The sequence below is a fragment of the Panthera uncia genome, chromosome X (genome assembly GCF_023721935.1).
Source record: "Panthera uncia isolate 11264 chromosome X, Puncia_PCG_1.0, whole genome shotgun sequence".
Taxonomy (NCBI): Eukaryota; Metazoa; Chordata; class Mammalia; order Carnivora; family Felidae; genus Panthera; species Panthera uncia.
In genome coordinates this window covers 4,451,203-4,513,900 of record NC_064817.1, presented here as the reverse complement: position 1 = coordinate 4,513,900, position 62,698 = coordinate 4,451,203, and the positions used below count along the sequence as shown (strand labels likewise).

General features: G+C 44.3%; 1 protein-coding gene and 1 long non-coding RNA gene across 3 annotated transcripts; one reads left to right on the top strand and one right to left on the bottom strand.

The window, feature by feature from the left end:
• Nucleotides 1-2,886: 2,886 nt before the first annotated feature.
• LOC125931462 (uncharacterized) lies at nt 2,887-24,679 on the bottom strand. Of its 2 annotated transcripts, XR_007460444.1 has the most exons (4): nt 23,209-24,679; nt 7,789-7,951; nt 4,106-4,173; nt 2,887-3,133 (listed from the first exon to the last, which is right to left on the bottom strand). It is a non-coding gene; the product is annotated as an uncharacterized LOC125931462 (long non-coding RNA). The 2 variants fall into 2 exon arrangements; XR_007460443.1 differs by having other exon boundaries at nt 2,887-4,173; nt 23,209-24,677.
• A 1,316-nt stretch (nt 24,680-25,995) lies between these two features.
• On the top strand, nt 25,996-54,964 carry PNPLA4 (patatin like phospholipase domain containing 4). Its single transcript, XM_049643355.1, has 6 exons — nt 25,996-26,230; nt 30,105-30,199; nt 30,367-30,502; nt 42,161-42,226; nt 53,655-53,807; nt 54,535-54,964. Exons 1-6 carry the CDS (start codon nt 26,051-26,053, stop codon nt 54,664-54,666), a joined length of 762 nt encoding a protein of 253 aa, XP_049499312.1. The 5' UTR covers nt 25,996-26,050; the 3' UTR covers nt 54,667-54,964.
• The last annotated feature ends 7,734 nt before the right edge of the window (nt 54,965-62,698 follow it).

The following is a 62,698-nucleotide window of genomic DNA, read 5'->3' as shown; positions in this document are numbered from 1 at the left end:
AATGTACGGAATTGTTGACTCATCAAGATGAGCACTGAGTAATGTACGGAATTGTTGACTCACTCTGATGAGCACTGAGTAATGTACAGAATTGATGACTCACTATGATGAGCACTGAGTAATGAACAGAAGTGTTAAATCCCTATGATGAGCACTGAATGTACAGAATTGTTGACTCACTATGATGAGCACTGAGTAAGGTACACAATTGTTGACTCACTATATTGTACACGTGAAACTACTATAACGCTGTATGCTAACTATGCCAGAATTAAAAAAAGTTAAATGAATTTCTGGTGTTCATCCATAATCATATACAAACAAAAGTGAGAACACTCCAGTCTCGTATGGTCTACTGTATTGGATCTTTAGGGTATCATACAGTTCCCGGGCTCCACAAGCAGACACTCATTACTGCCCAGTGACGTAAACTTCTAGCATCCTTGGTTTCACTCGGAGACCTGTTATCTTCGTAGATCTGCACTTCTGATCGGGTCACCCTGGAACAGCAGCCCAGTGATGAGAGGATAACGTTACTATCACCACAGCAAAATGCCCACATCCATGGATTTGTATGTGGCCTGAATACAGACTCCTTGTGCATCCTTTAAAACCCAGACTACTGGCTGAAAAATATCTTAGCTATTCTGGGGCACAGATATGCAGGGTAATGCTGGCTTTAATGCCAAAATCAAGTCTGACGTCGGCTGAGAAACCGTCAGCTAAGAACACTGCATCATTTTGTCAGAGGAACAACAGGTCAAATCTCTTGGTCAGGATCGAATGTTCTTTTGGTCCGAGGTTGCATAAATATTGTCATTAAGCACATCGTACCCAGAAGGACCATATGTGATGTTCAGAAAACCAGTATTCAGACAGTTGATAAAGCTGTTGATTTGTTTCTTAAATCTAATTTGTTAAATAACAAAGGACAGTATTCACAAGAAGCTGCTTTCAGCAATTATAAACGAGGATCAACTATTTTCTATGTGAATCAACCTGTGGGATGAGACGTCAGTATCGCAAAACTTTGTTGGCTGATGTGGAAACACAGCGTATTCTTATTTTAAAGACTTCTTATTATCAAAGAAAAATTGAGAAATCCTCTCAGCTTAAGAATCACATGAAACATCCTACTTACTCACAAGATGTTCAACATGGCTCTGCAACAATCTCATATTCTATTCCTTTTAGAAGGACAATAGCCTCCCAAAACCTCAGTTCCTCATCAGCAGGGGACTGCATGACCTACGTAACCCTGTATCATGTGCCATCCCAACAATGACTTTTGAGAGTAAAAGGGGGTGGGCTAACCAGGTGGGACAGTGGGCAGCATGTGTCCAGGGGGCGGTCCTTGGTGAACAGATGGTCACCCCTCACATCAGAAGGAAGCTGGCTGGTTGAATCCAGCCATTTTTGCCCTCTGGCTACATACTAGAATCATTCTGGAGAACACACACAAACATACATATAAACACGTATGTTCAGACACACGTCTACACGTCCAAATACGTATGCGTGCACGTGTACACATACTTAGATGCTTCGTCCCTACACCAGACCAATGAAATACCATTTCCGAAAATGGACTGAATCTTGAGCAACAACCATTTTTAGAAGCTCCCCTAAATGATACAAATACGCAGCACTTGACTGAGCACTTGTGGACTGGATAACCTCCACATCCAACATCCTGGGATCACAACTCCTGAGAATGAATTGAGAGCATTTACTGTTGTCAACATTTTATAACTGCATACTAGTCTCATTTCTAGAAGACAAAATACTTAACACCAGTAAGATACTAACATTTATTGATGAAGGGTTTATAGTTTACAAAACAGTTTGTCAACAACATCTTTTTCCCCCCCTCACATTAAGCTTGCGAGAAAGATTGGTTATCGTTATTAGGGACTTTCCGTAGATGAGGCTATCGAGGCTAAAAAGATCAAACCCATAGTGACAAGTTATATCATAAGATGAGCATACGGAATAATCAAGCCCAGGTCCTGATTCTAAGGACATAGATGGGAGCGGGTATGAAGGATGCCGACCGCAGAGGTCTGAATCCACCTGTATCATTTCCTAGCTCCATGAGCTGGGACGAGTCACGCAACCCCTCTGTACATCATCTCCAACCTGAGAACCATACTGACACGCTGTTTGTAATGCCCATGTAAGTACTGCACGACATTCTACGTGGCAGGCCTTAGCAGTGGGCCCAATAAATATTAATGGCATTAGGATGGCTACTAGATTCCTTTCCTCTCTCCCCGTCCCCTGCTTTTCCTACCATAATTACTACTACAGCTAGAGCTAATAATAATAATAATCCCTGCTATTGGCAGAGTAAATGGCCCTTTAAATAGACAAACTCAATTATAATAAACCCTTTGAGCTACTCTTTACCCCCTTCCCACACACTCTGCCAAAGCAGCAACATGAAGCGTGAACGACCTTCAAAGATGACGCTCTACGAAACCAGACACCCCAGGAGTGCACCAATGTTGAAGTCTGGCCATCTCTGTGTGACACGGCGAAGGTGTGATGAGACTGCACGCAGATGCTAAGCTGCATTTAGAAGCAGTGACCAGACGTGCCGCTCCAATCTGCCTCCCAGAATGAACCGAGACCCACTGCAAGTGGAACACTGGCTGCCAGCCTCCAACCGCAGCACCTCCAGACTTGCCACGGTGTTCAAAGTAAGGCCCGGCTCGTGCTGGGGAAGCCGCCAGCCAAGGGTGGAGCACAGTGGTGGGTATGAGGGGGCGGCCACGGCGGCCCCAGGAGCTACCACGCTGCAGGCAACCCTCCCGTCGGCCCACCGTCTTGGGGGGGCAACGCCACGTGTGGTTCTCACCACCCAATCCGCTCCCAACTCCCCCATCCCTTCCCACGGATCCGATCACCGTGGCATGAAGGCTTCCCAGTGAATTACGAGCCCACAGCACCCCAGACATTCCAACAACTCGACACAACTTAGAAACGGTGAAAAGGATAAATTGTGAGCAACTGTTTGGTTCCAAAATGCTATTCTTTTATGATTTTCCAAGACTTTATTTATTTGGAAATTTCTACAGAGTCACAAAATATGCTTGAGTAGTCTATCTAGCGGAGCCCCTACAACGTGAAGCTGAAAGAGGGAAAAAAGTGATTATGGATCATGTCCTAGACACGTCATCTTTGTTTTGCAAATTAAATTTGTTATGCCACATTAGCTCAAAGATATGAACATTTTAACAATTCCACATCTACAAACTGCAAGAAAAACAAATTAGATTTTAAAACGTATTCAGTTCCGAGGACCTAGCTTCCTGCAGGATCTATTTTTCATCTGAAGACAGAAAAACTATTCTAAATGACTACATTTCCATTTTCACCATTTAATTTCATCCTCATTGTTGTAATTCATGTTTTTCAACATATTTAAAACATCGAAAATAATGGAAACCTTTGTGATAGATGATAAACTAAATATTAGTTTGATCTAATAATCTAAATATTCTTCATATTACTACCATCACAGTTAGGAATAATAAAATTGGTACCATGTGACAGGGTTCTCTGTTCTTTGCAATATGGATTCATTTGGATTCAGATATGTTTAGAATTTTAAGTCTAATCATCATCTTGTATATATTAACAACTACTTTATAGACTATTTTCTCTGCTGAATTACTTGTTTTTTATGTTAATGTTTTATGTTTTAGGATAGTGACAATACAGTAATTATACAGTTCTCACTATGTGACAAACAGTATTCTGTGCTCCTTACCTGCATTAAGTCATTTAGTCTCAGATGCATTCTATAATTTGGGTGTAATCATTATCCATCATGTATAGATTAGGAAATGAGGAACAGAGATGTCAAGTAACCTTCTCAAGGTGACACAGCTCTAAGCGGTAGAGCCTGGACTTGAACTGTCAGCACGAACCAGGAAAAAGAAGTGCTGACTCATCTTAACACCCATCAATTAAATGTGTGGTCTATGAGTGTGTCAATCCACATGCAAACTGAGTAATTTTAAATCGAATGGATATGACTGAGACAAACGTATCCCAGTTTTAAGATGGAAATACACACGGTCCTTGTCAAACTACTCACCCCGAGGACGCGAGACATGCTCAGTACGCCTTGGCAGCCTGGCCTCTCTCGTTCGAAGTGCTGAAGAGCTGCTGGGATGGAGATAACGAATTAGCAAGCCAGACAAGCAAATCCATCCATCTAAACCAGATCCATCCCAGATCCATCCATCTAAACCATCTGGGTTTAGAGCAGAACAAGGATTTTTCAGTCGTGCAAGCATCATTTCATCAGACTTCCTGCAGTCGATCATCAGTAAGCGGTCGCTGAGTACGGACTGCGACGCCCTCCGCTAAATCCTGGGGCTTTTCAAAGGTCTGACTCGGGGCGCTGGGGTGGCTCAGTCGGTTACGCATCCCACTTCAGCTCAGGTCATGATGTCACGGCTCGTGAGTTCAAGCCCCGCGTGGGGCTCGTGCTGACAGCTCAGAGCCTGGAGCCTGCTTCCGATTCTGTGTCTCCCTCTCTCTCGGCCCCTCCCCTGCTCACTCTTTGTCTCTCTCAATCTGTCTCAAAAATAAACATTAAAAATAAATAAAAGTAAAACCACAGGTCAAAGGTCTGACTTGAACAGGCTACTGAAGCCACAGTTAACCACAGTGCTAACTGAAGCCTTGGCTATGACAAGTCTCTAAAGGTAGTCTCTAAAGGCCCGATTAGTACAGTCTCTAAAGGCCCCACACCACCTTGGAATTTCAGTGACCAGTATTCAGCTGAGAAGTCATGTGTCTTTCCATCGACCTGACCCCAGGGATGGGGTTGGGCGGGAGTCTCTATCACCCTGGGCCACCTTCCATGCAGGACTTACACTCCTATCTCAGACTGGCCAGGAGTCATCTCTGCCCATCATGACAGTCTCATCCACAATTACGTCCACACACAGCAGTCCATCAATATCGCTGAATGACTACATTCACGCATTGCGGAGACAACTCAACCTCTTAACGCAACTACGTGGGACAAAACACTTGAAGGGATGGGCTCTAAGGGGTGTGTTTCAACAAACCTACTATATTACATTATACACGTCCTCATCTTCACGCATTTAAACTTCTAGCATCAAGGCTCATGGAATGTCACAATTTATAAATTCATTAAGACCTAAGCTCAAACAGCTTGGTTGTTAAAATTTGTGGGGAGAGGTTACCTAGGTGGTAAAAAAGCCTAGCAGCTAATTAAACATCAATACCTAACCTGTGTTCTGTTCTCATTCATGAGTGCACACTTGTATATGCTCACATCATCTTCAGCAGTCTGGGTTACTGATTAGATGTTGGAAGCCACATATGGAAATAGGAGTCTTACACACCTTTAATTGTATTAGCTTGTTCACTACATGATCATTTAAATTACTGTCAGTTATTTGGCTAGGTTATCTCATACTAATGGCCTTTTATACAATGTTCTGTATTCAAATTTGAGATAGGAATCTCTAGGAAGTAAATTATACACAACATTCATGTATACATGTGATATATACATGACACCTTAGTTTTACATGTAGTCACTATGTCTCTAAATCTGTATGTGTACTCTCTGAATTTTCTATAATGAAAATGTGCTTCTTTAGAAATTAGAAAAATATTTTACACTAAATCCTAAACTAATTTATTCTAAATGAAATTCTAATAGGACTTGAGTGCATTCGTGTGTGCACACAAGCAGTTTCACCGCCAGTTTTCAAGTCCTAGATATTTTGTATTAGCTCTAACTATGAGAGCTATTGAATAATTGTACTAGCCAATACAGAAATTGTTATGCCTATTTTTTATTTTTAAAGCATTCATGTATGTAAGTATGTATGTAAGTAATCTCTACGCCCCCAACACAGGGCTCAAAGTCACGATCCTGAGATCAAGACTCGTGTGCTCTTCTGACTGAGCCAGGCAGGTGCCCCACCTTCCAATTATTTTTTAAAGTTAACTTTCTTCGGGGCACCTGGGTGGCTCAGTGGGTTAAGCGTCCGACTTCGGCTCAGGTCATGACCTCGCGGTCTGTGAGTTCAAGCCCTGCGGAGGGCTCTGTGCTGACAGCTCGGAGCCTGGAGCCTGCTTCGGATTCTCTGTCTCCCTCTGTCTCTGCCCCTCCCCCACTTGTGCTCTGTCTCTCTCTGCCTATCAAAAATAAATAAATGTAAAAAAATTAAAAAATTTTAAAGTTAACTTTCTTCACACACAAAAAAATATAATAATTCCTAAAGTGGACTTAATAAAGTAGTAGCTAGGTGGCACCTCAGTAAACATTTTAAATAAAAATAAACATTAAGGGGCACCTGGATGGCTCAGCTGGTTGAGTATCTGATTCTTGATTTCAGCTCAGGTCATGATCCCAGAGTCATGGGTCGAGCCCCGTACTGGGTTCTGCACTTTGCATAGAGCCTGCTTGGGATTCTCTCTCCCTCCCTCTCCCCCTCCCCCATGCATGCTTACACCCATGCACACATGGGCACACTCTCTCCCTCTAAAATAAAAAAAGGAAAAGAAAATCCACCAGCCTCAGAATACAGACACAGCTATAAAGTACAAGAGGAAAATAAAATTTTAAAAATTAATAAATAAACACTGAAACCATTTATTAATTTAAAAATTAATAAATAAACACTGAAATCTGGCTTTTATTCGGGACAGAACCTAGTTCATCTACATTTCAAATCAGTAAGTACCCTGCAGGTTACAGGTGAGAAAGGCAAGAGATGAGGGGGACAAAAATGACCACTAATCTAACTGAACTGCTTTCTGATTTTTACAAAGTTAATTTTGTACCGAGATTTCAGTCACTGACTCTGGTAAGCAACAAAAGTAGCCCTTGTGACGCAGCAAGGAGATGATTAAAAACCAACAAACTGCTGTGAACCGTTTCTCACTCCTCTGTGCAGGTGACGTGGGGCATAAAATATAGGGAGGGGAGACTCAGCCGTTTCCACCTGGAAGGAGGCCACATGAAACTGAGGCCTCCTTGGACCCATGGTTTCTTGCTGGCATTCACACCCTTCTGGGGTGGGCAGTGTCCCCCTCAGGGGGCAGTCTGCAAATACTTACAGAAAACAAAACGCATCCTGAACATTCCAGGAAGCCTATTTCCACACGCAGGCTAGATCCACCTGACATCAATTTTTATTATGAAAGTCCTCTTGGGAGGATATACGACCACTCTTCTGAAAGTCACTCATTAACTAAGGGCAACGATTTCTGAGAATCTGCTGTGCTTAATTGGTACCATCACTTTAACTGAGTTCCTTGAACAAAATCAAGGATCACAAGTGTCCTCAGCTCTTTGATAGCAGCCAACGTACAACCACGGGGAAAAGGAAACTGTAAGAGTGACGACAGTTTTTTTCAACAGAGTATACACTAAGACCAGCCTCTGTTTATTAGGTTCCAGTGAAACGGTTAACGATACAGCCCTGAGCACAGATGAACCTGGGTTTCTTTCCTTTGCTTATTGTCCAGATCATCTGGGAAAAGTGTCTTAGTGGGTCTGTGAGACCACTCTATGTCCTCCTGAGCATTTATTGTGGGGACTGAGATGGGGAATATACGGTCAGCAAAGACTCTGGCACATAGTATGGGGACATAGTATGTTAGCTGGTTGTTATTAACGCTTACTATTTTCATGCACAGAACATTTAATCAACTACAAAGGGCACCGTACAAAATTTCAGGAGCGCTTGTCCAGCCCAGGAGCTTCCAGACCTTGGTACCTACCCTCATCAGTGATCAGTGGTTGGACCAGAGACGGATCCAGATGTATAGCTGACCAATCATATGTTCTCTCCAGCAGAAGAACAGCTATCCTTAGTGCCGTCTGCTGGGTCTGAGGCAATGTAAACTTCCCAACTGAGGGGCTCCCACATCCGGCCACGTGCACCTTGAGAAACAAAGAAAGTGGATCTCCTGAGACAAAAGAAGATAAAACATGCCGATGTGAATCCACAAGAGCCTGGCAATCCAAAGCAGAGGTGTGGTGTCTGAGGGATTTCCCTTCCTAGTGTCCATCCTCTACACTGCCATCTTTCCCTAGCTTCATATCCTTAAATTTTTTTCAATGTTTATTTATTTTTGAAACAGAGAGGGAAACACAGCAGGAGCAGGGGAGGGGTAGAGAGAGAGGGAGACACAGACTCTGAAGCAGGCTCCAGGCTCTGAGCTGTCAGCACAAAGCCCGACACGGAGCTTGAATTCACCAGACGTGAGATCATGACCTGAGCCAAAGTCGGATGCTTAACCAGCTGAGCCAACCAGAGCCCCTCCCTGGGTCCCTATTCTAAAAATAATTTTTTTAACATATATAATGACTTTCACTTTTTCTCTCAGCAACCAATGGGATCTTAACTAATGCAGTGAATCTCGGGAACAGATAATTTTTAAGAGGTAATTATTTCAGTCTTTCAATTTATAAGTAGGATCCAATAATCAAGACAGTCTCATTTCAGGTGTAGCAGAAAACGTCTTCTCTCCCCTCTTCTTCAAAGATAACATCTGAGTATACAGAAGAGTATTTCCGAGCAAGACTTACTTGATGGGCCCCAGGCCCAGAAGGACCCACATTTAAAGATCACCATTCTGAAATTCGTAATAATTTTATCTTTCAACTTGTGTTTGCTTAAGATTTTTTTTTTAAGATCTTATTTTTGGGGCACCTGGGTAAGTCAACAGGTTGAGCGTCTGACCCTTGGTTTCAGCTCAGGTCATAATCTCATCGTCCATGAGATGGAGTCCCACTTGAGATTCTCTCTCTCTGTCACTTCCCCATTCGCCAATGTGCGCTCTCTCTCTCTCTCTCTCTCTCTCTCTCTCTCTCTCTCTCAAAATAAAAAAAAAATGCTTTAAAAAATATGTTTTAGTCTTAAGTAATGTCTACACCCAACGTGGGGCTTAAACTTACAACCCCAAGATCAAGAGTCACATGCTCTACTAACTGAGCGAAACAGGCACCCCTTTTTTTAATGTTTTTTTTATTTTTGAGAGACAGCAAAAGTGGGGGAGGTGTCAGGGCAGGGGGGCCAAAGCATCCGAAGCAGGCTGTAAACTAACAGCACTGGGCATTATGCGATGTCAACACGAATAATAAAATTCATGCCGGTAACTTAAAATTTTAGTTTTTCTTCATTTAGAAAGACACGAAATAGTAAACAATATACTCTATGACAAGTTGAGAGAGGTGGACCGTGGAGATATGGAAAAGGTTTTGAATGGCACTTCCCCCCTTCTTTTTGAACAAGAGTTCTTGTGTTTTCCTCCCACATTGGACCTTGCAAATTGTATCCAGCTCTGTTCCTGGGACTTTTTGGTGCAAATACAGATGGAAGTTCTGATTGAGTGGTAGGCTCTGCCTTGGTCTATGCTGCCACGGTTTGCTTCCTGGTCTGGGGTTCACTGAGGTGTCCTCTGGCACTGTGGAGCGTTAATTTTGTTCCTGATAGTAGGGTCACGATGCTGGTTTTTGTTCTGGTTCTCAAATGCCACCAGGACTCTGCATCCCAATCTCAGGCTGGTCCTGATTCTCCTAGCCCTTCTATGACTGCTCATCAGGCTGAACGGAAGCTTCTAGGCTCTCTGATCACCATGCTAGGCTTATTTTAGCTCAGGCTCTCTATTCAGGTACCTCCTTGTGCCAAACCTTCCTATGGCTCCGGTCCCACACTGGCTAAATTGGGAACGTCTCCAAGAACAGTGGTTTTCAACCCTGGCTACACATTAGGCTTCCCTGGGAGGCATTTGCTTGCTTGTCCTTTCCTAATAATACGGATGCCAGGAATTAGTATGCTGATTTTCTTTCCTTTTTTTTTTTTTTTTTAATTTATTCTGAGAGACATATAGAGAGCAAGCAGAGGAGATGCAGAGAAAGGGGGAGACAGAACACCAAGCAGGCTCTGTGGTGTCAGCACAGAGCCCAAAGAGGGGCTCGAACTCACAAACCGTGAGATCATGACCTGAGCTGAAATCAAGAGTTGGACGCTTAAGCGACTAAGCCATCCAAGCGCCCCTCGCATGCTGATTTCCTATGTCATTGTCCCGCTTTCCTTCTCCCAGTCTTCAACGGTGCTAGTGGGTGGGATGGGCTTTCCCCCTTTGCACAGGCAGGGACTTGCCCTAAATTATATCCCCATTTCCCCGCATCTATGGGGAGCCTATCAAAATTAGTAGTCCTCAGATCATCACCTCGTCACCTCCTCACCTGACGAGGAGGCCACAGCCCAGAGGCTGCGCTGAAGATTTAGGCATGATGGTGCCTCCTAGTTTGAACATGCAGAGAGAGAAGGGAGGAGGCCCCAAGTCTAAGTCATGAAAATCCCCATTTCCTCGCTGGGTGCAGGATGAGCCTCTAAAGATCCGGGGAAAGTACGGCTGGACAGCTAGCTTCACTTCTCACTCTGTTCATGGAATGTCTTTGTGAAAATGCCTACTGTGAACACCTGTGAGTGGACAGCTACCCTTGACTCTGGTACTGGGGAAGCAGCACGGTAACACAGTCGACAAATGAATCCTGGCTCTGCTAATGGTCAGTGATCTCAAGAAAGTGAGCCTCCTCCTGCTGCTCAGCCAGCCTTAAAAGGCAGGTGCCGCTGTAGGGACTCAACTCACTGCGTTCTTAGGAATATTACCTGCATTGCTATTCCTAAATTGCTTGAGAGAGGCGAAGTGCAAACACCATGTGAGAGTGTGTTAAATAAATAAACACAAATACAAATTGGACAGCACTTATGTTTTCCCTTAACGACATAAAATACAAAGCTAATAAAAAATATATTCAGAGGGTTTTTGTGTTGCACAAGGTACCACAATGATTTACGATTCTAGCAAAGAAAATAAGAGGCATGAACCAAATATCAGGAATACGTGTAAATAATGGAAACATTCCATGATTTCAATAATTACATGCCAACACGTAATGAAAATGTAGCCTGGGTGGGTGTTAATTTAAGTACTGTAAAAGTGTGGTCGCTGATGTGCTTGACTACATTGTTACAAAAGTATTTATCTTCTAAAAATTAAGCAAAAATGTTATTTTATTTTATTTTTCTTTATAACATAAAACGAACTTAAATATTTGTGCTCACAGAATGGTGAAATTAAGCTTAATCACATGTAAACATTATCTTATGAATGTTTCTTATTTATTTTTTTTAACGTTTATTTATTATTGAGAGATACAGAGAGAGCATGAGCATGGGAGGGACAGAGAGAGACACACACACAGAATCCGAAGCAGGCTCCAGGCTCTGAGCTGTCAGCACAGAGCCCGACGCGGGGCTCAAACTCACAAACTGCGAGATCATGACCTGAGCTGAAGTCGGACACTTAACTGGCTGAGCCACCCAGGCACCCCTTATGAATGTTTCTATACACTGAAAAATCCAATTTTTCCCTAAAATGGAAGAAGAAATATATGGTCACCTTTGGATTTGAACTAATTTCCTAAAATTTGAAGTACATGAAAAATAAATAAATAAAAATAAAGTTTGAATAAAAAGAACCATTCAGGGATGAAGAACTCAGTAACTGAAATTAAAAGTACACTAGAGGGAATAAATAGTAAATCAGAAGAAGCAGGAGAACGGATCATCAACCTGTAGGACAGAGTAATGGAAAGCAACCAAGCTGAACAGGAGAGAGAAAAAATAATAGAGAACTCCCGTCAAAAAGTACCCAAGGTGCGGGGCGCCTGGGTGGCTCCATCGGGTAAGCATCTGACTTCAGCTCAGGTGATGATCTCACACTCTGTGATTTTGAGCCCTGCGTCGGGGTCTGTCCTGACAGCTCAGCTTGGAGCCTGGAGCCTGCTTCCGATTCTGTGTCTCCCTCTCTCTGCTCCTGTCCTGCTCATGCTCTCTCTCTCTCTCAAAAATAAATAAACACTAAAAGAAATTTAAAAAAAAATCTACCCAAAGCAGTTCACACCAAGACACAAGTAATTAAAAAGGCAAACAGTAGGGATAGAGAATTTTCAAGCAGCAAGAGAAAAGAAAGCAGATACCCACAAGGGAAACCCCATAAGGTTATCGGCTGATTTTTGAGCAGAAACTGCAGGCCAGAAGGGAATAGCAGGATATATTCAAAGGGCTAAAAAGAAAAACAAAACACAAACAAACAAAAACCTGCAACCAAGAATACTCTATCCAGCAAGGCTCTCACTCAGAATAGAAGGAGAGATACAGGGTTTCCCAGACAAAAGTTAAAGGAATTCATCGCCACTAAACCAGCCCTACAAGAAATGTTAAAGAGGAGTCTTTGAGTGGAAAGGAAAACCCATAGGAAGGAAGAAAAGTAGAACGTACAAGTATTTTTTACATCCAAAAAAATAAATTGATGAAAAGTATGACACTACATACCTAAATTGGGAGAGGGAGTAAAAACTAAGTCCTTTTAGAATGGGTCCAAACTTAACCAACTTAACATAGAGTGCTATATGTATGTCATATACAAACCTAATGGTAACCACAAATCAAAAAATCAGTAATAAACATGCAAAAAATAAAAAGAAGTAAAAGTATATCACTAAAGAAAGCCAGAAAAATGTGAGAGGAAAGAGTCAAAGGAAGGAGTAGAGAAGAACTACAAAAACCGTAAGCCAGTAACAAATGACAATAAATGGATATCAATAATTACTTTGAAAGTAAATGGACTAAAGCCTCCAATGAAAAGACATAAGTAGTTTGTATGAAAGCACAGAACACCCCAAACAGCCAAAGCAATCTTGAAGAAGAAAAAAACTGGAGGTTATCCAAATCCCAGCTTTCAAGATAAAGTACAAAACTGTATTAATCCAAGTAGTATGGTACTGGCACAAAAACAGACACATGGGTCAACAGAACACAATAAAGAGCCCAGAAATAAACCCACATTATATGGTCGGTGAATCTTTGACAAAGGAAGCAAGAACACACAATGGGAAGAAGTCTCTTCAACAAATGGTGCTGGGAAAACTGGACAGCAACATACAAACACATGAAACCGGACCACTTTCTTACACCACACACACAAAAATAAACTCAAAATGGATTAAGAACCCAAATGTGAGAGCTGAATCCATAGAAATCCTAGAACATAGCACACGTGCTAATACCTCTGACTTTGGCTGTAGGAACATTTTTCTAGATATGTCTCCTGAGGCGATGGGAAAAAAAGCAAAATTAAACCATTGAGACTACATCAAAATAAAAACCTTCAGGGGCATGTGGGTGGCTCAGTCTCTTGAGAGTACAACAGGTTGTGATCTCTGGATTCGTGCGTTTCAACCCTGCATCCAGCTCTCTGTCGTCACTTCAGAGCCCTCTTTGGAACCTCTTTCCCCCTCTCTGCCCCCCGCCCCCTGCTTGTGCACATGCGTGCACGCTCTCTCTCAAAAATAAGCAAACATTAAAACAATAAAAATAAAAATAAACAGGTTCTGCACAGCAAGGAAACAACCAACAAAAGTAAAAGACAACATACCCAATGGGAGAAGATATCTGCAAATGACATCCCTAATAAAGGGTTAGTATCCAGAATACATGTGAAGAACTTACACAACTCAAACACACACACACACACAAAAAACCCCAAATAATCCAATTAAAAAACGGGCAGAGAACCTGAATAGACATTATTCCAAAGAAGACATCCCGATGGCCAACCAACACATGATAAGATGCTCAACATCACTCATCATCAGGGAAATACAAATCAAAACCACAATGAAATATTACTTCACATCTGTCAGAATGACTAAAAGGAAAACACAAGAAACAACAACTGTTGGCAAGAGTATGGAGAAAAGGGAACCCCTGGGCACCGTTGGTGGGAACGCAAACTGGTGCAACCACCGTGAGACACATTCTGGAAGTTCTTCAAAAAAAATCAAAAATAGAGGGGCGCCTGGGTGGCTCAGTCAGTTAAATCTCTGACTTCAGTTCAGGTCATGATGTGAGAGCAAGTGAGTTCAGGTACTGCACCAGGCTCTGTGCTGACAGCTCAGAGCCTGGAGCTGGTTTCCGATTCTGTGTCCCCCTCCCCCCTTCATGCGCTCTCTCTCTCTCTCTCAAATATAAACATTTCTTAAAAATTAAAAATACAGTTGCTATATGATGCGATAATCCCACTACTGGGTATTTACCCAAAGAATACAAACAAGGTTGTGAGTTCGAGTTCCATGCTGAGTATAAAGATTACTTTTAAGACTGACCTGTAAAAAAATACAAAAACATTAATTCAAAAAGATATATGCACCCCTATGTTCATGGCAGTACTATTTATAACTGGCAAATTACGGAAGCAGCCCAAGGTCCGCCGACAGGTGAAAGGGCAAGAAGACGTGGTCTATATACAATGAAATAGTTCTCACCTACAAAAAAGAATGAAATCTTGCCATTTGCAACAAGAAAGATGGATCTGCAGAATATAATTCCAAATGAAGTAAGTCATAGAAAGACAAACACCATATGATTTCTTTCTATGTCGAAGTTAAGCAACAAAACAGGGGCGCCTGGGTGGCTCAGTGGGTTAAGCGTTCAACTCTTTGTTTCGGCTCAGGTCATGATCTCCCGGTTTCATGAGGTCGAGCCCGTCACCAGGCTCTGCACTGGCAGTGTGGGACCCGCTTGGGATATATTCTCTCTCTCTCTCTCTCTCTCTCTCTCTCTCTCTCCCCCTCTGCCACTTGCCCTGTCTCTCTCTCAAATATAAATAAAGTTTAAAAAAAAAAAAAAAGGTAACAAAACAAATGAACAAAGAAAGAGACAAAGTAAGAAAAAGATTCTTACATACAGAGAACAAACAGGTGGTCACCAGAGGGGCAGTGGGTGGAGGGATGGGGGAAGTAAGTGAAGGGTATGAACAGTAGTTACCATGATGACCACTGGGTAATGTACGGAATAGCTACTGAATCACTGTATTGTGCACCTGAAGTTAATCCAGAACACTGTATGTTAACTGTACCACAATTAAGTTTATTTTTTTTTAATTTTTTAATATTATTTTTCAGAGAGAGAGAAAGAGAGAGAGGGGGGAGACACAGAATCTGAAGCAGGCTCCAGGCTCCGAGCTGTCAGCAAAGAGCCCGACATGGGGCTCGAACCCATGAACCGTGAGATCACGACCTGAGCTGCAGTCGGACGCTTAACCATCTGAGTTACCCAGTGCCCCAAGTTTTTTTAATCAAAATTGAATTAAATAAATAAAATTTGGAGTATATGTACATGAAGTTAAAGGAAAATTACACTTCAGAATTACAAAGTCTTTTGAAGACCCTTAAACTGATGGTCCATATGGAGTGTGTTCTCCATTTATAGTTGCTTTTTGAGATGTGAATCTGCAGCTACTCGAGGACGACACTATAAAAAGCTTACTTTCTTAATATGGCACTTTCAAAGTATGCCAAGAGTGGGATAATGTACTCCAAGGTGAAGAGAGAGAGAATAAGGTACTGGAAAGAAAGCCTGGTGCTTAAAACGACAACACAGGTACAGCTAATTGCCTTCCATGAGAAATTTACAAACACAAAACAAGTATGAGGCCAGCACACGGGAGGTAGACTTCCCTAGGTGATGGGATGTTGTTGGAGTGACCTGAACTTGCCATCTTTCCTACGAAGACAATGGATTTTGTGTTTTCATTATTTTAAGTACGTATGCCCACAGGGATCTAGGACAGTTCATCAGAACTCGGGGATGTTTTTCCCCTGCACGGAAAATTGCATCAGTCCATATAATTCAACAAATACTACCCCGTTGTGCTCCCACATTTTCCTAGTTCCTGCTCTGTGACATGTGTGCTGAAAATCCAAACCATAATAGGAGATCTTGAACTTACAACTGTCTTTTACATGTCAGGCTGGGTCCTTTCAAAATTTCACTTTGACTTCCATTTCAGATTGTTTTTTTATAAATTTTTTTTAATGTTTACTTTTGAGAGACAGAGAACAAGTGAGGGAGGAGCAAAGAGAGTGGGAGACAGAGAATCTGAAGCAGGTTTCAGGCTCTGAGCTGTCAGCGACAGAGCCCGATGTGGGGCTCGAACCCACAAACCATGAGACGGTGACCTGAGCCGAAGCCGGATGCTTAACCAACTGAGCCACCCAGGTGCTCCTCATTTCAGATTGCTGACCCATTTCACCTGTTCATTTTGTAGTTCCCAAACAGGGAATCCATCTGTATAGTTGGGGATGTCACTTTTATCCTAGAAATTTTTGAAGTCGTTGTAAAGAATGTTTTTGAAAGTTTGTGAATTGTGTATCTATTTATGGTTTTAAAATAAAATACAAGATGTTCAGTGAGCACTCACTCAATGGCAACCATACGCTTTTTCAAAGTGCTTGAAAATTAGAGATGAAAAGGCATTTGGAATTGCTTCCTATTCTGCAAAATGTTTTTGGTAGAAGGGCATTGTCATTTTCGTCATTGCTGTCAAAAACAAACATTTGCTAGCATCTATTTCTTTAACGCTAAGTGTAAGGTAAGATCTTGCTTGGGATGCCTGGCTGGCTCAGTCAGTTAGGCGTCCAACTTCTGTTCAGGTCATGATCTCACAGTTCTTGAGTTTGGGCCCTGGGTGGGGGTGTATGCAGACAGCTGGGAGCCTGGAGCCTGCTTCGCATTCTGTGTCTCCCTCTCTGCCCCTCCCCTGCTTGCACTCTATCTTTCCCTCTCAAAAATAAATAAACATTAAGATCTTGCTACAGCTCTGAGCCCCACACCTTCCTACAGGGGAATTTATCACAGGGAAACATTTCCATCCATTTACACTGACTTGATGAGCAACACCCCAAATATCCCATATAACTCAAAAAAAAGCCAAACAATGCCATAGCTAATTCAGTGCTTAACAACATGTATGCCAAGTAATATCTACTATATCATTCAAACATAATTAATACTGCAACTAACCTTTGAAGGCATCAAACATCACAGCTGTGTTCTTATTTCTTTGGGGGAATAGTCACAAGATGAGTATGTATTGTGCAGTTTTATCTAGTCGAGGAGTAAATAAATTTTTCCCCTGTCTTATATAGAGATCATACCTGCACTTTCACTTGTGTTTAATTCAACAGGTATTTATCGAACACTGCAGTGGATACATCGATGTAGACTGCCAGCCTCTTCCTAAGGAGGGGGGCCCAGGCAAGTGCAGACTTTGGAATGCTTCCATCTACCTGTCCGTTTCTTGCACGGCACATGCTCACTTAGTCACGTCTGTGAGCATCTGTGCTTTGTCTTGACATATTTTGTGCATCTGTTAGCGAGATGTATCCTAAGATATCAGGTTTTTTAGGTCTTGGAATTGACAAATCCTTTTTCTATACAAATTAATGGCAATTGCTTCTGTGCCTCACATCATTTCAGCTAATGAAAGATTTCATAGGGAGTTTCCACTTTCAGATACAAGGAAATCTGTAGTACAATTTGCTGCTCACAATTACTGTTCCAGAGATATGCGGATATGCATGTGATAAAAACAGAGTCTTTTTCTAAGTCTGAAAGGAAGACAGTAAAGGAAGAGCTTTTCCACTGATAGGCTAAGGGGATGTGGGGGGGGGGGGTCACAGCAGCCTCTTGGGGATGCTCTGCCTGTGGAATGAAACAAAATGAAAACTGAGTGCTTGATCCAGCCATACCTGCAGGTAGCCCTACCTCTAAACTTCTAGATTATTTTAACCAGCAATTCTCTTCCTGCTTAAGCCAGTTAGATTATCTGAAACATGCCCACTAAAGATGCCCAACTCTTATACTTACTAGTCTATACTTACTAGATGCCAGCAAAAGCAAGAAGCACCAGTCTTTCCTACCAATGAACTCTGAACACTGTGGAAGCAACTACATCTCTACTGAAATAAAAACTTATAAAGGGTATGGCAGCACCTCGTGGACCAACAAAGAGGAGGGTATGGTGAATACTGAACGATATAATGAGGCAGCAGCACCTGGTTTAGGCCTTGAAGAATAAATAGGGCTTAATAAAATAGAAAAAAAAAATGTGCAAGGACATTCCAGCAAGAGAAAAAAAAAAATTAAAAAAACAGTGAACTAAAGGCAGAAAGTTTATCTTAAGATTTTTCCCCCTAATCCCTAGCGCAGTCCTTGTCATATACTAAACACTAAATAAAGTTTATTCAAAGAACAAAGGCATAAAGATAAATGATTACCAAAACGATTTCTCTGAGTTAAGACCTTGCTCACTGACATACATCGCTCCTACTGGAAATTATGTTCTTTTATAATAACCTACTTTGTGACACAGCTTCCAGGAAAAGTAACCAGAAAGAGTTACTGCTGTCATTGATACATGGAGAAAGGGCAGCTTTAATTACTTGCTAGACTTGCTTTTTTTTTTTTTTTCTTCTTTCCCAGATATAAACAAGTTCTCTAAATGCCATAAACAAATCTATAGGTCACATTAAAGACGTCTACCATTTTTCAGTAAAGTTTTAAGTATCTAAATACAAACACCAGTTACAAATTCCGGCCAGAGAAAGAACTGAAGGAAGAAACGAGGTTCTGAAACCTTTGGTTGCCAAATAGCACAACCCTCAGCACCTAATGAGAGCTTACTATGTTATTAATTCATTTTTGTACATGAGCACTTATTAATTCGTTTTTCCAACCGTGTAGGACAGATCTGTGTACCAGGGGTGTTTTGGTCTGACGGGGATCTCGGCTGATAATCTCTGCGTCTGTGTGGATATGGGAAAATGGTTTTCTTTCTAAATTTCCACCCATTATAGGTGTTTTCCCTTTCCCCATTGTTGTAAAAGTTATACGAGACGGTGTTTATGAAGGACCAGCATGTCAAGGGAGGTCAATAAATGAAGTAGATGCTCAGGAAAAGAAGGCATTTTGCAAAACCAAAAGAGACTGAAATCCTTAGTTTGTCCTCTTGAAATGAGGTGATTAGATAATTGGATGTTCTAGCAATTAGGGTGCTTCTTTTGCTAACAGCAGCAATAATAAATACAGAGGTCTGCATTAAAATACAGCATTTTGGTAAAATTAATGAAGCTGAAGTCACGAACGTGGACATTCTGCTTATCATTCAACAATTTCACTTATTTGACACTGACGTTATTTCCCTAATGATCTCCTCCACTGTAAGAAAACCATCTGAAGGCTGGCAAGAAGGATGCTATCCATCCACCTGTAGGAACTGTGGACCACGACTGTGGCCAATCAAGGGTAGAGCTGTTTCGCAACAAAGTATACGGGGCAGCAAACACAGATCTTGTTTCATTGGGCTTTCCAAGATATTTGTAACCTTGGGGCGCCTGGGTGGCTCAGTCTGTTGAGCAACCAAGTTTGGCTCAGGTCATCATCTCGAGGTTTCTGAATTCAAGCCCACTTCGAATCCTCTGTCCCCCTTTCTGTGCCCCTTCCTGCTTGCGCTCTCCCAAAAATCCTTTTTTTTTTTAAATTAGGACTCGGTATGCATTTGGTGCCCCAATTCCACCACTTCCGTATCAAAGATTGAAACCTCTTTGCAACAAAATATATTTTTAAGTATGCAAATTTTCAAACGTCTCCTGCTCTATCTTCTGCTGACATAGAATATCAACCACAAGTAGTGTAATTAATTCCGACACAATAGTAGAAACACTCAGAGAATCTTCACCATCCCTATTTGTCAATGCAAATGTATAACATATTGGGAATGTGTTAAACTAGAAGGAAGCTTAATTTTTTTTTTTAATTTTTTTAATGTTTATTCATTTTTGAGAGACAGCGAGTGGGGAGAAGCAGAGAGAGGGAGACACAGAATCCAAAGCAGGCTGCAGACTCTGAGCTGTCATCCCAGAGCCGGACACGGGGCTTGAACTCATGGACAGCGAGGTCACAACCTGACCTAAAGTCAGACGCTTAACCGACGGAGCCACCCAGGTGCCCCCCAAAATTTTAATTAAATAAAAGCTTATAAACAAGTGTTACATTTTAAAAACATCTTTCGTAGAAACTTGATATTTAATTTCTATGCCATACAGACAACTTGATATTTAATTTCTATGCCATGTTTAGAAGAACGTATATATTGTTAGATGCATCCAATCATAAATAAATCACACTTAAGAATGTCTACTTTGTGTTCTTATGGTGTCAAAGAAAGGCCTTTTGTTATATACATGCAAAAGAAAGAATACGTGTATATTGCACATATAATTCAAATAGTTTTTGAAACAATATTCTCCCATTTAGAAAGGATTCACCCAGTGCTCTTTCAAGGCATTAGTTTTTCCCGCAAATTTCTAGTAAAGAGAAAACAGATGCAATGGAGGAAGTACGTCTGTTAGTGACACTGTCTTGTTTGCAGGACGTAGAAAGTGAGTTCTAAGTACCTCAAGAAAGCAAACAGAAAAGGGTGAGTGCAATGGGGGAGTGACCCACAGACGGTCACTGCTGCACCCACAGGCTCAAGAAATGCCGTCACGCCTACCCCTGGTTGTGTCTTCCTCAGCCCTGGTTCCCCTGAAGTCATGTTTACGTGAGGGCTGGCTCCCTCTGCCATTCATCGATGACTTCACGTCCTTCCTCAGAGAGAGGGATCCCTGGGAAGGGATCCAGTGTATCTCCCTGGGTTCGGATGGGACGTTCTGTGCCATGACTGCAAAAGTGCCCTTCTCTGAATTCTGCGGTGCTCTCTAAACAAGGGGACGCTTCTACAAGGCACGGAGGGTGTGCTGACATCATCTACCATTAGGACCTGACGCCCCCATGGAAAGGGCACTGCTGTGAGCTCCAACAGTGTGGCCACACTGCCCTGAAATCAGTAACAGTGTGCAAGATTCTGGGAGGAGGTGACAGGGGTGATGAGTTACCAAAAAGGAGAGAGGACAAGGCTGTTGCCAGGCAATGAGAGCCAGTCCCACAGAGGTATTAACATGCGGTAAGACGCCAAGATGGGAAAATGACATCACAGTACACGGAGAGTGTGGGAAAGAGCTCAGAAGGTCCCGGAGCTTGCAGCCATGAGTTAACAAGGCATACGGGAACCAGAAGCCTCAGGATGAAGGCTTCCAAGATCAGGCAGGTGAGATGAGGCAAACAAGGCAAAGGGCCCCCAGGACAGAAAAGGTATAGGGACAGGAAGCCTCAGGATGAAGGCTTCCAAGGTGAGGTAATCAAAATAACCAGTCAGGGCAGAAGTGCCCCCCAACTTAGTACAACAGCAGAAAGCTGTTTTTTTTTTTTTTTTTTTTTTTTTAAGTTTATCTATTTACTGAGAGAGAGAGAGAATATCCCAAGCAGGCTCTGCACAGTCAGCACAGAGCCCAATGCAGGGCTTGAGCTCACGAAACATGAGATCAAAACTTGAGCCACAGCAAGAATTGGACACTTAACCAACTGAGCCCCCCAGGCGCCCATGATTGCTGAGCTTTCAAATCAGCTGCATGAGAATATGCTTCACAGGAAGGAAGGACCACAATAGGTAAAGAGGACTTTAGACAAGGTGGCCCGGAGAGGAGCTAATTAGCAAAAGTCAGTGCCTTGTTGGCCCTGAGGCAGCATGCTCTATTTGTCTCACCCCCTAGGCCGGCTAAGACCAAGAGACAGGGCGCCTCACGACTGCCGTTAACAACCATCTGCCCGGCACCAGGATTTTGTTTTGTATTGACCCAAAACCCTAAAACCGCATACCTTCAAGACCTCCTTTTCCCCACGCCCATGAGTTAATGTTCACGGTTTCATCGTCTCTTTGTGCACGTCCATCACGCTTGTAAAAATAATAACAGAAACGGAGCCAGGACCCTTCCTCAGGGCTCTTGTCTCCTCCTGGACATTACCCTCTTTTGCAGTTCAAGCCTGCGTCCGCTCTCTTGCTGGACAAGACAGAACTCCAGAGCCTATGACAGGAGAGTGGACTGGAAGAAGAGGGTAGACTCAGAAATACTGAGATGACGTCCTGTCCTGGGGGCAGAGGTGTGACAAGTACCCCTTACCCTGTGCTTTTCTCCGTCTTTATGGCACAGTTGATAAAATGCTGTGGGAGGACGCTGGGCACAGTGAAAGGAGAGGCGGGTCTCCACCTGGGCTTTCCTGCCAGGTGCTCCCCTGGGCGGTCTCTCCGAGGGCAGCGTTTCCTTCCCTGCAGCTGGGCGTTCACATGCCTGCACAGGATCAGGTCTCTGTAATTATAAATCAACCGCCTCCCTGTCCGTACAGCCGGCATTTCTGATGAGGGAGAACTCCATTCTGCTCAACTCTGTAAGCCCTGTACCAGCACAGTATCTGTAACACCACGTATGCTTGACGAATGTTTGATGAATGGCTCAATAAACCAGTTCAAAACTAAATTACGAAGGAAAATAGAGAAGCAAAAAGAAGCAAACGAACTGGTAAAAAATGTTCTTAAAGGGCAATTAAGTTACTATATACTCACACGAGTAATTCACTTAAATGCAACAACCCAAAACACATACTTACTGATGATGCACCCAGTGTTAATGGCTGGCCTTTAAATTATGAAAACAAATGTGAATGGGTCTTATATTGTTCCTTACCTTGGGGAGCTGAATTTTTTTTTTAAGTTTATTTATTGAGAGAGAGAGAGAGACAGAGAGAGAGAGAGAGAGAGAGAGAGAGAGGGAGAGAGAATCCCAAGCAGGCTGCACACTGTCAGCACAGAGCCCAATGCAGGGCTTGAGCTCACGAAACATGAGATCAAAACCTGAGCCACAGCAAGCGTTGGACACTTAACCAACTGAGCCCCCCCAGGCGCCCATGATTGCTGAGCTATTCGAATCAGCTGCATGAGAATATGCCATGGGGTAGAAGAGAAAAAGGAGACTAGTTTTTAAGACAGTTTAAAACGGTAAGAATTAGGGGCGCCTGGGTGGCTCAGTCGGTTAAGCGTCCAACTTCAGCTCAGGTCACGATCTTGCAGTCTGTGAGTTTGAGCCCCGCGTCGGGCTCTGGGCTGATGGCTCAGAGCCTGGAGCCTGCTTCCAATTCTGTGTCTCCCTCTCTCTTTGCCCCTCCCCTGTTCATGCTCTGTCTCTCTCTGTCTCAAAAATAAATAAACGTTAAAAAAAAAAAAATTAAAAAAAAAAACGGTAAGAATTACTATATGTCCTGCTGAAGCGAGGACTAAAACGGTAAGAATTAAATTGTGCAACTTTTGGAACGCTTTTGCCATGACACTTAAATGGCGAGGAATCTCACTCACCAGCAGGTGTGGTAACAGCGTGGGATCTCAGGTTTCCTTTAAGCGAAGCCTCCCGTGGTCATGCTGCTCATCCAGGCTGCCCAGTGACCAAGTTTTCAGCACGCTCTGAATCAGCCTGCCGACAGTGCTCACACACAGGGAAGAGTTGCCGTCTCACCACCGCCCCAGCCTCTGGCTCTGGGGACTTTGTCTCTCCGGGAACTGGCAATGCTACCACGTCACCTGGAGCCAGACCACCCCACCAGCTACACCAGGGTTTCACAAGCTTCAGGGTGCATAGCAATGGGGGGAAGGGGGAGCAGGGGGCTCTTAAAAGGCAGATGCTGCTTCAGGACACCCGATAGGAGGCTGGGAGCCTTCCTTCCTAGGACGCTTCCTGGAGGATGCTCTCCTGGCAGGACCACCCTCCACCACGCTCACGGGGCGGTGCAAGGAAGAAAGAAGGGAGAGCTCGTCCTCCCCGATTTCCTCGGACGTACACTTCACCTTCCCGAAACTCTAAGGGCAGTGAAAACCTCCTCACCTAACGGAGTCGCACTAGGCTTAGACATTAGGGTGTCTTCAGGACCCCGCTCGCTCTCAGAAGGCTATTTAGGAGCACGAACACCAAAATCTGCGCACTCATCACATCGGGGGCTCTGGCTTACAGCTAGCGCTGTGGGCTCAGGTCCTGGCATCCCCAGTGCCGGAGGAAGAAAAAGCCCAACGTGAAGGCCATTTGGGGAGCCCCCCCCCCCCCACCGCACCCTTCACTTTCGGGCCAAGACACTGGCACATGTTTCAGATTCTCCCATAGTAGCTGCGGTCAGGGTAAATCTGTCCTTCGACAAAGGGAACCTGGAGAACCTTCCACCGGGAATTGCAGCCTCGCTTATTCTCAGATTAGACAGAGAAGCTGGCTCGCAGGGGATGCCAGCGGGCTTGGCCACCAGGTCTCAAGTCTATCCGGAGCCAGCAAGCGAAACAGAGGCCATATACTGAAGGCCCGTGCGGGAGGGGCACGAGCTTTACGGTTTAGCACCAGCTTGCACGTCAGCATCCCACTTTGCAGGTTTGTCAGCGGAGAAGTTCCCGGGGGTGAGGCAACCCGCGCAAGGTCACAAAGCCTAAGGAGCCTGAGGCTGTGCACGCTGCCCCAAGCCACAGTCCGGCCTTTCCAGCAATGCCTACAGAACAAGTAGAGAGGGGCGCTGAAGAGCAGCCAGGGGTCGGGCCACAACGCCGCGCGTGAACCCCGCCCTTTGGGCCAGCAGGACCGCCCCTAAAGGGGAAAGGGGGAGAAAAGGAGGAAAACCACTTCCGGGGGACAGCCGCGAAGAGGGCCAAGCACTTCCGGTGCGTAGCGACTGAGGGTCGTTCAGGGTCAGTGAGCTCGCAAGCGAGGGGGTCGGCTAAAAAGCGCAGAGGGACTACAACGCATCGCTAGGTATGGGAGACAGCAGGACTGGGGACGAAAGTGTCGCCGCTTACCCGCGTCCGGGGACGCCCGGGTCAAGCGTCCGAGTGCGCGCCGCCATGTTGAGTCCAGTGGTTTAAATAGCGTGGGCGGGGCCGCGGGAGGCGGGGAGGCGGGGGGAGACCTGCGTCAGCCTGACGGCTTCAGCGCCGCCCGCGTAGCTCCGCCCCGACCCCTTCACGAGACCTTCCTGGGCAGGCGCGCCGCGAGCGTGGGCCAGCCCTGATGGGCGGGGCCTTGTTGAGTGACGGCCAGGCCCCGCCTTCCGGTTAAGGGGGCCGCTCAACATGGAAGTGCCTCAGGCTTTCATTGGTAGGGCGGAGCTCAGGGCGGGGGCGGGGCGGGCTCCAGGCCCTGGAGGTCGCTCCTCCGGGTGGGTGGGTCGGAGCTGCGCCCCAGAAGAACCCTGTCTGGTGGGGCGGCGATCCCCACGCCACCGCCCCCTGGCAGCACACGGAAGCAGGGCCTGCGCCGGCCGGCCTCCCCGATACGGAGCGCCCCCACTCCACTTTGCAGATATTAACCCAACCCCGGGCTCGACTGCGGTTAGGCTGAGCCTCCTCCCGCCCACAAGGGTGGTCTCAGGTTCCTAAATTCGAGGCCCAGGCCAGGTGCCTCATTCGAAGGCCCCGGAGTCGGGGGGGGGGGGGGGTGCAGAATGGGAGTCCTCCAGGTGAGCAGCGTTGTGGCTGCTTGATTTCATCCACGTGGTGAGGCCAGGTGCACTGAGCCTTCACGGAACACTTCTATCGTTCACGTTATCACAAGCAATCAAGGAACGGGTGCGCTTCACATATCTTGGAGCCTTCAGTTGCCCTTGCCAGTCATGACCTTAGTTTGTCTTGAGAAACTTGGTGATGAAAATGTATGGCATTAATGAATAATCGCTCATTGCCTTATGGAATAGTCGTGGGCATCAGTATTTTTTTGGTTTTGTTCTGTTTTGAATATATGGATGCTTGCAATGGAAATGTGGGGCAATGGGAAGGGGGACTTTTGAAATGTAGTGATGCATTTGCAAAGAACACATGCACCCTTCCTTAGGGTACAAAGGTCAAAAAAAAAAAAAAAAGCCTTGCCGGTTGTAATTTGACGTTTCTTGCCGAGTACTTGTACATTGCATAATATATGTGATGAATAAATATGGAATGTTGTCTTTTTTTAATTAATAAAACTATATTGAGTCAAGGGGAAAGGGGAAAAAGTTCTCCTGAAAATTTTGAGTATTTAATTAGACTTTAATTGAAAATACTGTGCTTAGCACAGAGAATTATATATTTAAAGAAAGCCTTGGAATGATGTCTATCCTAAGACTCAAGCCATGTGGAATAAGCTATACCGATTTACAGCATTTTTGTCTTTTGTTTCGTCAATTTCACAGCTCGAATGAAGCACATCAACCTGTCCTTTGCAGCATGCGGGTTTCTGGGCATTTACCACTTGGGGGCAGCATCGGCACTTTACAGACATGGCCGAAAGCTCCTGAAGGATGTCAAGGCCTTTGCAGGGGCTTCTGCGGGATCCTTGGTTGCTACCGTCCTATTAACAGCACCAGAAAGAATAGAGGTAATTAAGTGGTAACTAGGCTGTGTTCCTCGTCAGGAAATTAAGACCGAACCACAGAGATGAACGTTAGCTGTGCTAAGTTAACTACAGAGAAATAATCCTTTGCCTGGGTAACAGAAAAGGTTAAGACTTTTCTTTAAAAATTTAATTATTAGGGATCTGTGCTCTAGATTCGGGAAGGATTATTTGGGGTGACAGTGAGACAAGGAAACAAAATGCCTTTTTTTTTTTTTTTTTTTTACTCTTGAGTATTTAGTCTTAAGATTCCAGCTCGGTTTCTTTCAAGCAAACAATATTTGTTTTATCTGATCATGAGAACACAGGGCCTGTTTTCAAGGCCCTGAGCATGTGGCCGATAACACTTTGTTCGCTCCTATTGACAAACAGTTGTATAAATGAAAACGTGGGCCAATAATTTCTATTAAGTGAAATGATACAGGGGTTTTATTTGTTTTTCATTCTCAGTCAGACGCCATGAATTTCAAGCGATTTATCCAGAAGTAATGAAAATAAGCTTCCATTAGGCATTTCACTTAAGGCATTCTATGTGGTAAAAATGTGTTTTCTGCTTCTGGACAGCAATCATGCATCTGCTGACTGTGAGAGCGGTCTTTGTAGGTAGAGAATATCACGTTCATTCCTTCCTTACGTACTCTAGTGGCTTTAAGCAGTAATCAAATAAAAATTAACACATTCGTGCACAAGAATAAATTTAAGTCACATTTAAAATTTCAAAACTACAAAATTTTAAACACCCAAAATCTTGTTCTCAAATCGATGACAAGCTTCTTATGGAACAGAAGCTGGATATGAGGCCATTTGGAAGTACACTTCTTGTCTTCCCGTCTTTATATGGTTGCTTTATTGGTAACGAGGAAGGTGATGGAAAACTGTATACATGGCACAGAATGAGAACCTGAAGGCAGTGAACATATAACTAAGGTGTGAAAACCCCCTAAGTTGGCAGAATCCTATGGTTTGGATTGCAAAGTAGTTCTATTCCAGAACTTTTTGAGGCAGGGGTGTACTAAGAGATTGTTTCCTCCTCCCTGGTGCCGTCTTTTCTGTAGGTGGGGCAAACCCCCAGCTATGGAATTGAGTAGGCTTGGTTTTGAATCCTCAGAGTTTGAAATGTTTTAATTGTGGGGTCCGGGGTGGCTCAGTCTGTTGAGTGTCCAACTTCAGCTCAGGTCATGAGCTCACGGTTCATGAGTTTGAGCCCCGTGTCTGGCTCTGTGCTGTCCACGCAGAGCCTGCTTTGAACCCTCTGTGTCCCTCTCTCTCTCTGCACCTCCTCTGCTCGCTCTCTCTCACTCTCTCTCGAAAATAAACATTAAGAAAAATGTATTAAGTGTGATTTAGAATTAATGTGATTTGGAAATTCTGCCATAATACTGGCACTTAACTGAAATTCTGTGATCAGATAGTGACGTTTTATCTGGATTCGAGATTTGATATCATATTGAAGCTAGATTACCTGTTCTATGTTTTTTCAATTGGAAACCCATCTTATCGTCTAGTTGTGTTGCTGTGATTGGGTTGGTTGGTAGGTTGGTAAAGGGGTAGGACTTACTGGGTGTTCACACTGGAAGGTGGAGAATGATTCTCTGTATTAACCTAGAGCATCCGCATTTCTCCTTTTTCAACATAAATTTTCAGCCATGTGGTTTAAGGTTATTTTATTTCTCTTCTTTTCAACACTTGAGATACACCACCTGTAGGATCGCTTTGAGTTTTTTAGCACACTGTTTTGTACTTAGTCACATCCGTGTTAGCTCAGCTCTTGCTGACGGTTCCTCGAGCTGTGTGGTGTTGTGACAAATACGTGAGTAATTAATCCAGTTCAGAGCGTATGCATGTATAATTGAGAGGAGCACCTGATGCTGGGTGTATTTTAGGCGGCAGGCAAATTTAGATGTTGATATGTAAGAGCTCAGTGCTTCAAGCCTTTCCTCAGCCCTCACAGTTTGCCAGGCACAGTGTTAGCACACAAAGTCCATTCCTTAATAAGTTTCCATTGTGATCAGGGGTGTGTGTAACTAAAATTAACATAAGAAAGGAGGTTAGGTGGGCCGTCCAGCTTAGTGGTGGGCCGTCCAGCTTAGTGGAAGGAGCACACACTTGGGGGGCCGTCTCTCGAGGCAGCTTCCTGATGGCGGCCTGCGTCCACTCCCACTGCCGACAGACCACCCACCTCACAGCAGTTCTGCTGATTTTACCCAAACACAACTCTGATTCTCTTATTCCCTCGACCTTCCCCCCACCCACCCACCCACCACTCCCGGCTCTCTTTTGACTCAGCATAGGATCCAGATTTCTAAGCATGCTTCCCAAGGCCCCAGGTGACTTAGCCCTCACACGGCTCACTGATGATGACCTTCAGGTCAGTGTCCCTTGCTGGCCTGTGCTCACAGATGTCTCTGTCCTCCCCATCTATTCCCATCTCCTGTCCAGCTCCTACGCATGTCACACGCTGTGGGAGGCTCTGGTTAACGCTCACTGTATTACTTTTCTTCTTGCTGCTACGATAAAATGTTTTAGTGGCTTAAAACAGCACACATTTATTCCCTTTGAGTTCCGGAGGTCATAATTCTTGAAAGGTCTCGCTGGACAAAATCAGATTGTCAGCAGGGCCGCGCTCCCTCGGGAGGCTCCAGAAGAGAATCGGTTTCCTTGCCTTTTACGGTTTCTAGAAGCAGCCTGCATCTCTGGGGTCACAGCCCCTCCCTCGCTCTTTCACCTTAAGGACGGCACCTTCAGATCTCTCTAAGGCTGATACTCCTGACAGCCTCTTTCACTTACAGGGATCCTTGTGATTATAGTGGCCTCACCTAGGCAATCCGGGATAAGGTCCCATCTCAAAACCTTTAACCACATCCGCAAGATTGCTTTGCTCCGTGAGGAAACATGCACACAGTGCAGGGACCAGAATGTGGACATCTTTGGGGATGAGAGGCTTCATTCTGCTTCTCACGCCTTCACGGCGCTCTCACAGTGCTCTGGGCCCCACACACTGAGGCACCGCTATGTCTCATGAGGGCAAGGGATCTTTGTATCTCGTTCCGGCTGAGTCCCAGTGCCTCGGACCCCATCTAGGTTGCTTAATGTATGAATTAATAAAGGAAAGATAGACCTGGTTTCAAATCCGACTCTGGAGGATTTTTGCTGAAAAATTGAGAAGGAAGCTTAATCTTTACAAGCCTCAGTCTTCTTACCTGTCAAGTGGGGTGATTATATCCATCTTGCAGGGTTATGTGAGCATGAGCTGACAGACACTGCATCCGTGGATACCAGCACATTAGACGCACCCCGCTGCCCAACTCCACGCCCCTCAGAGACTGTTACAAACAAATACCAATGCCCGAGACTGGACTCGAAAGACAAACGGCAGTGATCATGACTCCCCTCTCGGTTGTTCACGGTATCATTTATAATCAGTACTGTCGCAGTCAGACTGTTCCAGAGGCCATAGAGTTGGGATGGGGGAGGAGGTCAGTTGTGTTGGAAAAACGTGTAGCAGAATGGGTCCTAAATGAGCATCAGAATTGAGACTTCAAGGATTCCCCAGATGTGGCTGAAGCCATTTCAACTCGTTTGAAAAGAAAAGAAGGGGGGAAAACAAAAAACAAAAAGATGGGATTTTGGAAAACACAGAGCCTGCCTGGGGACTAAGAACGATGGGTGAGGGCCAGGTCAAATGGGGATTCACGTACCTGTGAAGGAAAGGGGCCCCCAAACTCTAAGGGTTGGGTTTACAGGGTGTAGGGGCCAGGGTTCCTTGTGTGATGGCCACAGCGTTCTGGAAAAAGAAGGAATGTGTTGTCGTTATTGTTACTTGGAAATCACAGGGTCACCTATTCATTTTCTTTTCCAGGAATGTAATGAGTTTACCTACAAGTTTGCCGAAGAAATCCGAAGGCAGTCTTTTGGGGCACTAACACCCGGCTATGATTTCATGGCCCGATTGAGGTATACCTCTGTGTATAGAACATTTCCCCCAAAGCCTGTGAACACGCAGTGTGGAGGACACTCTGTGTAAACCGTGGCAGGCTCAGCACAGAATCCTCCCTTCGAAAATATTTACAAGGCGTTCAATAATTCAAGGTGAGTGACGCGAGTCACTTTTTCTTCTTTAGAAGCGGAATGGACTTGATTCTCCCTGCCAATGCTCATGAGCTGGCCCACAACCGACTGCACGTATCTATCACCAACACGAAAACCAGACAAAATTACCTGGTCTCAAAGTTTTCCTCCAGGGAGGACCTTATTAAGGTAACACAGCCGCATCTCACGTTTGAGGCATTCGGCGAGTACTGATTTAAATACTTCTCCCAGCAGTGAGCATCGCCACGTTCTGTGGATCCAGGTTTCACATCACACCTGATAGATGATGCGCACTCAACAAATGATGTGTTTGGGGATCGATTGGCCAGTGTCCCCGGGTGTCACACAGCGTCACTTGGGTGCAGCTGAGCAGGGTGGGTGTACTCTTGAAATGACGTAGCTGGTAGGGAAGACAGGGAAGACAGATGTGATTACTGCCCCTTTACTCTTCTCTCACGGAGGAGAAAGGGGTGGAGAGATTTTGCATGACCTGCCAGTGGGAATGCCCTCTGGACCCCAGGTCTCTTGGCTTTTCAGTGTCCTGTCCCATTGGATTCTCCCATTTTGTTTTCATGCTTTTCTATGCAAACGCATTTGAAAGTTGCTCACTGGTGGATTTATTATCTCCGGGAAATACTTTGGCTAAAGTTGCAAATAACAGTGTGCTTGCTAAGGTACTACATCAAATATTTGTAAATTGGAAAGAGTGCACTTTTCTTGCAGAAGCTGGGCAGTTTTTTCCTTTCCTTCCCCCTTTGTGGGAATCATGGCCAGCTCTGGATGACATGATGGAGAATGTGTGTTTGGTTACAGCAGTGGGCAATGGATTTGGAGCGACTGGTAAAAAAGTTCCGCCTGAATTACATGATAAATGCATTGATTTTTACTATCGAATCATACTGTTCGAGTTTTACTGTGTGAATGATATAATTTGAAATACGTAATGAAATGTTGAACTGACAAGCGAAATTACTTTGTGACTTAATAGATTAGGATATTTTTACTTGCTGTGCTGACTGTGCTAGTCTCTCGCTTATAAATTAATAGTCTTTCTATCTTAGAAAAAGACATTTTTCTATAATCTCACAGAGACTTGCAAAGTATAAAGGGAGAAACTGGTCAGTGCACACGTGAATTGTCACAATGTGCTGATGCCAGTACAGATACAGGAGGCTGTCAGTGTGTTAGAAGACCTCTTCTGGTTTGCACGGGAGCAGGACCGCAGTCGCTGTGTCATGAAACAGGTGGACTTCATTCCAGTCACTTCCTCCTCATTGCATCTGTCCTTTGCCTACCCTGTCCTCACTGGCGGAGCCCTGGTGTTTCCTGTCTCCCGTCCTACCTTCTTTATCCCTGTTCACCCGCTGCGGATTTTCCTGCTTTATGACTTCATTTTTACCGTCGGTCTCTCTTCACTAGAATGTAAGCTCTGCGTGGCCAAGAGCTGCTCTGTTTTCTCCGCTCTCATAGTCCCGGCACCTGGCACGGCTCAGTGAGTGACTACGCATGAATACGTAAACGAACCGCAGAGGCATCTGTCACAGTGGCCTCGTTTACGATGAAAGAACAAAGAGTCTGGATCCTCCATGTAGAGTGACCTTTACAGAATAACTTAGCTGGGGCACCGGGGTGGCTCATTCAGTTAAGCTTCCGACTTCGCCTCAGGTCATGATCTTGTCGTTCCCGAGTTCGAGCCCCACGTTGGGCTCTGTACTGACAGCTCAGAGCCTGGAGCCTGCTTTGGATTATGAGTCTCCCTCTCTCTCTGCCCCTCCGCTGCTCGCACTCTGTCTCTCTCTCAAAAATAAATAAACATTAAAAAAAAATTAAAAAACAAAATAACTTAGCTGGTCAGTGGCCCTGCTGGGAATACAGCCCAGGTCTCCAACATTCTACGTGATTACGTGTAGATTATCATATGGTGCATAAAATTGTCCTCCTGTGAATTACTTCTTTTTTTTTTTAATTTTCTTAAGTTTACTTATTTTGAGAGAGAGAGAGTGCAAGCGGGAGAAGGGCAGAGAGGGGAGAGAGAGAATCCCAAGCAGGCAGAGCCTGACACGGGGCTCGAACTCACCAACCACGAGATCATGACCTAAGCCAAAATCAAGAGTCAGCCGCTTAACCGACTCGGCCACCCAAGCGCCCTGTCTCTCAATTCCTTTTATGTGGCAGTGTGTTTGGCTGAATAATGGCCCCCAAAGATGTCCACACTCTAATCTCCAGCACTTGTGAATGTGTCACCTCACGTGGCAAAAAGAATCTTATAAATACAATTGAGGTAAAGATCTAGAAATGGGGAGATGATCCCAGATTATCTGGGGGGATCCAAACTAAGTCTGTGAGTCCTTACAGATGGAGATCTTTCCCGGATGCCAGGCACCATTGCTCGTTCTGAGCCTTAGAGCCCCTTGGAAATAGAGCACACACATAGAGGGCGCTGTGGCCGCTCCCCTCCAACAGCCAGCAAGGCACAAGGGGACTCCTGTCCAGCAGCCTATGCAACAGAACTCTGCCAGTATGTGAATGAGCAGGGAACACTCCCCCTGCAGCCTCCCAGAAGGAGTGCAGGCCAGTCCCAGCTCACTTTTAGCTCCAGGAGAGATGCCGATCACTCGACAGCATGAGGACGGATTTGTGTTATTTTAAGCCTCTCAGTTTGTGGTAATTTGTTACAGTAGCAACAGCAACTATTGCAGTAAGTAAACATGATTTTTTTTTCAATTTCCTTTGTTTTGGATAATAACTATTCAGAGAATTGGTGTAATTACTTGAGTTCATTGAACAGAAGAGAAATAGTTGACACAAATGTGTTACATCTTGTAAGGAGAATAATTGAATAATTAACATTTATCCTAGGTTCTACGAGAAGCATTTTAAATGTTTAGCTGAATGCTCTAACCTTTTTCAGAACGGAAAATAGGAAGGATAGATATTGCTAGATATTTCCTTGATGGTAGACAGTGACTGTGAAATGTCTGATATCCGTGCCTGGAATACTTGGGAAGCATTTGGTTCCGGAGTAGGACCGGCAGAGATTACACGAGGAGAGGAGAAGACTCGTGGAGGGGGAAGAAAGCCCGCTCCCTTCTGGGTGGGGACGTGACCAGCTCACGTGGTCTGGGTAGCGAAGAGGCCAGTGGTGGAATGCTCTGAGAAGTGCCACGTGCAGGGTGGCCCTTCTGACCACGTAGAGCCGCGGGGAAGGAGAGAAGGAAGCTCAGAGACAGCTTTTCCACTTCCCTCACGGGGAGACGGGGAGACAGGGAGCCGCGAGGCCTCCCAAAGCCAGGAGGGGAACCAGCCCCACGGTGCACAGCTGGTCTCCTGGGGGCCTTGTATACCTGGGTCTGAACACAGCCTTGGGTTTGCTTCCTGGGTTTTTAAGTTTATATACTTATTGTGAGAGAGACAGAGGCAGGGAGAGAGGGAGAGGGATGCCAAGCAGGCTCCGTGCTATCAGCACAGAGCCCGATGAGGGGCTTGATCCTACAAAACATGAGATCACGACCTGAGCTGAAGTAAGAGTTGCACGCTTACCCGACTGAGCCCCCCCAGACACCCTACCATGTTGCATCTCACACCCATTTTATCATTAACTATTTATTCCCTCACCAACTAGGGCCTTTTTTGTGTTTGTTGTTGTTGTTGTTAATGCTGGGCTCCTTATTATCCACCAGCTGACTGCCAGTTCTCATTACGGAGCGGGTGCCTGTGTAAAAGTGTGCCCGCGTGGGCGCACACAGGCCCACCTGGAGTATTGCATGTTTTATGTGCATCTCCCAGTGTTTCTATCCCGGTCTGCCATTTCCTGGCAGTGTCCTCTGGGGCTAATTATGTTGGAGCCTCAGTTTGTCCAACCGTGGAATGGAGGTGAGAAGTCAATCTGTGTCACCATGGACAGCACATGGAATGAAGCATGGAAAACGGTGTTTCAGCAGTAAAGCCCTGCGTGCATGTTGGTTAAAGCCAAAATTCAGTAAATGTTCAACAAATAAGGCACTCAGCCACACACGTGACCGGTTAACATGTCCGTATGAGTCTGTTATCAAATTTGAAGTGTCACCGCTTTCTTTCTGGGGAGTACAATTCACCTTTGCTTACATATTGCTTTTCTTACTTATCATCTGCGTTCACGCACAGTGTGCTAACCTAAATCTATAACATCTCAGGAAATGCATTACTACCCAGTTTTGCCACCTTTTGGCATTTAATTTTACACCTCTTTACCATTAGCTTCATTTTATAAATTTGCTTTTGTGCGATGACTCATACTTAACTTTCATTGGTTAACTCTGCATTTAGTTGCATAAAAGATTGCTCTTTGATTTGATATCTGTGCTGATAGATTATTTTCTGCGAACCTCCGTTAACCAGTTATGTGGTCCAAAGATTCCCTTAGCGTTGGATTTCCATAGTGTTCTGCATCTTATGTCCACAGTGATTTAACTCAGTGCTGTGGTCTGAACGTTTGTAGCCCCCCCACACACACACACTCCAGTTCAGACAGTGAATGCTGAATCCCTGATGTGATAGTGCCAGGAGGTGGACCTTTGGGAGGTGAACAGGTGATGAAGGTAGAACCCTCCCACCTGGGGGATCGGTGCCCTGATAAAAGAGAGCCTGCACAGCTAGGTCATGCTCCCCGCCTCGTGAGAACACAGCAAGAAGCAGGCTCTCAGCAGGCACTGACTCCACCTTGATCTTGTACGTCCCGGCCACCAGAAATGTGAGAAATCGATGTCTGTTGTCTGTAAGCTACCCGGTCTGTAGCTCCCAAATGGACCAACACAGGAAAGTGGGGCGCTTCCGTAACACATATCTACACATTCGGAAGCAGCTTCGGAACCGGGTAGCAGACGGAGGCTGGGGGACACTAGAGGTACATGCTAGAAAGAGCCCCCGTTGCCATGAATGGACCTTTAGAGGTGATCCTGAAGAGGATGCGGAAAAGAACGAGAAGAGCTGGAGAGAGAGCCGCCATATTCATGATGAATCCCTAAGGGCCTGGAGACAGAATCGGTAGGACTGTGCGTGGCACAGCCATTCTGATGAGGTCTCGGAAAGAAACAAGGACATGTCCTCAAACGCTGTAGGAGCAAGGCCCTCCTTGCTATGAGGGAGCAAAGAACCTGCCTGAACTGTGTTCTCGTCCCAGCGTTTTCTGGAAGGTTGAACTTGGAAGTGATGAAAATGAATACTTGATGAGTCCTCATTCTAAGCAGAGCGTTGAAGGAGCGGTCTGGTTTCTCTTGACTGCTTATATAAAATGCAAGAAGAGAGAAATGACTTAAAGATGGAATTGCTTATCAAAGGCAAGGTAGAACTTAAAACTTTGGGACTTTCTCAGCCTGTCCTTATTGAAAAGAATGACAGCCTCTTGGGAACAGAACTGGAAGAGGTGGCTAAACCAGTCATCTGATGAGGCTGTTGTCAGCCTTATAAAGAGAAGCCAGGACTATTGTCCCAAGACAATGGAAGTATGACCCCTGAGGCATCTCAGAGAGGTCACAGGAGGCCTGCCCCTCTCATGAGAAGCCCAGAGAATAAGGGCAAGTGTAGACGCACCCTCACCTCTCACAGGCCAGTCCTCCCTGCCTTAGAGCCATGGGAGAGGGCCCACCATGGAGATCCCAGACAGAGCGCAGTGGGCAGAGGGTTCCAGCCCCAGGGAGCCTCTGGCGGGAGACTGAGGCACAGATCCAGCACAGAGGTGGGGCCCAAGCCCTGCCTAACAAAGCTTCAGGGGCAGGACCCTGCCCCCATGGGCTCATAAGGCACAACATCAAGCCACAGAGGACTACCCTCCAGCCCTCAAGTCTAGTGGCACTGAAACCCCCCTTGGGTTTCAGACTTGCTCTGAATGCTTCTTCTTGCCTTCCTATTTCTCCCTTTGGAAGGGGACCTTCTCTGCTGTGCCTTCTCACCGCATATTTGGGAAACGCATAACCTGACTGATCTAATAGGTTCCCAGCTGGACAGCAGATTGCCTCAGGATGAACGGTACTTCAGGTCCCACCCAGAGTTGAGTTAGATGCTATTTGCGTGAAGCTTTGAGCTTTAAACTTTGGAGTGGATGCTAGAGCAACTTAAAACTTTTTTGGGCACGGGGAGGGGATGAATATATTTCGCATGCAGGAAGGACATGAATTTGGGGGAGGCAGGGGTGAAATGCTAGGTCTTGAATGTTTCTGTCACCACAATTTACGTTGAACCTAACTCCCATGAGATGATATTAGCAGGTGGGGCCTTTGGGGGGTGATTAGGTTATGAGGGCAGAATCCTCATGAATGAGAACAGTGCCCTCATAAAGTGACCCCAAAGAGCACCCTGGCCCCTTCGGCCACATGAGGACACAGTGAGAAGATGGCTGTCCATGAACCAGGAAGTGGCCTCTCACCAGACCCCAGACCTGCTGGTGCCCTGTTCTTGGACTTTGTGCTCCCCAGAACTGTGATAAATGTGTATTGTTTAGAAGTCCCCCAATTTATGGTATTTTGTACAGCAGCCAGAGTTGACTAAGACACTCCGTGTTGGGGTTTTCCCCCATTGTTTGTATACCACTGTAAGTCACACCTGTGGTCTGCAGGTGTTATTTTGTGCAGAACTCATTGGTGCTGAGTATGCCCCTCCCCCTAGTAGTGACTGAGCAGAGACAGGGAGGCACTTGTGAACTGTGCTACCAGGCAAGTAGGAGATGAGCCCCAGAGGGAGGATCCCTTTATACAGTGAAACCAGAGCCCCGAGGGGCCCCCTCCCCCAAACACCTCCCTTGTTCTCATGAACCAGGGACATCCATTTGGGGTGCCACACCCTTTTTGGGGATGAATTGTGGGGGCAGATAAAAATGTATCCTTGGAGGATGAACTCCACTGATCATTTCTGTGGGCTGGGTGTGTTGAGGAGATCAACACCAAGTTGAGGTCAGTTTCTGCAAAGGCATTTGGTACCTTGGTGATGGAAAGCCTAGCCCTCGTCTTCGGTGGAGTGTGGGTGGGACCACTGACTTCTCAGTGCCTTAGCTTCTCTGTCAGTTGGAATGCACATTCCCACCTACCCCACAAATTGCTATGCAGATCAGCTGCAGTCATGTGTGTGGGGGCACTTACCAACTCAGGGGCCCTTGCTCTCCAGGCTCTTGTCCCGTGTGCCATAGGTCCTTAGCCATTCCTTTACTAGCGGGTCCCATTACACATTATCCCGGGAATTCTGGGCTATCTTTCTTCACAAGGAAACATGCAGCCAGGAAATCCAAGCACATCTTAATATCAGCCTTCAGCAAAGTGTGACGAGGGAGGTAAATCCTTTGTTTCTAAGAAAGTCCTAGGTCACTTCCTCAGCTGAGCAGACATGATTGTGAAGTTAACTGTGCCATGGCGTGCTGGTGGTGGCCGCTTGTGTGCATTAGGACCAAGTGCTGAATTCTTCACGTTGTAAAACCGGTGGACACAGGTAGTCTGAGCTGGTCATTTGACCCAAGTGAATGCTCCTGGATCGATAGTCCCAGGAAGGCTTTCGTGCAGAACCGTGCCCCGCTTGGGAAGAACCACCCTCTCTCTCTCCATCGTGCTGAAGTCCCGTGTTGCCGCACGCTTAGCGAGAATGCTCTTACAGCAAGATCTTTGCACATTTCGCCTAGTGAAGGTGAACGAAGGCCTGATGTAAGATTGTTCATTATCCTGGGAAGCCTGGGAAGATAAATTTGACCGTGTCTTTGAATTTCAACTACACCAGCAGGTTCTGAATAAATAGCCAGCTCTTCATTAAACTCCACAGCAAACTTTAGGCATAAATGAAACTTGTTGGGAATTCATTCTCGAAGGAAGCCAGGCCACACAATTTTCTAAACACCCCTTTTCTATAACATGTAAAATGAAAAGAGCTAGTCAGAGCGTGCATTGAATATGCACTTGGCGATGTTTTGTGCATTGCTAGAGGATGTCACTAGCTTTTATTTTTATCATTGTATATTTAGTAAGAATGAGACAAAAACGCAAATCAACGTTCTAACCTCTGTGCACTGTTTAAAGTACTGAGTCCTGTGATGGGCCATGAATGGCAAGACCCAGATGTTACATCCGTGTGTCAGCCACAATGCTATTGACATTTGGGGTCTGATACTTGTCTGTGGTGGGGGCTGGCCTGTGCATTAATAGGTGTGTAGAAGCATCCCTTGACTCTACCCACTAGATGCCAGTAGTAACCATCCCCCCACCACACACACACACACAATTGTGACAAATAAAACTGTCTCCAGACATCGCTAAATGTCCCCAGGAAACAAAGACACTCTTCCCTTCACTGAGAACCTCTACTCTATATGTGTGGAGCTTTATTGGTGAGAAAAATTTCACTGGGAAAACAACGAGGTAAGACACGCTGTATGGACATGTTTAGACCTACTGTGTGTCCTATTACGTGGCCTCAGAGTGTGAGTCTTCGCCTCTTTCCTTCGAACGTTCCATTTGCTTGCAATAAAATGGCGGCAAACAGACCACGAATAAGACAGAACACTTAGTTCTCTACTGTGGAAGCTAATTTTCCCACTGAACTTGGTCTGATATGCAAATCAGCAGCCCACGTACAGGGAAAGTGAGTTATGTCAGAATAAATACATTGATTTGGAGGACTGACAGGTATTTTCTAGTTCACTGCAGTCCTCATATCATTTAGGAAGATTCGTACTCTTCTTATCTGTAGGAAAGTAATTGAATAGCATTTTTCAACCAAACACCGAAAACACTTGCAAGCATTAACTTGTGAACTTTACATTATACTCTGACATGGAGGGGGGGGGAGGAAAAACACATCATTCTGATTCTAATGGTGGTGATTTTTTTTTTTTTTTGGCAGGGCACATATGATTATTTATGCAGCATAATGAAATAAATCGTTATATTTACAGAGTGTCTTTGGTTCTTTAAAGACCCTTAAGTACTGTAATTTCACAATATGTCTGCTATCCCCAGAGCGTTCCAGTGATTGCTACAGCACGATGTTGCTTTTTGCCAAATTACTTCATTAAATAGCCACAGCGTGTCTACAAAACATACCTAGGGCCTGTAATTGTTTTTTTTTTTTTTTTAAAGAGTAGCCAATTGATGATAGAGCCAAATTCATTTAGGGTGAATGCAGTGACAATGGAAACTGTGCACAGCCTTTCTCTGGAAAACACCCAAGTGCTGATGTCGTGGGGCCGAGAAGGTTGGCTCTGTCCTGTCATCCCCCACTGGCTTATGAAGAAGTAATGCCCCACAAATCACCCGAGATGATATTCACTCCTGCTTTCCTCTTTGTATAACAGGTTTGCCTAGCGTCACAGCTCACCATTCTATCAAGCCACACATTTCAGGAGGAACGCGGGAGCACCTGGGCAGCTCAGCCACTTAAGCAACTCTTGATTTCAGCTCAGCTTATGATCTCACGGTTCATGGGATCAAGCACTAAGTTGGGCTGTGTGCTGACAGCACAGAGCCTGCTTGGGATTCTCTTTCTCCCTCTCTCTTTCCCCCTCCCCTGCTCGCTTTCTCCCTCTCTCTCAAAATAAATAAACATTAAAAATAGAAGAGGGATGCTAAGGACAGGCATGTCTACAGTCTTGTTTGTAGTTGGTTGACAAATCTCATGCAAGATTGCCATTGTACTTTGGTTTGATGATCTGTTGTCAACATCTTGCAATTCTTTTTTTTTTTAACTGTATTTATTGATTTTGAGAGTGTGCATGCAAGCAGGGGAGGTGGAGAGAGAGAGAGAGAGAGAGAGAGAGAGAGAGAGAGAATCCTAAGCAAGCTCCATGCTGTCAGCACAGAGCCCAATGTGGGCCTCAATCTCACAAACCATGAGATCATGACCTGAGCAGAAATGAATAGTTGGATGTTTAACCGACTGAGCCACCCAGGCACCCCGACATCTTGCGATTCTTAATACCTGTATTTTCATTTTTCACTGGGTACACAGATGACGTCGCTGGTTCAGGCACCCGGCACCAGCCTGGAACAAGAGGGATATGTGATGCGTGTCAGTCCTTTCCTTCTTTCCTGCCGAGTCTTGGTTTGTGCTGTTCTACCACTCACACCTGATGCCCCAGATGTTTCCGGGCCACCTGTCAGGAGCCCGTTGCCATGAGGACTGTTAGAACCTCAGCCCTTGTGCTCGACACGTCCCCAACAACATGGGCGAATCCTTGTTTGTCCCACTGAACCCCACCAAGGGTGCTCATCTGCATTCCTGCCGTGGAGATGGGGAGGTGAAACAGGCATTTGTGGGGTCTGAGAAGGCCTGATCGACCATGCAGGAGGCACAGACCCTGTCCCTTCAGCACTTTTCAGCAGTGAGGAGCCACGAGCCTTGTTAAGAGTTGGGACCACTGCACAGAGAAGCCAGTGCCAACTTCCACGACACAGAAATAAAAGTGGTCCAGCCAGGTTACACCCCACAGAGGACGCCTCCTACAGAAAGTGCAGTTGCTGGTGACTGGATCTATCGTTACTCACAGTTCAGAATATACATATTGGCCTTGGAGAGCTGACCTCAGAAAACATACCTACGCTATTGTTTCCCTGGGGAAAAATGCTCTGTGAGTTCTAAATAATTCTAAATAGGCGATTTGCAAATCAGTTGTGGGGCCGTAATCCATTTCTGAATAATATACGCCCACCCCACCCCTGCCAAATCTCATGAAATCCTTGACAAGAAACAGTTACTAGTTGAAAGATTCTAGCTTAAATATTCAGTATCTACTGCTGTGTCTTTCCAAACAGAACAGTAGCGATTTGGAGACTGCACGAGAAAAAAGAAAAGAAACATGTAAATGTCAGAAAAGCTCCCAATGCCCAAGTTCTGTTGGAAGAAATGCTAATATTCTAAATGGCGACCTTTTTCGCCTTTTTCAATAGAAGATAACGCGTACCTGCTGTCCCAAGCTGCTGCCGTCGCATTATATATGCAGACGATGTTGCTAGCACATGAAATGTGTCGCTCCCATGAGCAACATCGTGGGGACAAATTAGAATCCTCCCAAGCTGCAGGCTGGTCTCCTCTCTAATAACCAGAGGGTTTGCTCTTCTGAAAAATAAGAGTGCAACCTTATTTTTATTTTTTTCAAGTAAAGTCTACCCCCCAACATGGGGCTTGAACTCAAGACCCGAAGATCGAGCCACACACTCTACAGACTGAGCCAGCGAGGCGCCCTCCACAGTGCAACCTGAGAAATGATTTTTATGGCATATGACAGAGCATCGTGAATAATTTATTTGCAGCCTGTACGTGCTCACGAATGTAGACTTCCCTGGAAGTGAAATTTTCTAATGACCTGGTCGTCTACAATTAAAATAGCGATTTTACTCAGGTGAAGTCAGTTGAGTCACAGAACATGAAATCTCGCCTCTGTGTTCAGGGTCTTTTCAGACAGTAGAAGTGTTACCTTCTCCTTAACTGTGTCTGGTGTGCAGTTGAAATGTATAGAACTGGGGCGCCTGGGTGGCTCAGTCGGTTAAGCGTCCAACTTTGGCTCAGGTCATGATCTCACGGTCCGTGAGTTCGAGCCCCGCGTCGGGCTCTGTGCTGACAGCTCAGAGCCCGGGGCCTGTTTCAGATTCTGTGTCTCCCTCTCTCTCTGACCCTCCCCCGTTCATGCTCTGTCTCTCTCTGTCTCAAAAATAAACAAACGTTAAAAAAAAATTAAAAAAAAAGAAATCTATAGAACTTAATCTTTTACAGTGAACATTGTTATTTTTGGAAAAACGTAACATGTTTTACTAATACATCAAGTGTGTTTTGTGTGTGAACGCTTACACTTGCGGGCTGTTTCTCTGTTTCCTCCTCCAGGTTCTCCTGGCTAGCAGCTTCCTGCCCATTTACGCGGGCGTGAAACCAGTGGAGTACAACGGGCAGGTAACCTTCTTATCACTGATGAATCATCAGGATTCCCTGGATTAATACGTTTCCTTTCAAGGATCCAATTTTATCATTATGCTGGTGATTCCAAATCAGTTTATATGATTTTTTTTTTTTTTTGTAAATAATTTTGTTTTTAACAGAAAAGAAATCAAGTACGGGAGGCATGGCAGCAAGATCTTGACACTCAGAATGATGGGGATGCCCCTTTTTCCATCTGGTTATAAATGTTATCCCTTTTGTTAAAAGAAAAAAAAAAAGACTAAAAGAATTTTTAAAACAGTAAACAGCCCCTTCAGGCACAGCTGAGCTGCCAGCTGGGAAAAGCCTCAGGGCTCTGCATGTGACCACCCCCCCCCCCCCCCCCCCCCCCTCCTTCCCCCTCCCCCCCACCCCCCCTCGCAACCCCGCCCCAGCCCCCCCCCCCCCCCCGCCCCTGCACTCCAGGCAGGAGGGAGGGAGAGAGAGAGGGAGGGAGGGAAAGGTGAGCTAATACCTGCCATCTGCTCTCAGGCGGGGCTGTGGGCCAGCTCCTCTCTGCCTTCTGCAGCCGCTGCAGTAAAGGTTCATTATCCTACCTACCCACCCTCTCTGGCTCCTGCATACAGGCACACCCTGTAGAACAGATACACTGTCTCTCTAACACATGCCAGAGAGCCGTATTTATAAGCAAATACACTAACTACTTAGCACACACCAGAGATAGGCATTTTAAAATCAAAGACAGTATCTATTTCAAACATACCACAGTTACACATTTTATCAAATAAATTATCTACTTAGCACATACCAGAGATAGGCATTTTAAAATCAAAGACAGTATCTATTTCACACATACCAGAGTTAGGCATTTTGTAATCAAATACAGTATCTACTTAGCACACACCAGAGATATGTATTTGTAATCAAATATAGTATCTATTTAACCCATACCAGAGCAATGCATTTTATCATCCAATACAGTATCTAGTTAACACATACCAGAGATACATATTTACAATCAAATATAAGCATCTATTTAAAATATACTAGATATATATTTATAATCAAATAGAATATCTATTTAACACATACCAGAAATATGCATTTTATAATCAAATACACTATTTAACATATACCAGAGATATGTATTTATAATCAAATACAGCATCTATTTAACACATACTAGAGATAAATATTGTATAATGCAATATAGTATCTAACACATAGCCAAGATCAGGCACATATTCACAGATGAATAAATGCCATTTGTTTTATTTAGTATATATATACATCATATGCACTTACTCCTGAGTACATGAAAAATGTTTAATATCTGTCATTCATTCATTCACTCACTCAGGGACTTCGAGGGCCCTGTGCACAGTACCTCTACTCAAGGAATTGGTGATCTCACAACAAAGGCATCGATTTTTGTGATCTCGCAAGCCCTCCTGATTTTCTTGCTTTGAGCATTCTTGGTCTTTCCAGGCCTTTGCCGTGCTTCCTGTACACTTCTGGGCCCAAATTGGTCTGCCCCAGGACTGTTGTCTAAAGGGACACACGGGGAGAGAGAGGCACAGAGATGTTAAGTAACCGGAAAAGCCGTGTAGATGCAAAGTTGCAGAGCCTAAGAGGGACAGTTCAGTTCAGCTCTGTTTATTAGCCATAGGCATACAGTCCAAACAGAATGCTAAAACCCTTTTTGTGACTGTTTAGAAACTAAATATACACTGATCTTTTTTTTTTTTTTTTTTAAAAGCAAAAAAAAAAAAATTTAAACATCAGTTCATGGAAAGCAGGGTTGGGTTTGTTTTTTTTCCCTTACTGTTGGTACTTTCTCTCAGACCTAACAGGTATTTAGTTCCCAAGGAGTGTGAGCTATGTTGCCATCTAAAACTTTGAGAGGTACTGTACTTTATTGTAATTACTTTAAGTTCAATAGCATTTTCCCTCCTATTATATGATAGGAGTAAAAGTTAATATTTATTTTTAGCTATAAATTTTTATTAAGGTGGTACCAAAATCAATGTTATCTTATAAACTAACTTTATAATGATCTGAAATGTAATGATTTTACTTCAAAGTATGATTGTGGAATATATAATAATGATAGAAGTGGCTAAACATAGAATATACAATAATGATAGAAATGGGCAAAAAAACTCTAAGGTGTCTTAGAGATGACATGTTATGAAAGGGGGGTTGGGGAGTCAAGAGTCCCCAGAATTGCCAATGTGATCAATAATTAAGAGGTAGCAATTGAGCAGGGAGGATGTAGATGTAGAATGTGCTAGAAAGGAGGTGGGAATTTCAGAAAGGGAGGGTGGAAGCAAGGTTACAAGAGCTGGGGCGCCTGGTGGCTCAGGCAGTTAAGTGCCGGACTCTTGGTTTCGGCTCAGCTCACGATCTCACACTTCGTGAGTTTGAGCCCTGCATCAGGCTCTGTGCTGACTGTGCAGGGCCTGCTCGGCATTTTCCCTCTCTATCTCTCTCTGTCTCTCTCTCCCAAAATAAAATAAATTAAAAAAAAAAAAAAGTTACAATAGAGCTGAGCCCCAGAAGCCAAGGATGCTCTAACGCTATGCTAAACAGTTTCCTGTACAAATACTAGTAAACGTATTATGAATGACGTGCAGGTGATAGAGGCTTCTAGCTTTCTTCCACCGTGAACTTTCCTCTCCTTCCTTATGACAGAATCAGAGTGGTTGGCTGGACATTTCCAGACTTCCATTGTAGCTAGGTGAGGCTCCCATTTAAGTGCTGGCTGGTGAGCTATAAGCTGGATTACTGTGAGACTTATAGGAAGGGAGCTTGTATACCTTTCTTTACTTCCTGCTGCCCAGAACCTAGCTGTGATGACTGGAACTGCAGCAGCCGTTCTGCATCATGAGGTCACCAATCCCACCATGGAGATGGCCGCAGAGTGAGCTGGAAAGACGTGCCCTGAACGACTTGGGGAGGCCACCCTTACCAGTCCACTCTCCATTTTCCTTGTAGTGGAAAAAGCAGTACAACTCATGCTGTTATCGTTTTCTATTGGCTGCAACAGAACCCCCTCACCTGTCACGGGATGACTGCGCTGTATTTTGCAGACGAGGAGAAAGGGAGGTTCAGAGATGTGCATTTGACTTCACAGAGGCCACCTAGCTAGTGAGTGGGCACCTTTCCCAGGATGATCTCCAACGTTTGTGTCTCTGCCGTGTCTCCTGCCCCAGTCTGTCTAGTTTGTTGCCCATTACCCGTGTCTCTGCAAAGTAGACATGTGACACTTACTTAATTTTAAGGTCTCCTGAAAGCATCAGGTTTCCGTTGTGCTTTACTGCTGTCCACAAAGAGGGAGTCCTGAGCACACGGTGAGCGACAGAAACCTCGGAGACCTTGTGCACGTAGGCACACACTTACCAACATTCTGGCCTCCTTCCGTGCTCATCACAGATGCTCTTTCAGCCTGAGAGCCTCCCACAGTTTCTGTAGGATTTGTAGGCCAGCTTGCTTGCTGGAATCTTTCCATTTTCAGCCAAACACAAACTTTGATTTAAATGCAGCATTTGCCAGTGGGTGTGAGCTTTTCCTATGACTTGAATTACAGAAAAAATTCCATCATGCTGAAAACACGTCTCCTGTTCTAGGTTTTAGTGTTTTTGTGGAAGTCAGGTCTTGATTGGTTGGCGGGATTTGGTTGTTTTTCTGAAGTGACTGAGGTGACAGCAGCAGCAGGGGACAGAGCAGTGCCCTGTGGTGGTGTGGCCTGGTGAATATACCGTGTGGCCCACTTGTGCGTTCTCGCTCTCTCTCTCTCTCAAAAATAAGCCTTAAAAAAATTAAAAAAAAAAATAAGTTTCATACTTTCGTAAGGCAGATTAACTTAATAGACAGTATAATTCCTTCCTAACCTGTCTAGTAGTTATTTGACGTAGTCTGATGTCTATTTCCTTTTCCTAATTTTTTTTATTTTTTTAATGTTTATTTTTTTTTCGGCACAGAGAAAGAGAGCATGAGAGGAGGAGAGACAGAGAGAGAGGGAGACACAGAATCCGAAGCAGACTCCAGGCTCTGAGCTATGGGCACAGAGCCCGACGCGGGGGTTCAAGCTCACGAACCTTGAGATCGTGACCTGAGCCCAAGTCGGACACTTAACCGACTGAGCCACCCAGGCTCCCCTTCCCTAATTTTTTTAAAAAGTTATTTGTTTATTTAGAGAGAAAGAGAGGGAGAGAATCACAAGCAGGCTCCACACTGTCAGCACAGAGCCTAATGTAGGGTTTGAACTCACAAACCATGAGATCATGACCTGAGCCAAAGTCAGACTGTTAACAGAATGAGCCACCCAGGAGCCCCTTCCCTAATTTTTTTAAAAGTTGTTTGTTTGTTTGTTTGTTTGTTTATTTATTTAGAGAGAAAGAGAGGGAGAGAATCCCAAGCGGGCTCCATGCCGTCAGCACAGAGCCTAATGCAGGGTTTGAACTCACAAACCATGAGATCATGACCTGAGCTAAAGTCGGACTCTTAACTGGATGAGCCACCCAGGAGCCCCTTCCCTAACTTTTTTAAAGTTCTTGTAGGTTTCCTGCTTCCTCTTCTAAGACCATTTTTAGTACCCTGTTTATGGTAGATAGTCATTAGCCGCTGAATAAATGAATGAAGAACAGAAACATATTGAAGGTCAGACTTGTATTTCTTACTCATGAATCTTCTGTCAGCATATATGGCCTCTGAATGTGCATCCTCAGAAAACGCCACGTTTTCACAATTCTTGACATCAATTTGGAACAAGCATGAGCATTTTCAAGAGGAGGTCTTAACTAACAAGTTGTGTTGTTTGGTTTTTTAAGTGATAGCGTTAGCATTGGCAATGGTCTAATTGCCATTAATCGCTATGAAGACTAATAGGTCATAATAACAGAAGAAGATCATCTCTAGGACTGATGGTATGCACATCACAAGACAAGCTGTAGGGTGTTTTTTTTTTTTCTTTTTTCTTGTCTGAATTAGAATTCAGGCAATATTTTCACTATGTATTATCTAGAGAAAATTTAACATTGAATTATTCTACTCTACTGAGCATTTTGTATGGGATATGGATTATTAATTCTTTCATTACGGACATATTTGTGGGAAAGACCGTCGTGGAATACTGTTACTACGTATTTGTATATAACTATTACCATAATTCTCCCACGTCTATTTCTTCGTGACTTAGACGTTTCACACAGATAGGTGGTGCAGTCACCAACATAGTCAACAGCAAGTGGTAACTGGCCTGGCGACCGGCCAGATTAGGCTTGACGGGAATCTGGATATCAAGTCAGTTATTCCGACGGAGAAGGTCTTAGTTTTCAGCAACATCCTAAAAGTTTTTGCACTGTCGGTTTGAAAAAACATGTTAGTGTTCCAGGGAATATTTTTGAGGTAACATTTATACTGTCACTAGCTAAACAGCTCTAGCATTTTCTGAAAATTAAGTATCTAAAGTCATCATTTTTGAATCAAAAATCAGAAATTCAAAAGTTAAGACAACAATGTACCAGTAATCTTTAGTAGAAGTACTTTAGGGTTTTTAACCTCTTCTTAAATTTTTTGTTTTAAGTTGTCTCCCTGTGATTAAGAAAAGATCATAGATCTCTTCACCCCTCCTGCATTTCTTTATCTCTCATGGGAGGGTCTGACCTACGTTTTGGGGAGTAGGTATTTCCTTGTCTTTCTGTCTCTCCCTCCCCTCTATTTTGAGAATCAGGAACCAAAAGTGTTCAGGGGCACCTGGCTGGCTTAGTTGGTTAAGCATCCGGCTTCAGCTCAGGTCATGATCTCATGGTTTGTCCGTTTAAGCCCCGCATCGGGCTCTGTGCTGACAGCTCAGACCCTGGAGCCTGATTCAGATTCTTTATCTGCCATGCCTCTCTCTCTCTCAAATAAGTAAAATAATACATTAAAAAAACCCCACAAAACCCAAGAATGTTCTGTGGGACATCACTATCTGTCCTCTATATCATAAAAGAAAATAAGGCATGTGTGCCATAATTCCTTCCTCCGTCCCCACCTCCTGTACCCTGCAGAAGTCAATTCTTTTTTTAAATTTTTTTTGATGTTTTTATTTATTTTTTGAGACAGAGAGAAAGCACGAACTGGGGAAGAGCAGAGAGAGAGGGAGAAAGGAATGGAAGCAGCCTCCGTGCTGACAGCAGAGAGTCTGGGGTGGGGCTCGAACCCCCCAGTGCTGAGATCATGACCTGAGCGGAAGTCGCACACTCAGCCAACTGAGCCCCCCAGGCGCCCCTGCAGAAAACAACTCTGACCCTCCCTGCCTCCCTCAGACACGGCCGCTTTACGGCGTGTGTGAAGGAAGAAGGGAGGTGAGAAGGCCAGCTGCACCCCTTCTGCCCGCGTACCCCGCGGCAGTGCCTGGGAAACACATTCTGTAAAGCGTTTAGTGAGCGCCCTGGCGTGTGGGGCGTGCAGTGTCTGTTGACCAGCTACTCAGCTTTGCTGTTTTAGTGGAAAAGCAGCACAGCAGTGTCTCCGCGGAAGGGCATGGCTGTCTGCCAATAAAACTTTATTTGCAAAAGCAGCCGCAGTTTGCCAGCCTATAACTTAGAGTGAGTGACCCTGCAAGCCTCAGTTTCTGCTTCTGTAAAGTGGGGAATCTGATTACACCAGCATGACCTTCCTATGCAACAGCATTTAAACTAAGCCATAGGGGAGACGTTCTATCAACCATTAAGCCCTGCGCTCTGGTACTTAAAATAATTATAGACATCAGCGTTTCATTGCTTGTTCTGACAAAGTGGTTTGTATTCACTTGCTTTTTTAAAATTTATTTTGAGAGAGAGAGAGAGAGAGAGAGAGAGAGAGGGAGAGAGCGCAGGGGAGGGTCAGAGAGACAGGGACAGAAAGAATCCCAAACAGGCTCCATGCTGACGAGCAGGGACTGAACTCACCAACTGTGAGATCATGACCTGAGCCAACATCAAGAGTGGGCTGCCGAACCGACAGAGGCACCCCTGTACTCACCTGCTTTTCCAGCAAGATACACCTGAAGACGATTCAGCCGTGCCTGGAGACTCTGTCCCGGATGGACGTACCACAGTGCCCACCACGCATCCAGGCACACGCTGTGGACATCACCTGCTTACGTTTTTCCCCTTTAGTTACTTCACAAGAAGTGCTCAAATTCCTAAACCCCGGGCGTGTCCTTCCTAGGTTCCCAGGGCACCTCAGCGTGTACCCCAAACTTTGACAACACCCGACACATGGATGATGGTGACCGTCACCAAAGTCCCTTTGTAAGTGATACCAAACCGTCATGGCAAGAACAGCACAGGGGTCTTTTTTTGTTTGTTTTATTATTTTTTGTTTTTTCTGTGAAAGATTCTGGAATCATAGAAGCCCACGGCAGTCGTCTGCACCTTACAGAATGCTGGCCGCGAGGTGGGCAGCACGGAACGCTTGCAGGAATCGGTAGCAAAGAGCCAAAGAATTCATGGACAGCAGTACTTACGATGCAGGCGTTTCAACTAGCCCACACTGGATACAAAACATTTCCACTTTTAATTTGGGGCCGAGGAATGTTGACTGCTCTTAGTTACTAGCGATTTGGCTGGAATCAGTGTGCCTGAAAGAATGTGCGGTTTTGCTCTGGAAAACAGTGTGGAGGTTCCTCAGAAAATTAAAAATAGACCTACCCTATGACCCAGCAATAGCACTACTAGGAATTTACCCAAGGGATACAGGAGGGCTGATGCATAGGGGCACTTGTACCCCAATGTTTATAGCAGCACTCTCAACAATCGCCAAATTATGGAAAGAGCCTAAATGCCCATCAGCTGATGAATGGATAAAGAAATTGTGATTTATATACACAATGGAGTACTACGTGGCAATGAGAAAGAATGAAATATGGCCCTCTGTAGCAAGTGGATGGAACTGGAGAGTGTGATGCTAAGTGAAATAAGTCATACAGAGAAAGACAGATACCATATGGTTTCACTCTTAGGTGGATCCTGAGAAACTTAACAGAAACCCATGGGGGAGGGGAAGGAAAAAAAAAAAAAAGAGGTTAGAGTGGGAGAGAGCCAAAGCATAAGAGACTCTTAAAAACAGAACAAACGGGGGGCTGATGGGGGGTGGGGGAGGGGACTGTGGGTGATGGGTATTGAGGAGGGGATCTTTTGGGATGAGCACTAGGTGTTGGGTGGAAACCAATTCGACAATAAATTTCATATATTAAAAAAAGAAAGAGAAAGAATGAAAAGAAAGAAGAAAGAAAGAAACAAAAAGAAAGAAAGAAAGGAAGAAAGAAAAAGAAGGAAGGAAGAGAAAGAAAGAAGAAAGAAAGAAAGAAAAAGAAAAGAAAGAAAGAGAAAGAAGAAAGAAAGAAAGACAAAAGAAAGCAAGCAAGCGTTTTTGGGGGAATGGTCTAGATCCATTCCCTAGAGCACACATCAGCAGCCAGAGGTGCTGCGTCCAGAGTGCCCGAGCTGGCAGGGTCACGGTGAGAGAGGTGCTGGTCTGCTGCACATTCAGTCAAGATATTAGATAAGCTGTACGTTTCCTATAGTCCTGTATGCAATCAGAATAAGCTAACAAGAGTGAAGCAAATTTGGACAAAGACTTTTCAGTTCCCGGAAACAGCACTCATTAACCCTGTGATACATTAGAACACTTGGCAGTGGGATGAGCCAAATTGCCCTCTTTTCCTTAAATTGAGTGAAGTCACATGAGCTCTCAAGTCCCATGACACAAGGTACATAGTATCGATATCCCTTGATGAAAACTAAGCACAGTTCTACATCATTGGTCAAATATCCTATTGAGACTATGAAAGATAATTTGGGGAGGTGTTTTTTTTTTTCCTGTAGTTGTTAACATATTATAGAAATTGGTATCCATGCCCAAAGCAAAAAAAGAAAAATAAGACGAAACAAAAGCAAGCTCTGAGACAGTAAGGCAGAGAACTGCATATTTTGGGGCCTTCTCACTGCAAATCTCCCTTTTAAAAATTCTTCCTGCGTGGCTCAGCCACTTAAGCCTCCAACTTCAGTTCAGGCCCTGATCTCATGGTTTATAAGTTCGAGCCCCACATCGGGCTCACTGCTGTGAGCACAGAGCCGGCTTCACATCCTCTGTCTCCCTCTCTTTCTGTCCCCGCCCCACTCCTGCACACACGCTCTCTCTCTCTCCCTGTCTCAAAAATAAACATTAAAAAAAAAACCTGTTTATATAAGCATATATATACGCACACAATACACACAAACACATATGAGTATGGGAGTTAAACACAGACAACCACATATGAATGTGTGTCTATATAATGTAATTACATGGTAAGGCATGTGACATTCTTTTAAAAATAATGATATGCAAATCGTGCAGATCGGTTTTCTTTTCATCTTGATCTGCTTCTGTTTTCTGCAACAGCAAAATGCAGTCCCCTCCACTTTTCAACACAGGGTCCACTTGTCACTTACTTGTATGCCCTTTGGGGCAGCTGCTGCTGGCCAAAGCCATTGCAAACAGTGCAGTGCTGATCAGTCACCAGCTTTAGCAATAAAAACAAGTAAAAAACATTTAAAAAAAAGACACCTTAGAACAAAATGAGTGTGTGTTTTTACCAAGTTCAGGACGTTGTCTACTAACCCTTTCTCCCTCCCTCCTGTGCCTCTACGCTGAGCAGCACAGATATGGTTTCCCTACGTGACATTCTCAATGTTCAGGGGAAACTCAGCCTGCAGAATTCTGCGGTGAGGATTCTTCTCTGGGGGCTTGTCAACCATTACCAGACTTTTTTTTTTTTTTTTTTTTTTGCGCCTATCAACTGAAAGCTATTTCCAATCACAGATATAACTTGGAGATTTTGCACTTCAGCTGTGTGTGTGTGCACACACACACACGTTTATTTATTGTTACAGCAGATTATGTCCTCACGTTGGAACAACGGTGGCCTGACACTCTGTGGCTCTGAAATGGACAGTATAATGAGGCACCTGCGTGGCTCAGCTCGTTGAGCACCTGACTTCGGTTCAGGTCATGATCTCACAGTCCGTGAGTTCGAGCCCCGTGTCGGGCTCTGTGCTCACAGCTCGGAGCCTGGAGCCTGCTTCGGATTCTGTGTCTCCCTCTCTCTCTGCCCCTCCCCTGCTCGTTCTCTGTCTCTTTCACCACACGGTTGTGCGGAAGCCTCTAAAGCTTCTCTTACCTGCTCTGTCCATCCCTCTCCATTAGGCACGGGTCTGAAAGAAAACAAAGAAACCTCTTATGAGTAATGTCTGTTTTTTTGTTTGTTTGTTTGTTTGTTTGTTTTTAACGTGGTGCTTCTCATTCTTTCTGGCTTTAAAACCACATGTCTTGGGACGCCTGGGTGGCTCCTTCGGTGAAGCGTCCGACTCCTGATTTCAGCTCAGGGCGTGATCTCACGTTTTGTGAGTTCTAGCCACACGTTGGGCTCTGTGCTGACTCTGCGAGGCCTGCTTGGGATTCTCTCTCTCTCTCTCTCTCTCTCTCTCTCTCTCTCTTTGTCCGTCCCCTGCTCATGCTCGCTGTCTCTCTCTCAAAATAAATATATAAACAAACAAACTGAAAAAATAAATAAATAAAACCTCACATCTTAAACTCAAGGTGCCACTTTGGAAATAGAAGGATTTCTGGTTGTTCTGGTTATTTTTAAGTTTGCTACAGGAAATGCCAATGTCTAGTTCTTATAACAAAAATGGAACGTCCCATTTGCTGGTTGGTTATTCAGGATCACCTGTAAACTTGGCTTTCCACTCTGATTAAATAGTGAGCCCCAGTCTTATTACATGTCTTCTCATGCATCCACCGGCATCATAAAAATTTAGGTATGTCATATTTAAAATAATCTACTAGGGGCACCTGGGTGGCTCAGTCGGTTAGGTGTCTCCCTCTCTCTCTGACCCTCCCCATCTTGCACTCTGTGTCTCTCTCAAAAGTAAACATTTAAAAAAAAATAATCTGAAAGCTTTAATTTTTTTTTAACTTTTAATTTATTTATTTTTGAGAGAGAGACAGAGGGAGCAGGGGAGGGGCAGAGAGACAGGGACAGAGAATCCCAAGCAGGCTCCGCACTGTCAGTGCAGAGCCTGATATGGGGCTTGAACTCACGAACCGTGAGATCATGACCAGAGCTGAAACCACGAACCAGATCTTTAACTGACTGAGCCATTCAGGTGTCCCTCTTCTGAACGTTTTTAAACAATTGGAGAGGTTTCCTGATTTCTGTCAGCTTCTCATTCTATGGGTAAATGATCTGTGTAGAAAGATTTAAAAAATCACCCATCGGATTAGTCCCCATAAACAGCAATTTAAGAGCATAGGAGAGGCTTTGATGATATTACAAGGAAGGAGTCCTGTTGAAAAAATCTGTGTTTATCTGCTCTACGTGGGACGTGTCTCATGGACGTGTGCTGACACGGGCTGTTTCTTTCCACAGAAGTGGGTGGATGGAGGCCTCACCAACAGCCTTCCCATCCTCCCTGTCGGCCGGACGGTGACCATCTCACCCTTCAGTGGACGACTGGACATCTCCCCGCAGGACAAAGGGCAGTTGAATGTGTACGTTAATATCGCCAAACAGGACATGATGGTGAGTGATGTGTTCAGTGATATTTGAAGTCACCTGCCTAAGAACTTCCACACGCTTCCAAAATGTTGGAAGCTCGTTGATAATGTTACGTACAAAGTGCATGTTCTCAGTAATATGGTTTTTTACTAGTTTCCAATACATGTTATGCATACGGATGTGAGTATGCAGACCTGTCACCATTTACTGTCCGTTTGTGAAAAGTTCTTCTCTCTTCACTTCTTCAGGTCAGTAAACTAGTGGGAGAATTTCAGGGCAAGTTTAAGTTAGATCGTTTATTGGTTTAAAAACATGGTGATAATTAAGTGTCGCAAAGTATTGGAGGAAAACTCGACTGAAGAACTTACATATTGACTTCCTTAACCTCGTCTAATCGTTCTCACCCCGAGGTGATATTACACTTAGGAGACAGTGGCGATGCCTGCCTGGACACGTTTGCTTCTCACATCTGCTAGGCACTCCTGGCATCCAGGGGGTAGAGGTCAGGACTGGTGCCCAACATCCTGTGATGCGCAGACAGCCCCCACAACGCACAAGTATGTGTCCCCACACGTCACTAGCATCAAGACCGAGAGACCCTCATCTAGCCTGTGGGTGAAGTTAACCTTTCAAGTTGGATTTTTCTCCTACAGACTTTTTAAGCCCCTAATTGTACCTGTGATAAGAAATCTCAGGTTACATGTCCCTGTACTGCAATGTCTCATAGCTTCAATTTGTCTTTCTGTTCTAGCTGTCTGTGGCTAACTTGGTGAGGCTGAACCAAGCCCTTTTCCCACCAAGCAAGAGGAAAATGGAATCTCTGTATCAACATGGCTTTGGTGACGCCATTAAGTTTTTACTTAAAGAAAATTGGTTTGAATAGAAAGCTTCAAAGTTTATAATGCAAAACAGATCTCACGCCTTTTTTTTTTCTCATTTTTATCCACATGGCTTTTGATGGATGTTTCTAATTAAATCCCTTTTTTAAAAAGCCTATCATGGGGCGCCTGGGTGGCTTGGTCCGTTAAGCATTCGACTTCGGCTCAGGTCATGATCTGATCGAGCCCCGCGTCAGGCTCTGTGCTGACAGCTCAGAGCCTGGAGCCTGTTTCAGATTCTGTGTCTCCCTCTCTCTCTGCTCCTCCCCTGTTCATGCTCTGTCTCTCTCTGTCTCAAAAATAAACGTTAAAAAAAATAAATTAAAAAAATAAAAAATAAAAAGCCTATCAGGATTCTTGATTACTAGTTTTCGTGTCCTTTGAAAGATTTAGAAGGGTCAGCAATTTGGATAAACCATGGAATGTCGAAACAGGACCACCACCAATGCTGTCTTCCCACACAGAATGTGGCTGCGTGTTTTTGCGGTGAAACACGCGGGCGTTTCTGTGACATGCCAGTGTCACCAGGGCTGGAGGAGCAAAGGTTTGCTTCTCACGGGTGGACGTGATTGTGCCTGGTAGAGGGTGGATGGGACACAGTAGCCCAGAAGCCCAGCAGATTTGGACACTAGGTAGGGTTTCCTCGTTCTTCAGTAGAGGATTATTCCATCCCCACCTTCCTCCTTTTAAACCCCAACTCCCCAGCTAACGTGATTATCAGTCTGTCTTGATGCTTCTCGGTTATGAACCCGGAGCTGCCATTAATAATTCTCTGTCTCCTTATCTCTGCATCTCTCAATCTCCTTCTGCCTACATACTGATGTCTCGCTCTCTTGCCCCCTCTGTACCTGCAAGGCCATACCTCACTGGATGTTTAGCCATCAGTCAATGGACTGGATGTATCTACTCTAGAAACAGATAATATACTACTAAATATGAAGCACCAATTCAAGCACGTAGCCTAGTAAATAAGAAATAAATCCAAAGTAATCATTCATTTATTATTGCAAGTCATGTTCTACTGATTCTAGGCCTTCTATTGTTTGAGTGGCTACCCTATCACATTGAAGACTTGTCTGTGGGTTTACACTAATTCATGGACACTGTGTGCAATCTTAAATCTGTTTTTATGGGGCTCTGCGAAGCATAAACTCTTAATTACCAAGAGGCAGTTAGAAACAAACCAGCTTCAGTGCATGTTTTAGCTGTTACGCCTTTCTTTTACCACTTTAACCCTTTCTTAAAATCAGTTTTATGGCTCTTAAAAGCCCCAGATACACAATTTTTAGCACATAGCACCAACTATTGCTTCTTTTCTTATGACTTAGGCAGAGACCCGCTACAGAACAGGGATACTCCTTGGAGTACGTGTCTCTTGTTACTTTAGTGAGTTAGGCAGAGACCCACTACAGAATAGCAATACTCCTTGGAGTACGTGTCTCTTGTTACTTTAGTCTTAGGAGTTAGGCAGAGACCCGCTACAGAACAGCGATACTCCTTGGAGTACGTGTCTCTTGTTACTTTAGAAAACAAGTAGTTGTGTCTTAGTCTGTTGTTTTATAAGTGACCTGACGATTTTCAGTTCAATGTCACATCTGTTCATTCACCAGATTTTCCCCTTTTTCATTTTACATGAACATCCCATTCATATGGTATTTCAGTAAATTCTTTCGGATGCCTCCCAGAAGCAAAGACAGATCTTAGCGTGTTAGACTTCTAAGCTATCATCCATACCACTTAGGTCTTGGAGCATGTTGGTGGACAGTACTTTCCTTGAGGAACACAGTGAGATCCCGGACAGATGGGTGTGCAGACCAGTAGCCGTCCACCAGGAGGGACATGTGGAGGCGGGACACTGTGGAATGTAATTTGTGCGTGCTGGGGTGCCACACAGGGCCCCCGTGTGAAGCTGGTCACAAAGCAGGCTCTGTCGTGCCCAGAATGTGCCCTCACGCATCTCTGATGATTGGAAACCAGGCGCTCCCAGCAGGCTCTGCAACAGGATCGACATCAGTATTGGGAAGGGCTGTGGCACTGGTGTGTGGAAAGTCTGAGGAGACTCTCAGAGCCAGATCCTGATATGTTTGCAGGGTAATTACTGTGATCGTCGCCCTGATAAGCCCCTGGTTCCCTGTTGGGGCCAGATTCCTTGTGCCTTTGAATCTGTCATTTAAAATTTCATTAGTCTTTCTGTTCTCTTCAGTAACACTCTTTCCTTTGTAACTATGGGAACCCGCTGTTTCCATTGACAATTAGAGAAACTAGATTTGGGTTTGAAGTTAAATAATACTCTAAAGGAGAAAGCAGCGTATTAAAAAAAAAGAAAACTCTGTTACATTCTGGTGTCACAATACTGGGTGTATTGTGTGCATACCAGAAGCTTGTAAAAACACAGCCGTACGGCTCTGGGCATTGAATGATGAGTTTCAACAGACAAGGGCACTTAAAAGTGGCACATTTCAGTTATTCTGCTCTTAAGGTTCTTCTGATGATTAAAACAGGTACATGTATAATTATTTTCCCTTTTTATATTTCTACATATTAATCATAGAAAGTTTTTGGATCTAGTCCATTAATTTTACAGTTGAGGAACCAATAATTAAGGAAGCTCAGGGTTTTCAGGTTTTTTTTTTTTTTGCCTAAGTCATTGCTACACTATAGCAAAATAAATTCGGAATTTGAAGTAATTACCCACATAAAGCAGGAAGAAAAGCAATCTGTGCAGATCAGAAAAACTGGACAAATTTTTAAACAACAATAATAATTGCTAATGATTAGTAGTAATTACTGATAACTACAAGTAATTATTATTAATTACTATTATTTACAGATTGACAGTTATTATTTGCAGATTGGGCTGAACTCACCACGTAATCACTCAGCTTTGCACTTAACCTCGCCTCTGCTGACACAGGTGAAATATCTCCTTGCTCAGGGCTGATACATATATTTAGTATTCCTCTGAGGGTAATGTCTCCTGCACTTGACTGACTTAAAGAGGGGCAAAGATAGGATTCAGTCTTTCCGACACCATAGACAGTATTTCTGAACATGCAGTCCTACACTCCTCACAGTAATAGCATATCCGTCTTAATCTGGAAATAGGGTACAGTTACTTGGTCAAAACCTGACGCTTCAGCATACATATGCATGCAGACACGCGTAGGCCTGACATACGGCAGGTCATGGCACGTACATCCTAACTGAGCACAGGTGACGCATTTAGTTACTGAATTTTTCCATTTACTTACTGTGAAGTTTTCACGTACCTACCCTGTTTATAGATATTCTTTAGGGCGCTATAGTCAAATTCATTTTTGTGGGCAGACCAAGTAAAGGGCACATCGGTGTACCATCCACTTATGAAAAGCCACATCGTTCCAGATAGTCCAGAAGCATAGCTCTCTCCTAACCACGTCCCATCAGGTTTGCCGTATGATTTTACAGCGGTGGGCCAGCTCATGGCTGCAGGTAGATCCCTGGCTCGTAGGCTATGGTCCATAGGCTCAAATGGTTCATGGATTTAGAACTGTGCCCAATCCCATCCTGGAAGGTGCAGGTCAAATGAGAGGCTCTAGCAGTGTGAAAGGGCCAGGATGCTTGAGAGGGGCGCACAGTCAGTGCCTTTCCTTTTGTCACAACGCAAGACATATTGGTATCCACTGCTAGCCAAGGTCACACCTCTACCGTCACCCCCACCCAACCCATCACTCGCCTGGGCTCAGAGTAAGTGCTGGTGGGCAGGCTGACGGTGGCACCGCTTCAAACCCAGTAGCTGCTTCAGGAAAGGAGAAAATTTGGCAAAGGAGTGATCGACCCCTGGGCTTGCTCAAATGGGCGATACTTTGGCAATGGGCACACTTCCTGGTGCCCCCCGAACTTCCTACTGGCAAGGCTGTGGAGCTGGGAGGGGAAGCTGTACCGACCAGCCCGAAGGAGAAGTATCTAACGGTGCTATCAAACCCAAGGGAGTCCTCACCGTCAGTCCCTCCAAAGGGGTGGGGATCTCTTCCAGTTTGCTATTTCCTATGGCTCCTTCCACTGGCTGAACACGATCATGGCAGTTTTATCATCCACACCAAGGTGTCTTAGGCCCTTTGGGATGCTATAACAAAACACCAGAGGCTGGGTGCTTATAGACTACAGGACTTTACTTCTTACACTCATGGAAGCTACAAGCCAAGATCAAGACGCTGGCACATTCAGTGTCTTCCGGGAACGTGCTTCCTGGTTCGCACACGGCCGTCTTCTCCCTGTGTCCTCCCAAGGCAGACGGGGTGAGGGAGCTCTCTGGGGTCTCTTTTATGACTGCCCTTCAGTCTGGACCGTTTGTGTCAGTCTTTCTTTGACTTCGTGGCACGGGGAGTGTCAGTGGGAGTGTGGAAGGTTACAGATCTGTTTCTATATTACTTTCCTCAGGCTGCTGTAGCCAATATCACAAACTGGGTCGTTGCAAACAGCAGGAACTTACCCGTTCACAGTTCAGGAGGCCAGAAGTCCAAAAACCAAGGTGTAGGCCATGTTGGTTGTTCCTGGAGGCTCTGAAGACAAATATGCTCCCTTCCTCTCTCCCACCTTCTGGTGGCTGATGGCCGGTCTTCGGCATTTCTGGCCTTTGGTCTCATCCCTTCACCATTTTGTCTTCACATGGGCTTCTTCCCTGTGCACGTGTCTGTGTCCTCACTTTTCCTTATAAGGATGCCAGTCTTTGGACTTAGGGACCACCCTAAATACAGGATGAGGCCGTCTTCACATTCTTTTATTTCTTTTTAAGATTTTATTTTTAAGTAACCTCTACACCCAACATAGGGCTCGAACTCAGAACCCTGAGATCAAAAGTTGCATGCTGTACTAGCTGAGCCAGCCAGGTGCCCCTCATTTTGAAACTATTAGTGAATTATATCTGCAAAGACCTGCTTACAAATAAGGTCACATTCTGAGGTTCTAGATGGACAGGACTTTGGGAAGTCACTATTCCACTCACTACAGTTACTTTATACGATTTTCCTGAGCTTCATTGTATCTGATATTTCCTTCTGATTGGCAGGGACATCACAGATGTAATGCTGCCTCTTTTTTTTCTTTTATTAAATATAATTTATTGTCAAATTGGTTTCCATACAACACCCAGTGCTCATCCCAACAAGTGCCCTCCTCAATACCCATCACCCACTTTCCCCTCTCCCCCACCCCACATCAACCCTCAGTTTGTTCTCAGTATTTAAGAGTCTCTTATGGTTTGCCTCCTTCCCTCTCTGTAATTTTTTTTCTCCCCCTTCCCCTCCCCCATGGTCTTTTGTTAAGTTTCTCAGGATCCACCTATGAGTGAAAACATATGGTATCTGTCTTTCTCCGCCTGACTTATTTCACCTAGCATAATACCCTCCAGTTCCATCCACATTGCTGCAAATGCCCAATCATGAAACCTACAGATAACACAATGATTCTAAACCCATATCTTTCAATAATGACACTGAATGTAAATGGACTAAATGCTCCCACCAAAAGACATAGGGTATCAGAATGGGTAAAAAAAACAAGACCCATCTATTTGCTGTCTACAAGAGACTCATTTTAGACCTAAGGACACCTTCAGATTGAAAGTGAGGGGATGGAGAACTACCTATCATGCTGGAGTATCAAGCTGGAGTAGCCATACAAATATCAGACAAACTAGACTTTAAAGCCTGTAACAAGAGATGAAGAAGGGCATTATATAATAATTACAGGGTCTATCCATCAGGAAGAGCTAACAATTATAAATGTGTATGCGCCGAATATGGGAGCCCGCAAATACATAAAACAATCACAAACATGACCAACCTTATTGATAAGAATGTGGTAATTGCAGGCGACCTTAATACCCAACTTACAGCAATGGATAGATCATCTGGACACAGGATCAATAAACAAGGGCTCTGAATGATACATTGGATCAGATGGACTTGACAGATATATTTAGAACTCTGCATCCCAAACCAACAGAATATAGTTTCTTCTCGAGTGCACATGGAACATTCTCCAAGATAGATCACATACTGGGTCACAAAACAGCCCTTCATAAGTATAAAAGAATTGAGATCATACCATACACACTTTCAGACCACAATGCTATGAAGCTTGAAATCAACCACAGGAAAAAGTCTGGAAAACCTCCAAAAGCATGGAGGTTAAAGAACATCCTACTAAAGAATGAATGAGTCAACCAGGCAATTGGAGAACAAATGTAAAAACATATGGAAACATTCATCATCAGGGAAATACAAATCAAAACCACAATGAGATATCACCTTACACCTGTCAGAATGGCTCACATTAACAACTCAGGCGATAACAGGTGTTGGCGAGGATGCAGAGAAAGAGGATCTCTTTTGCATTGTTGGTGGCAATGCAAGCTGGTGCAGCCACTCTGGAAAACAGTATGGTGGTTTCTAAAAAAACTAAAAATAGAATGACCCTACAACCCAGAAATTGCACTACTAGGCATTTATCCAAGGGATACAGGTGTGCTGTTTTGAAGGGACACAGGCACCCCCATGTTTATAGCAGCACTATCAACAATAGCCAAAGTATGGAAAGAGCCCAAATGTCCATCGATGGATGAATGGATAAAGAAATGGTGCATATACACACACACACACACACACACACACACACGCATGCAATGGAGTATTACTCGTCAATGAAAAAGAATGAAATCTTGCCATTTGCAACTATGTGTATGGAACGGGAGGTGTTTTGCTAAGTGAAATTAATAAGTCAGAGAAAGACAAAAATCATACGACTTCACTCATATGAGGACTTTAAGAGACAAAACAGATGAACATAAGGGAAGGGAAACAAAAATAATATAAAAACAGGGAGGGGGACAAAACAAAAGAGACTCATAAATATGGAGAACTGAGGGTTGCTGGAGGGGTTGTGGGAGGGGGGATGGGCTAAATGGGTAAGGGGCATTAAGGAATCTACTCCTGAAATCATTGCTTCACTATATACTAACTAATTTGGATGTAAATTAAAAAAAATAAAGTTAAATTCTAAATATATATATATATTTATATATATATATATATTTATATATATATTTATATATATATATTTATATATATATATATTTATATATATATATATATATAAATATATATATATACACACACAAATGAAAATGAAAATACAACAATCCAAACACTTTGGGATGCAGCAAAGTTGGTGCTAAGAGGAAAATACATTGCAATCCATGTCTATCTCAAGAAACAAGAAAAATCCCAAATACAAAATCTAATAGCACACCTGAAGGAACTAGATGCCTTTTTCTAATTGCATTCTATCAGCTGGTACACGACTTAATCTTGGTTAAACTAACGTCTTTCAGGTTTTTTCCACTATAAGTTTACTCTGTTCCTCTTTATGATTAATACAGATCTGTATGGAAGCATTTTCAGAATCATATAAATAGCTGGTTCTTCGTCAAGTTTTCAATTTGTTTATCTCAATGTGGACTCGTGGTTTTCTATTCTATTCAATGGATTAAAATCTACTATCAGGATTTATTGTGATGACCACATTGGCCTTAGTTTGGTCAGTGGGAATCTATTTTGGCTGACACACCTGTCCTTTGGACAGTTCCTTATAATTTTTTGAACCATTCTTTGCTTTCTAGAACAAGATTCTCCAGGCTTATCTTCTACTTTCTTTTCCCCAGCTCTCGAATCAGCCATTTCTGCAAGTGTGTTTTAATTCCTTATGGTGGAAAACGGTATTTATATTTATGGTGGAAAAAAGAGCAAAGCCGTATTCCTTTGTAAGTTACGTCTCGCACTGTGCTTATGACCTAACACGCCATAAATCCTCAACAGTTGAGTAATAAATGACTTGAGGCCTCAAAGAACAATATAATCAAGTAAAAAATATTACAAGAAGTAGTCATGAAAACATTGACAGTGTTAGAGGCGCCTGGGTGGCTCAGTCGTTTGAGCGTCCGACTCTTGATTTTGGCTCGGGTCATGATCCCAGGGTCGTGGGATTGAGCCCCACGTC

Excerpts from the sequence above, each read along its gene's own strand:
- PNPLA4 (XM_049643355.1), top strand. The coding sequence starts at position 26,051 with ATGAAGCACATCAACCTGTCCTTTGCAGCATGCGGGTTTCTGGGCATT. Across the intron at positions 26,231-30,104 it reads CAGCACCAGAAAGAATAGAG|GAATGTAATGAGTTTACCTA; the intron begins GTAATTAAGTGG and ends TTTCTTTTCCAG. Across the intron at positions 30,200-30,366 it reads GATTTCATGGCCCGATTGAG|AAGCGGAATGGACTTGATTC; the intron begins GTATACCTCTGT and ends TTTCTTCTTTAG.